General features: G+C 44.7%; 2 protein-coding genes across 4 annotated transcripts; both read left to right on the forward strand.

Annotated features, from left to right (window-relative positions):
- The first annotated feature begins 3028 nt into the window (after nucleotides 1-3028).
- On the forward strand, nucleotides 3029-9775 carry LOC110307146 (acyl-coenzyme A thioesterase 2, mitochondrial). Of its 2 annotated transcripts, none has more exons than XM_085830535.1 (3): nucleotides 3029-4010; nucleotides 6019-6221; nucleotides 8766-9775. In XM_085830535.1, exons 1-3 carry the CDS (start codon nucleotides 3431-3433, stop codon nucleotides 9123-9125), a joined length of 1143 nt encoding a protein of 380 aa, XP_085686661.1. In that variant the 5' UTR covers nucleotides 3029-3430; the 3' UTR covers nucleotides 9126-9775. The 2 variants fall into 2 exon arrangements, with proteins under 2 accessions (XP_085686661.1, XP_021035067.2); XM_021179408.3 differs by having other exon boundaries at nucleotides 3039-4010; nucleotides 8465-9775.
- A 14819-nt stretch (nucleotides 9776-24594) lies between these two features.
- Nucleotides 24595-49295, forward strand: LOC110307148 (acyl-coenzyme A thioesterase 1). 2 transcript variants are annotated; one of them, XM_029484325.2, is made up of 4 exons: nucleotides 24614-25070; nucleotides 29591-29793; nucleotides 32020-32579; nucleotides 48411-49295. In XM_029484325.2, exons 1-4 carry the CDS (start codon nucleotides 24614-24616, stop codon nucleotides 48517-48519), a joined length of 1329 nt encoding a protein of 442 aa, XP_029340185.1. In that variant the 3' UTR covers nucleotides 48520-49295. The 2 variants fall into 2 exon arrangements, with proteins under 2 accessions (XP_085686662.1, XP_029340185.1); XM_085830536.1 differs by lacking the exon at nucleotides 48411-49295 and having other exon boundaries at nucleotides 24595-25070; nucleotides 32020-32738.
- Nucleotides 49296-71271: the final 21976 nt, after the last annotated feature.

The following is a 71271-nucleotide window of genomic DNA, read 5'->3' on the forward strand; positions in this document are numbered from 1 at the left end:
TCACCAAGCAACCAAGTCTTCAGAATTCCAAGTCCATTCACAGAAGCTGTGGGTTCTGGTGGGGTACACCTTCAATTACTTGTCAAATCTCCTTCTTTGTAAACTGAACTTTGAGAAATTGTTTCATATTTGTTGATTGGCAGCTCACTGGATTTCCTGGCCATTTGTTACAACAAACCCCTCTAGGTCTATACAGGTTCACGGGCCCCACCCCCACCCCCCACTCCAGGAGCCCTTATATCCCGCCAAGAAGAACCAACCACAGAATACCTGGATACGCAACTCTGGCATTTTCCAGATTACCAGGCAGGTAGGATGAGTGATGAGATAAAGTTGTATCCCAGGTCTGGTCCATCCCCTTCTTACCGCCTCTGCTACCACCCCTCCCCCAGTCCTGGCTGGATGATGGGGTAATGACATTGTTTTGTGTGGTTTCTGTTTACAAGTGCTTTCTTCAAATCTTGTAAGTCAGATAGCTCAACTTCAAGCTTGTAGAAATGCTGGTCTTCAGGCATCTGCTTGGAAAATTACTTTGTCCCGACAACAGGAAGACTTCCAGGTCCAGCCCTGTCTAATAGACTCAGTGTGTGATATTCATGTGTCACCGTCCTTTTTCTTCTTCAGTTGTACTTAAGCTTTTAAAATTAGCAGGATCCATTTAGTACTTAGTGTTTTGTTAAATTATTTAATGAAGTGTGCTGTAAATATGACATTGCTGATGCTTAGATACACATTTTTTTTTAAAAAAACCAATCCTTTTGAGTTAATAAGCTTTCAGAACAAAATAAATTAAAATTCTTTTTCTCTTATTTCCTCCTCCTCCTCCTCCTCCTCCTCCTCCTCCTCCTCCTCCTCCTCCTCCTCCTCCTCCTCCTCCTCCTCCTCTTCTTCTTCTTCTTCTTCTTCTTCTTCTTCTTCTTCTTCTTCTTCTTCTTCTTCCAGTTTTTCAAGACAGGGTTTCTCTGTGTAGCCCTGGCTGTCCTAGAACTCACTCTGTAGACCAGGCTGAAATCTTCCTGCCTCTGCCTCCCGAGTGCTGGGATTAAAGGTATTATTATTTTTAAAAGACAAGGGCTGTCTAAGTTCTCCTGGCTGTCCTGGTGCTCGATGTGGAGCCCAGGATGACCTCGAACTTACAGTGATTCTCCTGCCTCTACTGGGACTACAGATATGGTGCGGTTGCACATGATTGGTTCATTCAAACATCAGCAACATGATTATGATTCAGCAGAGTAGTGCGTGCAGGCGGGTGTATAAGGATTCTAAAGCCGGGGGCTTATCTGAGTCGACAATGCACCTGGTTAATGTTTCAGCTTTTAACTATGCTCCCTATAGAAGGGGGTGGGGGGGGTGAGCAGGAGGCGCCGGGGTATTTGACATACATTACATGAATCACAGGTCTCAAGTTTTATTTCCTTTCACAATAACTCACTCCCGGGCACTGCCGTTGACAGGCATGCAGTCTTAGACCAGAATGATAGTCTGTTTTTCTTCTTTTCTTCTTTTCTTTTTTTTTCTTTTTTCTTTTCTTTTTTTTTTTTTTTTAAACAGATTGCTGGGTGTGGAGGGGAGGTATCTGAGTGCATTTTCTAAATTCTCTTCTCAATATAGGACATCATTGCATGAGAGGCACTTAAAGAATTTAAAGGCCTTATAGGCAGGGAATGGTGCCCTAAGGTGTGGAATCCAGCATTTCCATTTGTCTAGCTGTGTGTGCCTTAGCAAATCAGGCTCTCTGGTTCTTAATTGTTCCCCCAATAGGGTTCTTATTAGGATTAAGAATAAACTATTATTATTATTTACTTTTTTTTTGGTTCCTGGGACTGGATGCACAAAATAAGGTTGAAGAATCCATAGTAGCAATACAAAAACAGTTATTTCCGAGTTCCGTGACCAGTGCGGTGGGAGGTCATTTGAAACTCGGTAAAAAGCTTTGCCTGGGCAAGTTCTTCAAGGTAGTTACCGAGCCTGCTTTCTCTGTAAGTGTGATAAAACTCCGACCCAAAGCAGCTAGCTAGCGGAGGAAAAGGTGTATTTGGCATTCATTTCCTGAGGAAAGTCAAACAGGAACTCAACCAGGGGGCGTGAACCACAGGGGAGCACTGACTTGTTTCCCTACACACACACACACACACACACACACACACTCACACACACTCACACACACACTCACATACACACACTCACACACACACACACTCACACACACACACTCTCACACACACACTCACACACACACACACTCTCACACACACAGACACACACTCACACACACACTCACACACACACTCACACACACACACACACACACACACACACCTCATTTATGTGTCTCTGATCCCTAGAGTTGAACTTGAAGAATGCTGTGAGCTCCCTTATGGCTGAGGGAAATGAGTTCAAGTCCTTCGGTAGAACAGCCTGTACTTTTAACCTCTGAGCTAATTCTCCAGGCCCCACCCCCCACCCCCAGCTTTCTATTAAAACCTAGCTTACCTGCCCAGCATGGAACCTCCTGCAGTGGGCTAGGCCCTCCCACACAAACTATCAGTGACACATAGGCCAATATGATACAGGCATTGCCTCAAGTGAGGATCCCTGCCTGTTCCAAGGTGTTTCTAGTTTGGGTCAAGTAAACAAAAGCTAACACAGTTGTCTTCTTAGGAGCAGAGACAAATACAGCTTATATAGTCTCAGGTTTCTGTAATAATAAAGATGTGCAATAATCCTTGTAAAGGTTCAAGGCCTTGGAAGAAAAAAAAATCAATCACTGATTGGAAGCAATAGCTTATATAACACTTGGGAAATGTGTAAAGTCTCGGATGAGTAGGAAAAAAGTGTTTGCCTAGAGGACCAAAAGACGAGCCCAATGTAAACTATGACATCATTTGACTATTTTTGCACGTGTGTGGAATGTAGGTAAAGGGTCACACAGCCCATGAGACATTAAGGCCATAGGACAAGGGACTTAACGTGTAGACTAAGCACGCGCAGACAGCACACAAACAAAATATCATGATGCACGTTTTTGAAAGAACAGTCCTAAGATTAGTAACGAGTGTCTATTACTCCAGGACGTGATGAAACTCAATTGCAATCTCACATTCTTGACTCTGCAACCTTAGGAATTTGGCGACTGGAGGTTTCATTGGGTGAGAGGCTTTTAAGAGCGAGCTCTGGTCCAGCCCACTCTTCATGGGGTAAAGAGCACCTGAAAAACAGTACTAGGGTTCCGGATATAACGGAGTCTTAATGCACAGACGCCTTAGTCAAAGCATCACTACTACTTTTGCTTTTGTTGCTTGCTTTGCTCTCTGATCCTCCCAGCTCAGCTAGCATACAGCTCAGTCTAAGGACTGCAGGCAGGCAACTGGCCACTAGAGGATCTCTTAACTTTCTCTGCGGAACCGAGGGCTGAAGTCAACGACGCAAAATGGTGGCCTCGTCTTTCGCTGTCCTGAGAGCAAGCAGGTTGTGCCAACAGGGTTGGAAGAGCTGGGCGCGGCTGTTAGTACTTCCGCCGCTCAGCACTGGTGGCCGGACCACTTGGGCGCGGACAAATGCGACTCTGAGCGTAGAGCCTGAGGGCCGCAGCTGCTGGGATGAGCCGCTGAGCATCGCCGTGCGCGGCTTGGCCCCCGAGCAGCCCGTCACGCTGCGCTCTGCCTTGCGCGACGAGAAGGGCGCGCTCTTCCGAGCCCACGCGCGCTACCGCGCCGACGCTGGCGGCGAGCTGGACCTGGCGCGCACGCCCGCGCTGGGCGGCAGCTTCTCGGGGCTCGAGCCCATGGGGCTGCTCTGGGCCATGGAGCCCGAACGGCCTCTCTGGCGCCTGATCAAGCGCGACGTGCAGACGCCCTTCGTGGTGGAGCTGGAGGTGCTGGACGGACACGAGCCCGACGGCGGGCGGCGGCTGGCGCGGGCGGTGCACGAGCGTCACTTCATGGCTCCCGGGGTGCGGCGCGTGCCCGTGCGCGAGGGCCGGGTGCGCGCCACGCTCTTCCTGCCCCCAGGTGAGCAGCCCTCCACATTTCCCTTTGCTCAAAGTTCCCCTGTGGGTGTTTGTTTGTTTGTCTTGTTTTTCGTTTGTTTGTTTGTTTGTTTTTTGAGGCAGGGTTTCTTGTATAGCCCTGGCTGTCCTGGAACTCACTCTAGACTAGGCTGGCCTCGAACTCAGAAGTGAAGAAAAGGGTGGCTCCAAATGATCTAGGACTCGGTGGGAAGGAGACAGGACTGGACTGGACTGGACCGGAAGAAGCCTGTTATAGTGATGCTGTTTGCCTGAAGCTGGTCCTTCAATTCCGCTGCTAAATTAAAAGGGCATCATAAGAAAAGGGGAGAGGCTCCTAATAATAAAGTCCGCAGTGTTACACCCACATCCCCTAATGTTCTTTTAGAATGTCTTCTGTCTTTTCTTGTGGCAGTGTGGGAACTCAAACTTGGCAAGGACTCTACTACGAAGTTTCCAATATTTTTAAATTTTCTTGGTTTTTAGCTGCATATGGAGGTTCCAGCAAAGGAGGCAGGAGAATCAACAGAACTCTCAGGCAGTGATGGGGGAAAGAACTCTCAGGAGAAGCCGTTAGTATTCTGACATTGAGACAAGCTTCATACACTTGGGCTAGAGGGTGTGGCTCCGTTGGTAGAGTGCTTGCTTGGAGTAGTACTGGGTGCTATCCCCAGCACAGGGTAAACCTGGCAAGAAGGCACAGCACTGCAATCCCAGCACTCACAGGTCGAGGTGGGAGAACCAGAAGCTCTTGGTCATTGTTGGCTACAGAGCCTTACTGGATCATACCGGGATATTAGATGGTCTGCCTCAAAACAACAACAACAAAAATGGCAAAGTAGGCAAAATCAACAAAATATTTAAATGACAGTTATAAGTGGTTAAGAGAGGTACACACACACTCACAGGTGTGATGAAGAAGGAACTTTCAAGGGCCCCTTCTATCTTAGTATGCATCTGTACGTGAGCAGGTGCTGGCCCAGTGCTTGCTGTGTTCTTGTTTAAGTTGGTCATGTGGAAGACAAGCCTCTTTTTTCAAAGACTTACTTATTTTATTTATATAAGTCCACTGTAGCTGTCTTCAGATGCACCAGAAGAGGGCATCAGATCCCATCACATGGTTGTGAGCCACCATGTGGTTGCTGGGAACTGAACCCAGGACCTCTGGAGAAAGAACAGTCAGTGCTCTTAACCGCTGAGCCATCTCTCTAGCCCTGACAAGCCTCTTTATACGAATGGGAAAAAATGTTTAGGGCATGAATTCATGTGGAATGAACATGTAGCCTTTTCTAATCTATATGTACTTGCTTAGCAGAATGTATTTGCGATTCATGGGGTCTTCTAGGCATGGAGCCTGTGTTGAAGGTCTCTGGTTCCTTTACAGTCTGTGGAGATGGTGGGTGAAGTTGCTGCAAATGCTTACATAGAAGTTTGTGCAGGAACAAAAAATTTCCTTTCTTTTGGGTAAATAGGTGTGGGGTTTCTGGGTCATATGGTAAGCTCAGGTTTGATTTTTGTGAGCAAGGGTGCCCTGCATTTTTCCAGCCTCTGCATCCTACAGCCTGCATGGTTCAGCGTTACACCAGCATTGTGGGATGGATCTGGTTGCTGCCCAGCTTCCGTGGCAGTTGGCACGATCAGTTTCAGTTCAGAGAGGAGAGTGGTATATGTGTGTGTGCGTGTATACGTGTGTGTGTGTGTGTGTGTGTGTGTGTTTGCCTGTTTCTGGAATCAAATCTAGTATGCCATGCATGCTAGACAGCACTCTACCCCAGTCCTTAGTGTATTTTTAATGTTAAGAGTAACATATTCTCTCTGTAAAAGCCTATGGAATTTTGAGACTTAGATAGAGAGAGGACTGTGGGACGAGAGGAAACTGTGGACTCAGCCCAGGCTGCTCTGGGTGCGTGAAGACTGGAGGCTTTTAGTATCTTTATGATCAGTGTGAAATGTACTCATCCTGAATTAAGCATCCTGAATGCTTTGTTTGGTTTGGTTTGGTTTCTCCCCAGAACCTGGACCCTTTCCTGGGATCATAGACCTTTTAGGAGTTGGAGGTGGCCTTCTGGAGTATCGGGCGAGTCTGCTGGCTGGGAAGGGCTTTGCCGTCATGGCTCTGGCTTATTACAACTACGACGACCTCCCCAAGAGCATAGAAACCATGCGCATGGAGTACTTTGAAGAAGCTGTGAACTATCTGCGCAGCCACCCTGAGGTTAGATCCCCTCAAGTTTTATTGACCCCCTATCAGATCTCCTCATCAAGTGTCTAACTTCACAGAATGAGCCTGTTGTGGCAGCCCCTCCCTGTCTGGGAGACAGTCTATACGAACTGCCTTCTGTGCTTACTCGCTAGATGTTTCTCTGTGATGCTGTATTTCATGCTAGTTAGCGTTCAGGATTCTGAGTTCTGGTATGTTGTAGTGTTTCATAAAGAATACCAGCATGCTTGAGAACCAAGGTTTGACACAAGAAATAAAGGGAAAGAAAAAGGTCAGGCTATCGCCATATTATATCAAATGATATACTCATCAGCTCTCTGCTGCCCGTGTCCCTATGTCCCTGTGTCCACGTGCCCCTGTGGGAGCTGACATGAAAGCACAGGGTGAACTATGTAAGAGGGACTTGAGAATCAACAGCAGGAGACCAGGGTGCTCTGAGCTTTCTAGGTTCAGCATAGCACAGGCTGGGCTGGCAACCCTTGCTCATTTTATAATTTTATAACCAGACATTGACGTGGCTGGAAGCATTGATGCTCTTAGGGAAGTGGAGCCAGTGCAGGATGCATCTAGAGAGAAGTCTGAGGTCTGATTTCATCAATTTTCAAAATACTATTAATACTGTGCATTTGTGTACATGTACAAGAACGCCCGTTCTCATGAACGTGTGGGGGTGTGAAGGCAACTTTGTGGAGTCAGTTCACTGCCTCCACCGTTATGTTATTCCGAGAATCAAACTGAGGTCATCAGGCCTGGGCAGCAAATGCTTGACCCATTAAACCATCTCACCAACCTGCATTTCACCAACTTCCAGTTCTGTGACTTTGGGACCTCAGTTTCTTCCTATAAGAAACACTGTAACTACCACATCACTTAATTCCTGGCACTTCAGTGACGAGTAAAGTTTGAAACTTTCCAGGGTGTTGCTATAGAAGCCACAAGAGAAGAAAAAAGACTGTTGTGAAAAGTTAGCCAAAAGTCCTTTTGCTTATAGCCCAGAGGACACTGGGACTCAGGACAGGCACAGTTCTTGGGGACAGTGCCAGTCCAACCACCCCGAAGGCCATGAGCAGGGAATGGAGAAAGGAAAATACAAGTATCTTCCCACAGCTTTTGTAGGGAACCAGGGCAGGGAACAAAGTCTAGGCTACCACAGCTGGGGGCCCAGGGCTGTGAGAAAACAGAAGAGCCCAGAGCAGGGAGGACCCAAGGAGGACCAGCAGAGAGGTTTACAGGGGAGGAGGCTGGAAGTTAAGTGTGGGAGGCCAATTCTGGAGAAAGATAGTGAGTGGGCAGCATCCCAGACACAGCCAGAGGGTGGCCACTGAGATCATGTGGTCATCTGAGAGTCTGAGCCTCCATAGGAACAGAGGGGCTGGGGAGGGAGGGAGGCTTTCTTGCTAGAGCTTCTGTTTTCTCACTGCAGTATGGAGAGCTGAGGGGGCAGGAGCATGCATGGGGGAATCCAAGAGGCTGAGGAGGTAGGAGAGGATGTGGGGGGAGGGGGTCCTTTGGGGGAAGTGGAAAGCAAAACACCAGTGGTGTGTGGCAGGATCGAAGGGCCACATCGGTGCTCCTGTCCAATGAGAGATTGGGCACCAGGAATGTGTGTATTTCTCTCAGCTTTTGCTCCGGCCTGGAGAGGGTGAGCAGGTGGTTTCACTAGGACTAGCCCTTTTCTGGGCCCATGTGACCTAGGGAAGGGCGGTGATAAAGGAGTGGAGACTGCTTTCCTTTTGAGGGAGCTCCATGGTGCTGATGAAGCACAGACTCTGAGGTGGAGGGGCTGATAGGTGAGCATGGGCGATCTACAGTGAAGAGACTGCTAGGTTCAAAGGAGTGTTTCTATAAGAGCTAAGTAGGAGGGACTAAAGATGGCCGCCAGAGGGCACAATGCAGGAAAAGTGAGGTTTTGAGCCTAAAACAGTGCATGCTAGTGATGAGAGGTACGGGTTGTATAAGTGGGAATGGCTGGCTGCCGTGTGTTAGAATTAAACATCAGAGGAGTCTTAAAAGTCTGTGAGCTATACCATCATGTGGTTGTTGCAGTCACCAAGAATGATGACAGAGAAGTTGTGAAAAGAAAGATATGGCTTAGTTGTAAATAAATGTCCCAGGTTGTAATGTAGAGCCCAGGGGGAGCCCAGGGGGAGCCCAGGTCTCTGCCTCCTTCCTCCATGCTTTCTGGTTATCATACTGTTCCCAGACTAAACCTCCATTTTTTTTTTCATTTGTTTCAGGTAAAAGGACCAGGAATTGGGCTGCTTGGGATTTCCAAAGGGGGTGAACTTAGCCTTGCTATGGCCTCCTTCCTGAAGGGCATCACGGCCGCTGTGGTCATCAATGGCTCCGTGGCTGCTGTTGGAAACACCATCTACTACAAGGATGAGACTATACCCCCTGTGTCCCTTCTGAGAAACCGAGTCAAAATGACCAAAGATGGTCTCTTGGATGTCGTGGAAGCTCTGCAAAGCCCTCTGGTAGACAAGAAGAGCTTCATTCCCGTGGAAAGGTCTGACACGACCTTCCTGTTCCTTGTAGGTCAGGACGACCACAACTGGAAGAGCGAGTTCTATGCCGATGAGATCTCCAAACGCCTGCAGGCCCACGGGAAGGAGAAGCCCCAGATCATCTGCTACCCAGAAGCAGGGCATTATATCGAGCCCCCTTACTTCCCGCTGTGCAGTGCTGGCATGCACCTCCTGGTGGGTGCCAACATCACCTTTGGAGGGGAGCCCAAGCCTCATGCCATGGCCCAGGTGGATGCATGGCAGCAGCTCCAGACTTTCTTCCACAAACAGTTGGGTAGCAAGAGTTAGGGACTGTCCTCTAAAATATAACCTATTAGTTGATGGTTTGGGGGAACCTCATTTATATTATCAGAATGTCAGTTCAGGTTAGTTCATTTGAACATATTCTAATTTTTTAAAGTTTCTTTCATTTTTCTTTTTCTTTTTTTCTTTTCTTTTTTTTTTTTTTTTGAGTCAGGGTTTCTCTGTGTACCCTTGGCTGAGACCAGGCTGGGCCTGAATTCAGAGATCGGCCTGCCTCTGCCTCCCAGTGCTGGGAGTAAAGCCACACCCAGCTTAAGTTTTTCTCAATATAATAAGTGCCTATGAAGGACTGAGGATATATATAGCTTGGTGGTAATGCATTCGTCTTTCTTCCCTAGTGCCCAGAATTCATTCCCCAGTGCCGTAAGACGACAAAGAAATTAAAACTTTCTTATAAAAATGTGCCTATGGACCTGGTGAGATGGCTCTGTGGTAAAGGTGCTTTCTGCCAAGCCTGACAACTTAAGATTTCTTTCCCCGAGGGTCTACATGGTAGAAGGAGAGAACAAACTCTGACAAGTTGTCCTCTGACACACACAAGTGCTTGTGCGTGCACACACACACACACACACACACACACACACACGCACACACCACACGTGTAAATAAAATTATTTAAAAATAGTGCCTATCCAAAAAAGAGTTCTTTTATATTATGAATTAAGGGGGAACCTTAAGTGTAAACATTCTTATTAAAATAAAAACTAGCTCATTATAGACAAAACTATGTTGTCCTTCCTTCAATTCTTGGGCCAGTGTTCCCACTCTTGTCATCCTTCCAGAAGTGGCTTTCGGGTGACTGTTCAGATACTTAACACACGTCTAGGCAGCAGCAAAGAGAAGGGGTTTTGTTTGTTTGTTTGTTTGTTTGTTTTAATGCACATACCCAACAAGAACATCAACTTTACAAAGCAAACCAACGTTGGGGAGAGAACCTCTTGGTGTGATGAGCTCTGTCATGGCGACGCAAGGGGAGGAAGAACATTTAGTCCAGGAGGCAGCAGAGCAGCTGGGGAAGGAAACAGCTGTCAGGAATCCCATGTGTGCCAACCTTCAGACCTGTCTTCGAGGCAGGGAAGAGGATGTGTGTGAGCAAACGCTCTCATCCCCGCACGTTTAGGCCACAGCCAGATGGCCGGTCAGAGAGTGGTCAGCACAGGAGGAGGGATTTCTTTACCCATTGCTAGGCTCATGACTGAGCCTCCATAACACAAGACAGGCAGTAAAGAGAAGGCTATAGAGCCCTATTCAGGGTTACTATTTTTCATCACATAAGTGTCCGTGTGTGTCTGTGTAGGGGCCCACAGAGGCCATGATTGCAGTTCCCCTGGAGTTGGAGTTACAGGTGGCTATGAGCTCCCTAACATGGGTGCTAGGAACCAAACTCTGGTCCTCTGTGAGAGCTCGTAAGTGCTGAGCCTTCTCTGCAGCCTCTGAACCATGTTTAATTAAACCATGTTTAACAAAAGGGTTGCATGAGCTGATTCAGTGGGAAATGGGACTGGCCACCAAGCCTGACAACCTGAGTTCAATCCACCCCACCTGGTGGAAGGAGAGGACTGAGTCCTGCAACTCGTCCTCTGACCTTCACACGAGCACCATGGCACACGCCTGCCCCCCAGTATACAGATGAATCATTTTTAAAAATTCAAACTGTTGCCGGGCATGGTGGCGCATGCCTTTAATCCCAGCACTTGGGAGGCAGAGGCAGGTGGATTTCTGAGTTTGAGGCCAGCCTGGTCTACAAAGTGAGTTCCAGGACAGCCAGGGCTACACAGAGAAACCCTGTCTCGAAAAACCAAAACCAACAACAACAACAACAATCAAACTGTTGCATGGCATGAGAGCCTTCAGAAACTAAGACCCAGGTCTGGGGGGTGGGCAGAGGTGGCTCAGTTAAGAGCACAGTAAATATGAGCCAGAGACCAAGCCAGATTCCTCTAATAAGCCTGTAAGTCATCAGGCTTTCTGATTTGGGGTCCTGCCCTGAGTGCCTGCTCAGTGCTGGACTGTGGCCTGGAAGTGTTAGCCAAATAAATCCTTTCCTCCCTAAGTGCTTTTTGGTCATAACATTTGTCACAGTGACAAAACTCAAACATTAGGTGGCAGAAGCTGGGAAGGTTAGCAGGGGAGGACTGGCTGTTTATGGGTACAATGGAAGTATAGATTCTTGGGTTCTGTAGCACAGTATCTATCGCACAGATAGATTTTTGTTGTTGTTGCTGGAGATAATATTTTTGTTATTTTATGTGTTTTGTCTGTGCACCACCTGCATGTCTGGTACCTGTGAAGGGCTGAAAGGGCATTGGATTCCCCTGGAACTTGATTTACAGATGATTATAAACTGCAATGTGGTTGCTGGGAATTGAACTCTGATCCTCTGGGAGAGCAGCCACTGTATTTAACCACCGAGTCATCTCTATAGACCTGGTGCTGGAGATCAAACCCAGTACGAGCAAAGCATAGAATCTACCATTATACCCTTATGGTGGTTTGAATAAGAGTGGCCCCATAGGCTCATAGATGTGAAAGCTTAGTCATCAGAGTGGCACTACTTGAGAAGGATTAGGAGGTGTGGCCTTCTTGAAGTAGGTGGTCTTATTAAAGGAATAATGTCACTGGGGGGTGAGCTTTGAAGTTCCAAAAGCCCACCTAATAAGACCACCTCTCTTCTGCTGCTGCTTGCAGATCCAAGTGTAGAACTCTCAGCTATTTCTCCAGCACCCTGCCTGTGTGCGGCTGTGCCTCCTGCCATGATGTTAATGGACTAAGCCTCTGGAACTATAAGTATGCGCCAATTAAACGTGCTCTTTTATAAGAATTGCTGTGGTCATGCTGCCTTTTTACAATAACAGAACACTGACTAATACAATCTCCAAACCCCATGGTGTATTTCAAAACAGTTACAAGGAAGGATTTTGAATATTTTCTTTCCTTTTTGTGTGTGTGTGTGTGTGAAAGGTTCTACATTTTATTGCTGAACAAACCACACCCCCAATTTAAACATAACTAAGTCCCCGGGTTAAGAATGTTGAGCTCCATCTGGTAGGACGGATCGATCACTGTGGTTCAGTATAAACCCTCAGTCTTGCCATTGTGTGAATCCTTACAGACCCTGCTTAGTTCTCCTCTGGCATCTCCTCTTAGAGTTGTACCTGTTTGGTTACCAGTTTCCACCTGAGTCCTTTGAGTAATAGTGTGATTTTGCTTTTGATTCTTGGTCAGGAGTCTCTTGATTGGGAAAGTCTTGTGAGAAGACCTGAAGAGAAGCTGGGTTGAGGAGATGGTGCATGACAACAGAGGCTCCAGCTGGAAGAACACGCTGGAAGGATTTTGAATATTATCAGAGAAATGATAAATATTAGCAGTAACAAGTATAACAATTACACACTTGAACATTACACACATTACATATTCCTCATAAATATGCATAGTCATTATGTATCAAAAAGAATCTAAGTCCACTGGGCATGGTGGTGCAGGCCTTTAATCCCAACTCTCAAGGCAGAGGCAAGTGGGTCTCTGTCAGTTTGAGGCCAGCCTGCTCTACAAAGTGAGCTCCAGGACAGCTAGGGTTATGTAGAGAGAACCTGTCTCAAAAATTAAAAAAAAAAAATTTAAAAGAAAATAAAAAAAGAATGTAGATCTACATTAATTTCTGAGTTAGTCAATGAATGAATTAAAAATGATCAATGTAACTTCATAGATGTGGAGGGGCAGGAACAGAACGAGGAACTGAGAAAAGTTTGGTGGGTGGTAATGTCTCCTTGGCCCTGTGTATGCTTGATGCTTCCTGTCTGTTTTGTCCTGTTCGTACTTCATGCTTTGTGAGCTCTTGGCTGAGGGACATTAGAAATCTCCAGTGCAACACAGCAGAGGGGGACAGCTGAACTTGGATAGAACCCATATCAGACATAACTGGAGGGTGGCTCCTGCACACATGTGTGTGTTTGCACATGTGTGCCTGCACACACAGACACACAGATACATGAACACACACATGCATGCACACACAATAAAATATCTCATAAAAAAGAAACAGTCTGAGTTCTGAAAATCGGTGGGAGGTTTCCTCTACTTGTGAAGGCAGCACCTTCAAATGGATGCCCTGAGAGGAAGAGATTGCCTCCTCTAGAACAGCCTGTCTAGGGACGTGATATTTTAAAGATCATGATAACTTTCACCCTGATTTTGAAAAAAAGAAAAAAAAAAAGCTAGTAAGTTTTAAGGCCTGGGAGAAAATAAAGTATTTCTAAAACACTCAGGTAGGCACACCCAGCCATTCTGTGTGATGTCTAACCCAGGAAGCTCACCTGCCAGGACTGTGCTAAAGTCAGGAAACTTTGATTCTCTCCCTTTCCTTCCTTCGTTTGCATTTGGTGCTCATCAGGACATTTTGATGCAGCAATACTTTGACAAGATGATCTGAAAATCTGCTTTGTCTATTTGGTGGGAAAGAACAAGAGGCGTCGTCACCCAGTGGAACCTCTAGATTGACATTCTTTCTCTGCTAGTGCTCAACAGGGCATCAGACAGAGACTGACAAAACTGGAAAGATGTGTTTTCCTGGCAGCAGGTTCGAGCAGAATTTTGTACCGCGTGATTGCCAAAGGAGCCTCATCTAAATGTAAGGAGAGGAACGAGCTTTGGCAAGGCAAGCACAGATCGAAATCTTTCTTTGTCAGACTTGAAGGCCGATGGTTTGGGATGGTAAAAGCAAAAAACAAAAACAAAAACAAAACAAAAACAAAAAACAAAAAACAAAAAAAAACCCAACCCTGATATTGCAAGAGAATACTCGACCTGAGGAGAAAATTGGAGCTAGACCTGGCAGTGGGGAGATATGGGACGAGTGTGTTGTGTTTGCTGGCTGGTTTCTTTGCTTCACAGAAAGAAAACAGGACAGAGCATCCATGAGACTCCCCCACACCACATTCTTGAGCTCTCTACTCCCACAGGAAGCTGAAGGGCACATCACTGCGGGGCTGGGATTGAGAAGAGGCCTCGAGACTGTCTGGGACATCTAGTGCCACGCACAGCCTGACCCTGGGAAATCTAGACTGCATGAACCATTCACATGAAGGCAGAAGGACAGACAGATTAGACTGAGTTGGGACAGAGTCTCCTGGGGGGAGGGTCTCCTGGAAGGGGAGTTAGGAACTTGCTTTCTGTCTGATGACCATGGAGGTCAAAAGGACCCCGATTCTAGGGGATGTGAGAACAGCTGCAGTCAATGCGCCAGGAATGATCAAAGGAGGCCTTGACATCAGTTCGAGGTGGCTGTCCCATTACCCAGGTCACGCTTCACTCAGATGAAGAGAACGGGCACTCCATTTCCCCCACAGACTCACTGCCCCCTTCTGTTTGAAGCAGAATGGTTGCTGGGGGTGGGGAGTGGTGAGCACAGGCCCAGTGTAAGCTGTTCCATTCTGTCCATATAACCAGTGCTGACCCGGGAACCTGGTCAGGCATCCTGACTTTGTAACATTACTCTGTTGATAAAAGTCACAGGAGTGGCACCTGATAGCGTCACCCTCCCAACGTTCGGGCTGAGTTGGAACTGGGGCAAAGTTCATGGCAAGCTCTCAACTAGGTAACTTCTGTTCACAGCTCTGGGAAGTGAGCCAGGAACAGGTTAGCTGCATAAAGTCTGTGCACCCTGGCAGCTAGCGGCTGTGTGGACAACCATACTGTCCATTTAAGCTAACCTCTTAAAGACAAAGAGTGAGGCTTTATAAAGTGAGAGACACAGGACTTCAATGTCTACAATAGGAGAGTACTTACTTTCAGTGTTCCAAGTCTTAGCTGTCAACCCATTCCCAGTGAGGACAATGATGGGAAGTCAGGTCCCGGGCAGACATCCTTGCTTGTTATATCAGCAGGGAGGAAACCCATGGTTGCTAACAGCCCAGCTATGCAGGTCTTCTGTATAGGTTACATCACTACATTGGCAGGGGCTGTGGAAGAGGGATTATGCTAATAATACAAACTGGAGTAATTCTTTACTGGTCCTGTTTATTTTGGGTTCTTAGATGCCAGCTCTACCTGGGTACCTCTGTCTTTCCCAAGCTTTGAGCATTTTTCTTCTGTTCTTAAAATTACACACACACACACACACACACACACACACACACACACACAGTAGCTGTCTTCAGACAAATCCAAAAGAGGGCATTAGATCCCATTACAGAGAGTTGAGCCATCCCAGGGTTGCTGGAAATTACTCTCAGGACCTCTAGAAGAGCAGTCGATGCTCTTAACCCCTGAGCCATCTCTCCAGTGCTCCTCTGTGGTTTTTTTGCATCGATTTTCTATGACCTCAGCTTTTCATTATTCCTTGGATATGCCAAAGCAGTCAGGCTGGAGAGATGGCTTAATCTGATACCCTCTTCTAGCTTTGCACTCAAAAGCACAAATGTACACACAGCCACACAGATGCATATAAGAAAAAAAAAGGACACGGAATAGCTGCATGAATTACAACACAAGGCAGAAAAAGTGCTCCCTACTAAACTTATTTGTGAAGAAATACTGCAGTGGTTTGAAGAAGAAGAGTCCTAGAGAGGCTCATGTATTTAAATGCTTGGCTCCCAGTTGGTAGTACTGCCTGGAAAGGTTATCGAGCCTTTAGGGCCCTTGCTGGAAGAGCTACATCACAGAGGGAAAGTGACAGAGGGCAGGGCTTTGGAGGTTTATAGCAGGCCCCATTTCATGCTCACTCACTCTCTGATAAAGAAGCAATCACGAAGCTTCCTGCTCTTGCCTTTCCCACCATTAATGATATCTAGCCCCGTGGAACCAAGAGCCAAAATAAACATTTCTTTAAGTTGCTTTTTATCACTTGACTGTCTTGGACCAACCAACCACCTAATATAATGACACAGAGACAATTATTATTATTTATTATAGCTCATGCCTTAGCTTAGGCTATTTCCCAACTAGCTCCTGTAATTTAATTAACTCATTATTCTGATCTAAGTTCTGCTACACGGCTCATTAGATACCTCTCCTTCAGGCTCCACACCTATTTCTTCATCTGTGTCTGGCTAGGGAATATTCCACCTCTCTCTTTCCCAGAGTTCCTATCTCTGCCCAAAAGTTTCACCTATCCTTTCCTGACCTGCAATAGGTCATACATTCTTTATTAAACCAATCAGGTGATTGGATTAGTTATTTACAAAACACAGAGACAGATGATGCTTCATAAAAAATTTAAAAAAAAAGACAACTTTTACACAGTGCCCAGCACTCAACAGCTTTTGGTCATGATATTTTATCAGGTCACAAGAAGAGTGATTAATACAGATACCCTAGACAGAAAGCAAGAGGCTGTAGACTCAGAGTGAAAGATTGGGAAGTGCTGTTCCAGCTGAACCTGAAAGCAGGCAGGAATTGCCAGACTTAAAATACACTTCAAGATAAAAGCAGTAAAGACCAACAGCACAGATCATAAGCATCAAAGGAACCACTATATGAAGATATAACAATCTTAAAAACTGTTCTTTCACAATTTCTTACATATTTCTTATTATATTTCTTCTCACTAATCTCCTTTCTCCTTTTCCCTCACCCCAAGTCCCCCTTTTTTCTAAATAACTCGAACTCCTACTTCCATGTCTTTTTGCATGCATAGCCTGCTGCATTTACTTAGGGTTGCACCCATGAGCATGGGTTGGGGGTAATCTACTTGATCAAAGGAAACTTACCAGTGGCTATAGACTATGGAGAAACATGATTTTCTGTCATCCATCATCATGAACTGCTTATAATTTCTCATGGAGAAGTGGAGTATAATGGCTAGTCTTATGTCAACTTGACACAAGCTAAAGTCATCTGAGGGGAAGGAACCACTGAAGTGGAAATTTCTGGTTGCTTTATAGACTCAGTTGTGTCATGTGGTGTTTTTCTGGAAGCTGCCTAGAAGAAGGACATGCTATGTTTTGCTAGAGTGGACACTTCAGAGAACATATAACGCTCACAAGGGGTATAAGTGTAACCCAACAGACAGCGGACAACACTGTACGCATTGGTTCACCTTGCCTCTCTTTGCCCGTCTTTGTTGGGCATTGCTGATGCTGGTCTTCACTGACAACGCTGTGGCATTGGTTCACCTTGCTTTCTTCACTGATCATCATTTGTCGTGACTTGGTAGAGAGAAACACACCAAAGGACTTCTGGTGGTATTCTGGCAGCTTCTTGCCACTTCTGTGGACTCAGGCCTATTGGCAGAGCCTCACGATTTCTTCTGGATCAAACTGCCGTTGCTGATTCGTGAATGGTGTTTGTGAATGGATCAAGCGACTGCTGCTGATTCCTGTGAACTGAACTGCTGATAATCCCGACAATGAAGACTGGAATCACCCCAAAGAACCATTTCTAAACAGGTCCACATCCCCCTTTGCCCTATTAACCTTTCCTTTCCACTCCCTCTGGTGGGTGGTGGCCTAGAAGGGAAGTTAAAGCATTTAAGAACCCGTATTAAAGCGGTTTTGAAAAAATATAAGCCCACAAACCACACAATTTAAGAAAATGCCTCCATAAGATCTGGCTTTAGGCAAACCTATCGGGAGGTTTCTTAAGTACTGATGGATGTGGGAGGGTCCAGACCATTGTGAGTGGCTCTATGCATGGGTTGGTGGTCCTGAGTTCTAAAAGAAAGCAGACTGAGCATGCCACGAGGAACAAGCCAGTAAGCAGCACCCCTCCATGGCCTCTACATCAACTCCTGACACTAGGTCCTGCCCTGTTTGAGTTTCTGTACTGATTTCCATCAATGATGAACAATGTAAACCAAATAAACCCTCCCCCCCCCCCCCGCCTCCACAACTTGCTTTGGTCATGGTGTTTCATCACAGCAATGGTAACCCTGACTAAGTCACGAGCGTTTATGAGCCTCAGTACAGGGTGGAATATTGACAGGCCCAGTCTTCTGTAGACCTGTGTTACCGTGACTCTGAGTCTGAGTTCAAGAGCGCAGCATCCATGTCATACAGAAGACAGCATTTCACATGGCACCTTTCCACCTCTGGATCTTACTTTCATCTGCTCCCTCTTCCATGATGTTCCCTGAGCCTTAAAGAGGATTTATACAAATTCCTAGTTTAGGGCAGAGCCTTCAATGGCCATTTCTTCTGAGCACTTTGACCAGTTGTGAATCATTGAATTAACTGCCACCCACAACAAACTTCTCTGTACAAGACTGAGAGTGGCACTAATCTACAGATCTAAGCAAACAGATTCAGAAGGCAGACTGACATGTCCATATAGCAAAACATCAATGGCAGGCTCTCCCCCAGGGCTTACAACCTCCCCAGCCATGGATGTTTGCCTGAGTTAATAGTTCCAGGCCCGAATTTCCTCCTGCTGGGGCAAGCTTCTGATACACCCAGAAAGCAGATAGTTTTTCTCATAAAATCCTGGCACTCTTGCATCAGTGGTCCCGTCTTGTCTGACAGGTTAATGATATGGTGCAGGGTTCTCAATTGTGTAACATTGTTGATGATGTGTCTCCCCTTGTAGTCTGTATAGAACTTTACAACACTGTGATTGCTAGCCAGCATTGAAGGAAGTTCTAGCTCAGTTCCAGTATGATTTTTCTATGTCCTGCAAGCAGAACATGTGACATCTTCAGCAATAAGATCTATCTTCTAGTTCTGGCGGGGAACCAAGGGCAACAGTCTGTGTTGCTGTTTTTTTTTTTTTTTGGTGGGGGGGGGGCTTTGTGCCCTCTGTGGCTAACAAGTCATGTGAGAGAGGGAGGAACTGCAAACCAGGGCATTGAGTCTTTGACCTTTCTCTATCTATGACCCACTTCTTCCCTTAGAAGGGCTTCCCCACTCCCTGAGAAACTATTGTTGATAGTAGCACCAGGAGGAGGAGGGGGTGGAAGGAAGAGGAGAGGAAGGAAAACAGCAAGTCACAAACCAATATCCACGGTAAACACAAATACAAAAACCCTCAACAAAATACTTGCAAATAAAATTCAATAGCACATTTAAAAGATCATGCATCTGCTGAGCAGTGGTGGCAAATGCCTTTAGTCCTAGCATTCCGGAGACAGAGCCAAGCAGATCTCTGAGTTTGAGAGCAGCCTAGTCTACAGAACAAGTTCCAGGACAGCAAGGGCTACACAGAGAAACCCTGTCTTAAAAACAAAATTAAACAAACAAATAAAAAAAACCATGTATCGGCCGGGCAGTGGTGATGCAGGCCTTTGATCCCAGCACTTGGGAGGCAGAGGCAGAGGCAGGTAGATTTCTGAGTTTGAGGCCAGCCTGGTCTACAGAGTGCGTTCCAGGACAGCCAGGGATACACAGAGAAACCCTGTCTCAGAAAAAACAACAACAACAAAGCATGTATCATTATCAGGTGGATTTCATTTCCGGGATGGAAGAGTGGTCAAATGCATGCAAATTATTGGATATAAGGCTGCACAAAATAAGGTTACACAATCATTTTTCTAGATATAGAAAACAGTTGATGAAATTCAACATCTTTTCAGTATGGAAGTCCCAAGACGAGGTACAGAATTGTACTTGACATGACAAAGTCTATTCATGACAAATAGGCAAATTCCTCAGCGCATTGCATGAGGAATCGGAGAGAGAATTTCCTCTAAAATGAGGGAAAGAGAACGGTGTCCCCCTCTTCCTGTTCTTTTTTTTTTTTTTTTTTTTTTTTTGGTTTTTCGAGACAGGGTTTCTCTGTGTAGCCTTGGCTGTCCTGGAACTCACTTTGTAGACCAGGCTGGCCTCGAACTCAGAAATCCGCCTGCCTCTGCCTCCCGAGTGCTGGGATTAAAGGCGTGCGCCACCACGCCCGGCTCCGGCTTCCTGTTCTTATTCAATAGAAAACTTATAATTTTAACCGGAACAGTTGGTCAAAAGGAAGAATGAGATACAAACATGAAGGTGGGAGTCGCATCTTCCTTAGGTGTAGATCATGTGATTCTGTGCTTAGAACATCCTAAGGACTCAACTGCAAGACTTGCAGACCAAACACATTCAGCAGAACAGCAAAATATAAAAGCAAAGTGCAAAAACCAGTACCGGGTTTTTGTTTTGTTTTGTTTTTTGAGACAAGGTCTCAGACAGGTAGTCCAGGCTAGCCCCAAACCCTTAATCTTCTTGCTTCTCCTTTGTGTTGTGGTGACAGCTGTGCTCAGTCTTGCCTGACAGTCAGTAGGAGGTCAATAATGAGTCAACACTGAGCCTCCTGGGAGAAAAATTAGGAAACAATTCTATTCTTAAAGCTAAGCGAGAAGAGAAACGACTTCTACAACAGACATTTGAAAACACACTGAAGATAGAAGTTAATGACACAGCAAGATAGAAAAGCCTGTGCGTTCAGAGGTTGAGAGGATCAGTATTGTGACAGTGGTCTAGTCTAGAAAGTGATCTACTGATTCAATGCCATCTGCATCAGAATGACAGTGACACTATTCATACTGTCGGGTTCAGAGTGGAAGCCAAGAAAACTCATTTGAGAGACCGAAACTTTAAAACGAAAGCTTTGTTTTCTGAGCATTCAGGGAGGTAGCCAGTTTGGGAACTGACCTGTGTCCCTGTCTTAGTCAGGGTTTCTATTCCTGCACAAACATCATGACCAAGAAGCAAGTTGGGGAGGAAAGGGTTTATTCGGCTTACACTTCCATACTGCTGTTCATCACCAAAGGAAGTCAGGACTGGAACTCAAGCAGGTCAGAAAGCAGGAGCTGATGCAGAGGCCATGGAGGGATGTTCTTTACTGGCTTGCTTCCCCTGGCTTGCTCAGCCTACTCTCTTATAGAACCCAAGACTACCAGCCCAGGGATGGTCCCACCCACAAGGGGCCTTTCCCCCTTGATCACTAATTGAGAAAATGCCTTACAGTTGGATCTCATGGAGGCATTTCCTCAACTGAAGCTCCTTTCTCTGTGATAACTCCAGCTGTGTCAAGTTGACACACAAAACCAGCCAGTACAGTCCCCAAAGGGAGATTGCACATCATTTTTAAAGGATGGGAACACAGAGAGAAGGAGGAGAGGCGAAAGCTGCAGTGTTAGTTTTACAGTATAGGTTAGGCAAGGGAGTGCCCGCTTGAGACTGGGCCTTAACCAGGGCACCTGGCTTCAAGGTCCTTAATTCATTCTCCTAGACATTAGGTCCAGAGGTCAGGATGAAAGGAGACAAAGGTCAGCTGCATGTAGTTAATTAGGGCATAACAGGCAACTGGTTACATATTTTTATAACATATGCACCTTGGTTTAGATAACAGCAATTTCTTTTCTTTTCTTTTCTTTTCTTTTCTTTTCTTTTCTTTTCTTTTCTTTTCTTTTCTTTTCTTTCTTTCTTTCTTTCTTTTTTTTTTTTTTTTTTTTTTTTTTGGTTTTTCGAGACAGGGTTTCTCTGTGTAGCCCTGGCTGTCCTGGAACTCACTTTGTAGACCAGGCTGGCCTCGAACGCAGAAATCCACCTGCCTCTGCCTCCCAAGTGCTGGGATTAACAGCAATTTCTATAGTCTTTACCAGTTAACTGACAATTAAAAACAAACAAACAAACTTGGGGAAGTGGGATAAGTGTTCCTTCCTAAGCCTGGGAACATGAACTTGTTTGACTTCGCCAGCAAGATGTTGTCGCTGTGATGTCTGAACTCAGACAACTATTTACAACAAAAGCCCGTGAGGGATAGAAAAGTCTCCAGTTCCTCTGGGGCCTGAGACTTTGAATTTAGTTTCTCCCTTCGATTAAGTGGAGTCTGAAAAAAAATGTTAGTACTTAGAATAAGTTTCACTTGCTTGTTCCCAGCAATTAGACTAGGAAAAAAAAAATCCTTAAGAGCACAAAAGGTTCCAAATAACCGAAGCAATCGTAAACTAAGAGAAATCTTGGCAGCAACACAATGCAGTATATAAGACGTATCATGGAGGGACGGAAGAGATGGCTCAGGGGTGAAAAGTACCAGAGGCTCTTCCAGAGGATCTGGGTTCAATTGCCAGCACCCACAGGGCAGCTCGTAATCATCTGTAACTCTAGTTATGGATGCCCCGATACCTTCTTCTTCTGGCCTCCTTGGGCACCATGCATGCCTGTGGTGGCAAAACACCCACAAGCATGAAAAACCAGCCAGCCAGCCAGCCGGCCAGCCAGCCAAACAAACAAACCAAAGTCATTCAAACACACCAAATAAATTTACTTTAAATAGACCTATTATGGAGTCACGGTAACAAAATCGTATGGTACTGACATGTAAACAGACACACAGGCCGATGGAGCAGGGCCTAATGCAGACGCTTGTCCAAAGACAAGATTCCTAACCTGTGGTTAGGACCACAGGTTTCAACCTAACCTCTTCAGTTACCGCTGGAGCGCCCAGTCTGGTCTCCATATTTCTACAACAGCAGGTTTTCTCACTTGGCAGGCAGTGATTTACCCTAACATTTAGTCTCAAGAAATTTCAACCCTCTGCCAGCTATGGTGGTATAGCTCTATAATGCCAGCTATGGTGGTATAGCCCTATAATGCCAGCAATGGTGGTATAGCCCTATAATGCCAGTTATGGTGGTATAGCCCTATAATGCCAGCTATGGTGGTATAGCCCTGTAATCTCAGTATGTGGGGAGTGGGGGTTTGGAGAATCTAGAGTCTAAGGTTGGGTTTGCATGCTCAACTTGGCAGACCCAGTTAAATGAGAGAGATAAGAGAGATAGATATTAATTCCAATTGTCCTCACATTTATCATACCTGGCCAAGGGAGAGATAACCAAGTGTCTTAACCACAGTTCAGTGTGGAGATGAGGTGACCCAGATGTCACAAATTTTATACTTCAACATTTCCATACTGAACTCAGAACTGAAAGCCAGTGTCATTAATCTTGGATAAATTCAGGGGACTTCACGGGTAAAAAAAATCTGTAGGTAGTGAATGTCCTTAATTTGGGGTAGCCAGAAATTAAGTGCTAGATCAGGGAAAGGATTTTATCTTTCCATGACATCCTTACCCGAAAGGGGACAGAAAACAGTGCTTCAGTTTAATCCTGGAGACAGGTCATATATCTGGGTATTGGGCTCAGCCTACTTCTAGTCAGTGAACAACACTGGAATTTCTATAGTTTTACTGACCTCTCATGGGCATGGAGAATCTTCAGTGGCAACTGACTTCCTTATAGATACTGTATTCTTGACACGGGGCCTGAGAAGTAACTACATGTTCCAGCCTTTAGGATTAGAGCCTCGAAGTGTGAACTTGCGTTCAGTAGCCAATCCCAGGCCATCGCCTTGGGTCCTTTTCCCTCACACACTAGAGAGTCATCTGTATGTCTCCTCACACCATCTGGGGCATCATGGGAGGGGCAGAGAACTCGCTTTTCTGCATTCTGCCTGCACATTTCAATTTCTGTGTTGGGGGTTGGGGAGGCAGGAGCGTTGTTTTTTCAAGCTCAGTGGTCCCAGATTGAGAGGCTACTGTTTCTTAGAAACAGGTACTCCAAATACCCAGTAGCAGTTGCTTCATTCACAGGAATGGGGAGAAAGGTCACTAAAACCTGAACCTGCAGAGCTGGGCACTGACTGGCAAGACACCACTAAAAACAAACCAAACAAAGAGTGAAATTAAAGAGTGTAATTAATTAAGGGTATTCAGTCAACTTAACGCCTGCACTCTACACTTGTCTCTGGTTCACAAAGCTGCAGTTCCTGTCTGGAAGCCCTCTTCCCTTCAGGTCGAAGGACACAGTTCTGCAACAAATACTGTTGGTGTTTCTTTTTGTTCATAATCTTCCTGCACCTATGTAAAAGAAAAACCAAAACCAGAACAAACGAACAAACAAACAAACATGTAGTCCCTTTGTGAAGAGACTCCTGTCACCCAGTTTTCGTGGACCACTTACTTCAGGTTAGAACTCAGATCTGCAGACCCCCGGTGTTAGAAATCCAAACTGACTAGGACAGCAGTTAGATGTGTGAGCTAGGGGGTTAAGGGATGGGGGGTGGGGGGGCGGGCGGGACGGGAGAGGACCGAACACTCCTCCCTCAAGTGAAGACCAGATTACCAGCTGTACATCCTTTTCTTTTTTAATAGCCCCAGCAGGCCTTTCAGATAAGGGAAACACCAGAAAATTGTGTGCTTTTGTAAAAGTCCTCAATATCCCAGAAGCACAGTCAAACTGCACCCAGCTCTTTAGATTCCGTAAACACTAAGCCGTCCTGGAAAGAGAGATAGAGACCAAGAATTCGAGGGAAATTCTTGGTCAAAGACTGAGGGCTAAGAGGGAACCGGGCCAAGTGTGTCTCTTGGGAACCATCTGAATTGCACGAGGAACTGTAGCTTCTATTCTTTTCAGCTTTGGCTGTCATTGTGCTTTGATTTAGACACTTTGTGGATTCTCCAGCAGGGTCTTTGTTCTTAGCAAACATTCTTCCTTTCAATTGGGAAACCAGGATTTGCACAAAGAAGTCTCACAACTCTTAGGAGGTGTCTGTCTGAGGCCAACCAATGGGACTGCAGCGAGTGGTCCCGCCCGCGACTACTAACTACTCCAGGAGCCCAGGCCACCCTCCTCTACCAGTCCAGCTGGAGATGGAGGCGACGCTGAGCGTGGAGCCCGCGGGCCGCAGCTGCTGGGATGAGCCGCTGAGCATCGCCGTGCGCGGCCTGGCCCCGGAGCAGCCCGTCACACTGCGCTCTGCCTTGCGCGACGAGAAGGGCGCGCTCTTCCGAGCCCACGCGCGCTACCGCGCCGACGCTGGCGGCGAGCTGGACCTGGCGCGCGCGCCCGCGCTGGGCGGCAGCTTCTCGGGGCTCGAGCCCATGGGGCTGCTCTGGGCCATGGAGCCCGATCGGCCTTTTTGGCGATTGGTCAAGCGCGACGTGCAGACGCCCTTCGTGGTGGAGCTGGAGGTGCTGGACGGACACGAGCCCGACGGCGGGCAGCGGCTGGCGCGGGCGGTGCACGAGCGTCACTTCATGGCTCCCGGGGTGCGGCGCGTGCCCGTGCGCGAGGGCCGGGTGCGCGCCACGCTCTTCCTGCCCCCAGGTGAGCAGCCCTCCACATTTCCCTTTGCTCAAAGTTCCCCTGTGGTTTTAAGTGAAGAAAAGGGTAGCTCCAAATGATCTAGGACTCGGTGGGAAGGAGACAGGACTGGACCAGAAGAAACCTGTTATGGTGATGCTGTTTGCCTGAAGCTGGTCCTTCAATTCCGCTGCTAAGTTACAAGACTAATGCCACTAGTGAGTTTTAAGGAAAGTGACAAGACCCTTGTAACAATAAAATGAAAACTAGCAGTTATACATAACACCCGGTGTGGTTGGTGGACGGACACCTTTGAACCCAGCACTGGGGGAGGCAGAGTTACTGGGATCTCTGAGTTCCAGGCCAGCTACAGAGTGTGTTCTGGGACAAACAGGACTACACTAAAAACAAACAAACAAAACACCCTATCTCCAAATCAATAGCCATCTTTAAATATTCTTTTAAATGTTAATCCATTTTGAGCTGTACAGAAGGTTGGGACAGGCTGCCTTGACTTCGGAGCTCCAAGCCAGTCTGGTCAACACAGCAAAACCCCTTTTCAAAACAAGGGTCGTTTCTTCCTTCTGAAGTTTTTCTTTCCATTGCGCTCTGAGACTTACATAGACTAGGAGGGAGGCCTTTCCTGTAGACCAGCAATAGGAGATTGTTGTTTTGCCTCTTTAATAACCAAAGATAAGTGCAAAAGCAACATGCAAAACTAAACTACAGAGCTAGGCAGTGGTGGCGCACGCCTTTAATCCCAGCACTCGGGAGACAGGGGCAGGCAGATTTCTGAGTTCAAGGCCAGCCTGGTCTACAAAGTGAGTTCCAGGACAGCCAGGGCTACACAGAGAAACCCTGTCTCAAAAAAACAAAAACAAACAAAACAAAACAAAAACCCTAAACTATAGGATATATTGTGTAGCTTCAAGAGTGACAAACTTTCAAAGCCCGCCATTTCCAATTAATGTCAATTTTGCTTGGAGGAAATGTCACTCAATACACAGCTAGAGAGAGTGGAAGTGTTCTTTCAGTTACTCTGGGAAGCAATTAAGTTTTTAGCTAGGTAGATGAATATGTAATTCTGCCCTTTTGTGACATGTCTGCCCCAGAAAGTACATTGCTTAAAAATAGTCCAAATGCCCCCAGTATTGGAGCTATGAATAAATAGAGTCGAATCTCTAGAAGTCGGAGTAATTGACCCACAGCTGCCTGAATCTTTTGCTCAACCTAAGCTGAGATCACAGGGAAGCAAGCTCTGCAATGGCTGGTCATTCCTCTAGTGTTTACCAGCAGAGAGCCACAGCAGTGGGTAAATGCAGCAATTGGTGGCATCTTCTAGTGTCACTGTCTGGAAGGTCTTGGGCATCAGGTCCCTTCACTTCTGGCCAATGTTATATCCTTAAGTCTAAGACCCTCGATAGAACTGGCAGCTGTCTGGTGTCTTCTGGTGACCAGCACTCCAGAGCTTCCAGCTTTCAGTCTTCCTTAGCCTCGACTCACTACTCTCTCTTGCCATCTCCTTATTTCCACTATTCTTCTTTCCCTGGCTGTGCTTAAATCATTTGGTTGCTTCTTCATCCAGTTGCCTGAACCCTTTCACAACCAAGTGACTGTTGCCATGACAACCTGGGAAGCCTGCCCTTTGCCAGGGCTATGCTCAGAGGAGGAGTTGCAGGCTGACACTGTGCCAGCTGCTTGGAAGCTGAGATATCCATTCAGGAACTGGGTGCCAGGTGCTGGGCACACACCATGTCACAGGACTGCTGAGGGGCGAGAGCGGCAGCCTACCTTAGCGGCTTCAGGGCTTGGTCTGCTAAGTGCTCTGCTGTCAAAGCTGCGGCTCTGCCTTTTCTGCCTCTCTGCTCCCTGTTGTCTTTGTTACCAGCTTAGCCTACATAGAGAGCAGGCGAGAAAAGAACATTCAAGAGATGCCTTTGCCTAATGTTGCTGTGCTGGGGGTGGGGTGGGGGAGCATTAAAAAAAAAACTGTCTCCTGGAGGACTTGCTGAGTAACCTGTTTACATAGTTAAAGTTCATTTATCAGTTACAACCGAGCCTCTTAGCTCCAATCACAACCACTGAGATTTGTGTTTTAGACCAAACACAGATTGACCTCCAGGTACAACTACCAGACTAGCAGGGGAAGTGCTTCCCACTCTCCCCCACGCCCCCACCAAACACACACACACACACACACACACACACACACACACACACATACACACACACACACACACCAAGGTGGAAATGGTTATAAGAAAAGGTCTGGGGCTGGTGAGATGGCTCAGTGGGTAAAAGCACCCGACTGCTCTTCTGAAGGTCCGGAGTTCAAATCCCAGCAACCACATGGTGGCTCACAACCATCCGTAACGAGATCTGACTCCCTCTTCTGGAGTGTCTGAAGACAGCTACAGTGTACTTACATATAATCAATAAATAAATCTTTAAAAAAAAAAAAAAGAAAAAGAAAAGGTCTGGTGCAAGTTGTTTCAAAGGGCCCTGACCACAGCTACACCTTCAGGAGCAGTGACGCCCAGCCAGTCTTTGTGTAGCCATCATGGAATGTTCAAGACGGTGCTGGCACAGGGTAGGCTACCTGTTAGACCATTACTCCTTTTGTTCATGGTGGCCAAGACTGCAGAGAAGAGTTCAATAGCCGTTGACTAGGGAATCAGATTCCCCTAACCCTGATATCTTGGACACCAGGAGAAGAACACCAAGTTTATATCCCTCAGTATAAACTTGAGGAACTTCTTAATAGTAAGATCAGTTTTAACAAACAAACAGTGCTTATCACCTGCCCGTTCCCACAACACAGCTGAACCCCCCCCCCCATCTGTCTCTAGTCACTAAGATAAAATTCATGAAGTAGGGAGGCTAAAATATTTATTTTGTGTGTGTATATGTGGGGTACATGTGTGTGTATATGTGGGGTACATGTGTGTGTATATGTGGGGTACATGTGTGTGTATATGTGGGGTACATGTGTGGGTGCCCGAGTACAGTTCAAATGAGTTCTCGTCTCCCACCATGTGCATCCTGGGGATTGAACTCAGGGCATCGGGTTTGACAGCAAGTGCCTTGTTAGCTAAGCACAAACAATGTAAGGCACACCCTTAAGAGGCAATGATACAAAAGGACATCAGCACATAAACCCCACAGTGGTGTAGAAGAAGGGACTGGCCACAGTGGGGCTTTCTGGTGCCCATGGAGTGTCTGCTGAGAGCCTACATCAGGGCTCTCTAGAGGATTCGAATCGACAGAAGTTCTATTGTGCAAAGAGATTTATTAGATTAGCCATGGGCTGTGTACTCTGATAACGGCCGTTTGCACTTGAGAGGCTGAGAACATAGTTATTGCTCCCCACACCCACTGCATGCCTCCGCCCGCCATCCCAGTGTGACCATGGAGGCCTGTAGAATTCCTCGAGAGCTAGGTTGGAAGGCCAAAGAAGCTGGGTTTCCAGCGTCAGCCACGACGACAGCAACCAGGGTGGATTCGCTTACCCAGCAAACAAAGAACATGCAAAGCAGGCCTTTCCTCAGACTGCTTGGTGTCTGGACTGCCAGCAGAAGGCGCTGCCCACCCTGGGAGAAGGGGCTTTTCTCCTCATTTAATCCATTCTGGAAATGCCCATGGGTGTGTCTCATTGACTCTAGATCCAATCAATTTGAAATCATGATTAACTGTAGCATTGAGTTATAGTTTAATTTGGACATACAAAAGATCACCCCTCTTATACAAATCGTGGAAATATTTAAGACACACACACACAAATGCAGAATGAACATGCAGCCTTTTGAGTCTCTGTCCCTTCACTTGGCAGAATGCATTTGAGATTCATGGGGTCTTCTACCCATCAGGCCTTTCTGTTTCTTCATACTGCACCACCCTATGGAGGGAACACGGTTTGTAGCCATTCACCGGCGGAGGGACGTTGTGTTTGTTTGCAGTCTGGCGATTATGACTAACATGGCTACGAACACTTTGTGTTCATGTGTGAACACAGGTTTCATTTCATTTCTCATTCATACTTCAGAGAGAAAGGACTGCCTTATATAACCGTATATAAGGTTGTGTGTAGGTTGGACTTTGTGAGCAACAGTCGGCTGGTTTCTACACAGTACAGTGTTTTGTGTTACACCAGCGTCATGTGATGGTTCTGGTTGCTGCATATCCTCAGTGACAGCTGGCATTGTCTGGTTTGGGAGACAGAAAGGGACAGTGTTTTTATTGTTGTTATTATAAGGGTTGTTTGTTTGTCTGTGTATGTGTGTTTGGGTCACACATTTTTTCCCCTAACTTCTGAATGTCCCTTTAATGTCTTTGTAAACACTTATGGAGCTTTGAGGTTTTAGGTATGGAAGGGGGTGTAGATTTAGCCCAGGCTACCCTCCAGATGCTTGAAGGCAGGAACTCTTTCAGCATATTTCACGGTCTGTTCAAAACCTTGTCCTCCTCACAGAAGCAGGAAGCACCTTTGATGCCAGTGCAAACAGTTCTTAGTAATATTTAGTTTTGATTTTTTTTTTCTTCTGCAGAATCTGGACCCTTTCCTGGGATCATAGACCTTTTGGGAGTTGGAGGTGGCCTTCTGGAGTATCGGGCAAGTCTGCTGGCTGGGAAGGGCTTTGCCGTCATGGCTCTGGCTTATTACAACTACGACGACCTCCCTAAGAACATGGAAGCCATGCGCATGGAGTACTTTGAAGAAGCCATGAACTACCTGCGCAGCCACCCCGAGGTAAGGTTCCCTCAAGTTTTATTGGCCCCCTATCAGAGTCTCACATGTGTGCTTCATTTCACAGAATGAGCAAACTGATTACAGCCTCGATCTCTTTATTCCCCAAAGAGCCCAAGGAGATTTGAGATCCCTGGGTTTGATACAAATAAAGAGAAAGAAAAATGGTAGAGCCATTGCCAGCCAGTACTCTTTCATATGATATGCTCGGCAGCTCTCTGCTGCCTGTGTCACCTCATCCCCGTGTCCCTGTGTTCCCATGTCCCTGCATCCCTGTGGGAGGCACAGGGTGAACAATGTAAGAGTGACTTGAGAATCAACAGCAGGAGACCAGGGTGCTCTGAGTTTTCTAGGTTCAGCATAGCACAGGCTGGGCTGGCAACCCTTGCTCATTTTATAATTTTATAATCAGACATTGACGTGGCTGGAAGCACTGATGCTCTTAGAGAAGAGGAGCCAGTGCAGGATGCATCTAGAGAGAAGTCTGAGTTCAGAGGTCTGATTTTCCCATTTTCCCATTCCGTGACTTTGGCATTTCTGTTTTCTCCCTTGATAAGTAGATATTCTAGTTTCATTTTTGTTGCTGTGATTAAAGATGAAAATACCTGCCCCCCGCCCCAAGCAACCTATAGGGAAAGGGCTTGTTTTAACTCACAGTTCCAGCTTATCCTCCATCAAAGCCAGCAAGTCACAGAGGCAGAATGTGAATCATGTCACATTCATGGTCAGGATGGGAGAGCCCAGAATCTGAGCGTGCTAACACTCAGCTCTTCCAGTTTTATATAGCCTAGGGCTTGGACCAGGAAATAGTGCCACCTGCATTCATGGTGTATATCCCCACCTCAATCAGTGAAACTAAAAAATTCCCTCAAAGGCAAGTCTTTAGGCTGACCCAGCCAAGGTTCCTCACTGAAACTCCCTTCCCAGGTAAGTCTAATTGTGTTGAGAACTAAAACTTGATGATTGGTTGGTTTCTATGAGATGTCAGCCAAATGGCCTTTTGCTTATAGCCCAGAGGACACTGGGACTCAGGACAGGAGCAGTCCTTGTGGACAGTGCCACCTGAAGGCGCTGAGCAGGGAATGGAGAAAGGAAAGTACAACAAGCACGGTCTTAGTCAGGGTTTCTATTGCTGAGACGAAACACCACAACGAGAAAGCAAGTCGGGGAGGAAAGGGTTTATTCAGCTGTCACTCCCACATTGCTCTTCATCACTGAAAGAGGTCAGGACAGGAACTCAAATCCAATAGGTACCTGGGGACAGGACCTGATACAGAGGCCATGGAGGGGTGCTGCTTGCTGGCTTGCTCCTCATAGCTTGCTCAGCCTGCTTTCTTATAGAACCCAGGGCCACCAGCCACTGGTGGCACCACCCACGGTGGGTGGGGCCTTCCCCCATTGACCACTAATTAAGAAAAGGTCTTATAGCTGGATCTCATGGAGGGATTTTTCTCATTTGAAACTTCTTTCTTTCTGATGACTCTAACTTGTGTCAGTTTGACACACAACCAGCCAGGACAGCATCTTCCCACAGCTTTTGTAGGGAACCAGGGCAGGGAACAAAGTCTAGGCTACCACAGCTGGGGGCCCAGGGCTGTGAGAAAACAGAAGAGCCCAGAGCAGGGAGGACCCAAGGAGGACCAGCAGAGAGGTTTACAGGGGAGGAGGCTGGAAGTTAAGTGTGGGAGGCCAATCCTGGAGAAAGATAGTGAGTGGGCAGCATCCCAGACACAGCCAGAGGGTGGCCCGCTGAGATCATGTGGTCATCTGAGAGTCTGAGCCTCCATAGGAACAGAGGGGCTGGGGAGGGAGGAGGCTTTCCTGCCAGAGCTTCTGTTTTCTCACTGCAGTATGGAGAGCTGAGGGGGAGGGGCATGCATGGGGGTGGGGCGGGGACCCAAGAGGCTGAGGAGGTAGGAGAGGATGTGGGGGAGGGGGTCCTTTGGAGAAAGTGGAAAGCAAAATACCAGTGGTTGTGGCAGAATTGAAAGGCCACATCGGTGCTCCTGTCCAGTGAGAGATCAGGCAGCATGAATGTGTATTTTCCTTAGTTTCTTGGGTCCATTGTCTTAATAGTTTAGTGGCCAATGTAGCTTCATTCTGCCATGGTGGCTTTGAAAAGAAAATGCTGATGTTGGCCCAGGACTATTTGACTTTTTGGTTAGGTCTACTCACTGTTCAATACTGTTCCTGGACTAAATCTCCAATTTTCATTTGTTTCTTTCTCAGGTAAAAGGACCTGGAATTGGGCTGCTTGGGATTTCCAAAGGGGGTGAACTTGGCCTTGCTATGGCCTCCTTCCTGAAGGGCATCACGGCCGCTGTGGTCATCAATGGCTCCGTGGCTGCTGTTGGAAACACCATCTACTACAAGGATGAGACTATACCCCCTGTGACAATCCTGAGAAATCAGGTCAAAATGACCAAGGATGGCCTCAAGGATGTTGTAGATGCTTTGCAAAGCCCTCTGGTAGAACAGAAGAGCTTCATCCCCGTGGAAAGGTCTGACACGACCTTCCTGTTCCTTGTAGGTCAGGACGACCACAACTGGAAGAGCAAGTTCTATGCCGATGAGATCTCCAAACGCCTGCAGGCCCACGGGAAGGAGAAGCCCCAGATCATCTGCTACCCAGCAGCAGGGCATTATATTGAGCCCCCTTACTTCCCGCTGTGCAGTGCTGGCATGCACCTCCTGGTGGGTGCCAACATCACCTTTGGAGGGGAGCCCAAGCCTCACGCTATGGCCCAGTTGGATGCATGGCAGCAACTCCAGACTTTCTTCCACAAACAGTTGGGTAGTAAGTGTTTGCATGTGTCTCCTAAAATATAACCTATTATATGATGGTTTGGGGGTTGGGGAAAGGTACAAATACATTGTAAGAATATCATTTCAGATGACTTCACCTGAACATATAACTGCTTTAGGTTTACATTTTAAAAAATTAATATAAGTATCAAAATAGTGGTGATTCAAAGGCTGGGAATTGAATTTCGTTGTCGAGTCCTTGACTGGCGCATGCAGGATCCTGGGTTCAATCCAGCTGCGAGAAATAAAGCACGTTCTATAGAAACTGGAGCTATCCAAGAAAAAGTGCTGGGCACCCGCCAGCTACCCACGACCCCCGCCGCAGGATTTTGGGACTGCTGGTGAGTGGAACACAGCTTCTGCTCCAGTCCAATCACGCGGGACCTGAGACTGCTCTGGTTGGGGAGAGAGAAATCCGGCCTACATAGGGCCACAACCCTCTTCCGGTCAGAAAAGCACCGGGGGCAGCTGGGGCGCAGGGTCTGCTGACACTCGCCAGCTACCCACAACACCCGCCACAGGATCTTAAGACTTCTGGTGAGTGGAGCACAGCTTCTGCTCCAATCCAATTGCGCGGGACCTGAGACTGCATTAGTTAGGGAAGCAGAAACCGGCCTGAGTAGGACCACAGGCCTCATCCGGCTGGATCAGCGCCTGGGTAGCGGGAGCGCAGGGTTGCCTGACACCCGCCAGCTACCCATGACCCCCGCCGCAGGATTTTGGGACTGCTGGTGAGTGGAACACAGCTTCTGCTCCAATCCAATTGCGCGGGACCTGAGACTGCATTAGTTAGGGAAGCAGAAACCGGCCTGAGTAGGGCCACAGGCCTCATCCGGCCAGATCAGCACCGGGGTAGCGGGAGCGCAGGGTTGCCTGACACCCGCCAGCTACCCACGACCCCCGCCACAGGATTTTGGGACTGCTGGTGAGTGGAACACAGCTTCTGTTCCAGTCCAATCACGCAGGACCTGAGACTGCTCTGGTTGGGGAGAGAGAAATACGGCCTACATAGGGCCACAACCCTCTTCCGGTCAGAAAAGCACCGGGGCAGCTGGGGCGCAGGGTCGGCTGACACTCACCAGCTACCCACAACACCCACCACAGGATCTTAAGACTTCTGGAGAGTGGAACACAGCTTCTGCTCCAATCCAATTGCACGCGGGACCAGAGACTGCATTAGTTAGGGAAGCAGAAAAACGGCCTGTGTAGGACCACAGGCCTTTTCCGGCTGGACCAGCACCGGGGTACCGTCAGCTACCCACGACCCCCGCCGCAGGATTTAGAGACTGCTGGTTAGTGGAACACAGCTTCTGCTCCAATCTTTAAACAGTGACAACGATAACAACTAACCCCAGAGATTACCAGATGGCGAAAGGTAAACGTAATAATCTTACTAACAGAAACCAAGACCACTCACCATCATCAGAACCCAGCACCCCCACTTCGCCCAGTCCAGGGCACCCCAACACACCGGAAAAGCTAGACACGGATTTAAAAGCATATCTCCTGATGATGATAGAGAACTTCAAGAAGGACTTTAATAACACACTTAAAGAAATGCAGGAGAACACTGCTAAACAGGCAGAAGACAATAAAGAGAAAGCACAAAAATCCCTTAAAGAATTGCAGGAGAACACTGCTAAAGAGTTACAAATCCTTAAAGAAAAACACGATAACATAATCAAACAGGTAGAAGTCCTTACAGAAAAACAGGAAAACACATCCAAACAGATGATGGAAATGAACAAAACCATACTAGACCTAAAAAGGGAAGTAGACACAATAAAGAAAACCCAAAATGAGGCAACACTGGAGATAGAAACCCTAGGAAAGAAATCTGGAACCATAGATACGAGCATCAGCAACAGAATACAAGAGATGGAAGAGAGAATCTCAGGTGCAGAAGATTCCATAGAGAACATCGGCACAACAATCAAGGAAAATGTAAAATGCAAAAAGATCCTAACTCAAAACATCCAAGAAATACAGGACGCAATGAGAAGACCAAACCTACGGATAATAGGAGTGGATGAGAATGAAGATTTTCAACTCAAAGGACCAGCAAACATCTTCAACAAAATTATAGAAGAAAACTTCCCAAATCTAAAGAAAGAGATGCCCATGAACATACAAGAAGCCTACAGAACTCCAAATAGACTGGACCAGAAAAGAAATACCTCCCGACACATAATAATCAGAGCAACAAATGCTCTAAATAAAGATAGAATACTAAAAGCAGTAAGAGAAAAAGGCCAAGTAACATATAAAGGCAAGCCTATCAGAATTACACCAGATTTTTCACCAGAGACTATGAAAGCCAGAAGATCCTGGACGGATGTTATACAGACACTAAAAGAACACAAATTCCAGCCCAGGCTACTATACCCAGCCAAACTCTCAATTAACATAGATGGAGAAACCAAAGTATTCCACGACAAAACCAAATTCACACATTATCTCTCCACGAATCCAGCCCTTCAAAGGATAATAACAGAAAAAAACCAATACAAGGACAGGAACCACGCCCTAGAAACAACAAGAAGGTAATCCCTCAACAAACCTAAAAGAAGACAGCCACAAGAACAAAATGCCAACTTTAACAACAAAAATAACAGGAAACAACAATTACTTTTCCTTAATATCTCTTAATATCAATGGACTCAACTCCCCGATAAAAAGACATAGACTAACAAACTGGCTACACAAACAAGACCCAACATTTTGCTGCTTACAGGAAACTCATCTCAGAGAAAAGGATAGACACTACCTCAGAATGAAAGGCTGGAAAACAATTTTCCAAGCAAATGGCATGAAGAAACAAGCTGGAGTAGCCATTCTAATATCTGATAAGATTGACTTCCAACCCAAAGTCATTAAAAAAGACAGGGAGGGACACTTCATACTCATCAAAGGTAAAATCCTCCAAGAGGAACTATCAATCCTGAATATCTATGCTCCAAATACAAAGGCAGCCACATTCATTAAAGAAACTTTAGTAAATCTCAAAGCACACATTGCACCTCATACAATAATAGTGGGAGACTTCAACACACCACTTTCACCAATGGACAGATCATGGAAACAGAAACTAAACAGGGACACAGTGAAACTAAGAGAAATTATGAATCAAATGGATCTGGCAGATATCTACAGAACATTCTATCCTAAAACAAAAGGATATACCTTCTTCTCAGCACCTCATGGTACCTTCTCCAAAATTGACCACATAATTGGTCACAAAGCAGGCCTCAACAGATATAAAAATATTGAAATTGTCCCATGCATCCTATCAGATCACCATGGCCTAAGGCTGATCTTCAATAACAAAATAAATAATAGAAAGCCAACCTTCACGTGGAAACTGAACAACACTCTTCTCAATGATACCTTGGTCAAGGAAGGAATAAAGAAAGAAATTAAGGACTTTTTAGAGTTCAATGAAAATGAAGCCACAACATACCCAAACTTATGGGACGCAATGAAAGCATTTCTAAGAGGAAAACTCATAGCTCTGAGTGCCTCCAAAAGGAAACTAGAGAGAGCACACATTAGCAGCTTGACAACACACCTAAAAGCACTAGAACAAAAGGAAGCAAATTCACCCAAGAGGAGTAGACAGCAGGAAATAATCAAACTCAGGGGTGAAATCAACCAAGTGGAAACAAGAAAAACTATTCAAAGAATCAACCAATCAAGGAGCTGGTTCTTTGAGAAAATCAACAAGATAGATAAACCCTTAGCCAGACTCACTAGAGGGCATAGGGAAAGCATCCTAATTAACAAAATCAGAAATGAAAAAGGAGACATAACAACAGATCCTGAAGACATCCAAAACACCATCAGATCCTTCTACCAAAGGCTATACTCAACAAAACTGGAGAACCTGGATGAAATGGAGAAGTTCCTAGACAGATACCAGGTACCAAAGTTGAATCAAGATCAGGTTAATGATCTAAACAGCCCTATATCCCCCAAAGAAATAGAAGCAGTCATTAATAGTCTCCCAACTAAAAAAAGCCCAGGACCAGATGGGTTTAGTGCAGAGTTCTATCAGACCTTCAAAGAAGATCTAATCCCAGTTCTTCACAAACTATTCCACAAAATAGAAACAGAAGGTACTCTACCCAACTCATTCTATGAAGCCACAATTACTCTGATACCTAAACCACAAAAAGACCCAACAAAGATAGAAAACTTCAGACCAATATCCCTTATGAATATTGATGCAAAAATCCTCAATAAAGTTCTTGCTAACCGAATCCAAGAACACATCAAAACAATCATCCATCCTGACCAAGTAGGTTTCATCCCAGGGATGCAGGGATGGTTCAATATACGGAAATCCATCAACGTAATCCAGTATATAAACAAACTCAAAGACAAAAACCACATGGTCATCTCCTTAGATGCGGAAAAAGCATTTGACAAGATCCAACACCCATTCATGATAAAAGTCTTGGAAAGATCAGGAATTCAAGGCCCATACCTAAACATGATAAAAGCAATCTACAGCAAACCAGTAGCCAACATCAAAGTAAATGGTGAGAAGCTTGAAGCAATCCCTCTAAAATCAGGGACTAGACAAGGCTGTCCACTTTCTCCATACCTATTCAACATTGTACTTGAAGTCCTAGCCAGAGCAATTCGACAACAAAAGGAGATCAAAGGGATACAAATTGGAAAAGATGAAGTCAAAATATCACTTTTTGCAGATGATATGATAGTATATATAAGTGACCCTAAAAATTCCACCAGAGAACTCCTAAGCCTGATAAACAGCTTCAGTGAAGTAGCTGGATATAAAATTAACTCAAACAAATCAATGGCCTTTCTCTACACAAAGAATAAACAGGCTGAGAAAGAAATTAGGGAAACAACACCCTTCTCAATAGTCACAAATAATATAAAATATCTTGGCGTGACTCTAACTAAGGAAGTGAAAGATCTATATAATAAAAACTTCAAGTCTCTGAAGAAAGAAATTATAGAAGATCTCAGAAGATGGAAAGATCTCCCATGCTCATGGATTGGCAGGATCAACATTGTAAAAATGGCTATCTTGCCAAAAGCAATCTACAGATTCAATGCAATCCCCATCAAAATTCCAAATCAATTCTTCAACGAATTAGAAAGTGCAATCTGCAAATTCATCTGGAATAACAAAAAACCTAGGATAGCAAAAACTCTTCTCAAGGATAAAAGAACCTCTGGTGGAATCACCATGCCGGACCTAAAGCTCTACTACAGAGCAATTGTGATAAAAACTGCATGGTACTGGTATAGTGACAGACAAATAGACCAATGGAATAGAATTGAAGACCCAGAAATGAACCCACACACCTATGGTCACTTGATCTTCGACAAGGGAGCTAAAAACATCCAGTGGAAGAAAGACAGCATTTTCAACAAATGGTGCTGGCACAACTGGTTGTTAACATGTAGAAGAATGCGAATCGATCCATTCCTATCTCCTTGTACTAAGGTCAAGTCTAAGTGGATCAAGGAACTTCACATAAAACCAGAGACACTGAAACTTATAGAGGAGAAAGTGGGGAAAAGCCTTGAAGATATGGGCACAGGGGAAAAATTCCTGAATAGAACAGTAATGGCTTGTGCTGTAAGATCGAGAATTGACAAGTGGGACCTCATGAAACTACAAAGCTTCTGCAAGGCTAAAGACACCATCAATAAGACAAAAAAACCACCAACAGATTGGGAAAGGATCTTCACCTATCCTAAATCAGATAAGGGACTAATATCCAATATATATAAAGAACTCAAGAAGGTGGACTCCAGAAAGTCAAATAACCCCATTAAAAAATGGGGCTCAGAACTGAACAAAGAATTCTCACCTGCGGAATACCGAATGGCAGAGAAGCACCTGAAAAAATGTTCAACATCCTTAATCATCAGGGAAATGCAAATCAAAACAACCCTGAGATTCTACCTCACACCAGTCAGAATGGCTAAGATCAAAAATTCAGGTGACAGCAGATGCTGGCGAGGATGTGGAGAAAGAGGAACACTCCTCCATTGTTGGTGGGATTGCAAGCTTGTACAACCACTCTGGAAATCAGTCTGGCGGTTCCTCAGAAAATTGGACATAGTACTACCGGAGGATCCAGCAATACCTCTCCTGGGCATATATCCAGAAGATGTCCCAACTGGTAAAAAGGACACATGCTCCACTATGTTCATAGCAGCCCTATTTATAATAGCCAGAAGCTGGAAAGAACCCAGATGTCCCTCAACAGAGGAATGGATACAGAAATTATGGTACATTTACACAATGGAGTACTACTCAGCTATTAAAAAGAATGAATTTATGAAATTCCTAGCCAAATGGATGGACCTGGAGGGCATCATCTTGAGTGAAGTAACACAATCACAAAAGAACTCACACAATATGTATTCATTGATAAGTGGATATTAGCCCAAAACTTAGGATACCCAAGATATAAGATACAATTTGATAAACGCATGAAACTCAAGAAGAATGAAGACCAAAGTGTGGACACTGTGCACCTTCTTAGAATTGGGAACAAAACACCCAGGGAAGGAGTTACAGAGACAAAGTTCGTAGCTGTGATGAAAAGGATGGATCATTTAGAAACTGCTGTATCCAGGGATCCGTCCCATAATCAGCTTCTAAACGCTGACACCATTGCATACACTAGCAAGATTTTGCTGAAAGGACCCAAATATAGCTGTCTCTTGTGAGACGATGCCGGGGCCTAGCAAACACAGGAGTGGATGTTCACAGTCAGCTATTGGATGTATCACAGGGCTCCCAATGGAGAAGCTAGAGAAAGTACCCAAGGAGCTAAAGGGATCTGCAACCCTATTGTTGGAACAACATGATGTACTAACCAGAACCCTGGAGCTCTTGTCTCTAGCTGCATATGTATCGAAAGATGGCCTAGTCGGCCATCAATGGAAAGAGAGGCCCATTGGACTTGCAAACTTTATATGCCCCAATATAGGGGAATGCCAGGGCCAAAAGAATGGGAATGGGTGGGTAGGGAAGTGGGGGGCGCTATGGGGGACTTTTGGGATAGTATTGGAAATGTAATTGAGGAAAATATGTAATAAAAATATTAAAAAAAAAAAAAAAAAGAAAAAGTGCTGGGAATAAAAAGGAACCATGAGTAAACACACTTGTTTAGCCGAAAATTGTGTCCTTCAATCTTGGGCCAGTGTTCCTGCTCTCATCTTCCCTCCCGAAGTGGCTTTGGGGTGACTTGGGGGCCTCCTTTTCAGATGCCTAATACACATATAGGCTGCAGCAAAACTAAGATTCCTTCCTTCCTTCCTTCCTTCCTTCCTTCCTTCCTTCCTTCCTTCCTTCCTTCCTTCCTTCCTTCCTTCCTCCCTCCCTCCCTCCCTTCCTTCCTTTCTTCCTTTCTTTTTTCCTTCCTTCTTTCCTCTCTCTCTTCCTTTTTTCTTTCTTTTTCCCTCCCCTTTTCTCTTTCTTTCCTTCCTTTCTGTCTGTCTTTATTTCTTTTTTTCTTTCTTTCCTTCTTTCTGTGTGCACATCAACTTTACAAAGCAAACCAACGTTGGGGAGAGAACCTCTTGGTGTGATGAGCTCTGTCATGGCGACGCAAGGGGAGGAAGAACATTTAGTCCAGGAGGCAGCAGAGCAGCTGGGGAAGGAAACAGCTGTCAGGAATCCCATGTGTGCCAACCTTCAGACCTGTCTTCGAGGCAGGGAAGAGGATGTGTGTGAGCAAACGCTCTCATCCCTGCACATTTAGGCCACAGCCAGATGGCCAGTCAGAGAGTGGTCAGCACAGGAGGAGGGATTTCTTTACCCATTGCTAGGCTCATGTTTGATCCCCTATAACACAAGACAGGCAGCTAAGAGGAAACATAAACTCGTTTAATAAAAGTGATACGAGAACCTTCAGAAATGAAGTCTCAAAGTCGTATGGAAACATGTGTGTTTTAATGCTCAGTTTGATGGAGAGTGCATAGTTGAGACACATTTGCAGAAAAGGAGTATGACCTGGTGGTAATCAAGTGGGAGGTGGGGGATTTAGGAAGGAGTCTTAGTTAGGTTTCTATTGCTGTGTTCAAACATCATGACCAGAAGCAGCTCAGGGAGGGAAGTTTGTTTACTTGGCTTACACTTCCATACCCCTCAGTCCAGCATGAAAGAAGTCAGAGCAGAAACTCAAAGGCAGGAACCTGGAGGCAGGAGCTGAAGCAGAAGCTATGGAGGGACGCTGCTTCCTGGCTTTCTCTTTATGGCTTATTCAGCCTACTTTCTTAAAATACCTGGGAACACCTGACCAGTAGAGGCATCACCTAAAGTGAAGGAGGAGGAAGAAGAAGAGGAGGAGGAGGAGGAGGAAAAGGAGGAGTAACCCCCAGATAATCTGATGGAGACATTTTCTCAGCTGAGGTTCCCCTTTCCCAGATAACCTTGGCTTGTGTCGAGGCAACAAACAAAGCAAAATCCACAACCAGCACAGAACACATGCTCAGATTCTTTTCTGGTTCTGTGTCCAGGTAAGGAGGATTCCTTTGCCCTCTCTCTTCCCACCAGCCTCCCCATCTTCCTATGTAGGGTTTTTCTCTGTTATAGTCCAGGTTGGACTGGAACCTGACACCCTCATGCCTCAGTTTCCCAAGCCTCGAGATGACACGGATGTATTACCAATGCCGACAAGAGGTTCCTTTCCTTGGGTTGTTTTTCCTTAATGAGGTCCCTTTGGTATAGGGAAGGAACTTGGAAACAAGGTCTTGTGACATGCATAGAGAGAAGTATGGGGGAAGGTCACAGTAGAATAGCCTACACCCCATCCACCATCTGCCAGGAAAAATTCTACCCACAGCTGCATGCAGGACGCAGTCATTGGGACTTCTACCCACTGGGTTCTAAGGAGCTTCTGATAGAGCGAGGCAGCAACATCTGAGGGTGTTCTCAAGGCTGGCAGTTGGCTCCGCTGCAGTTTCTCTGTAGCCCATGTAATGGGTACAAGCATTTTCTAAACCGTGATTACTCTAAAGTCTCCTTGAGGCTTTTCAGGTTCAGGCTGTAGAAGTTTGGGGCAGGGAAAGGCAGTTTTAGTTTTTAGTATTTTTATGACAGAAGAGTGTGAGGGGGGGAAACTGGGTGTATTAGAACAATAGCCTGGTTTGGGGGGGATACTAGAGATTAAGTGCCATGCAGATAGTAGGTAACCTAGTATTTGATGCCCACGGGGGCATCTGCTATATAGTCTTTGTCCCTCCCTCTCTCCCTTCTTCCTTCTTGCAATCCTCCTGCCTCAGCCTCCTGAGTACCGGGGAAACATAACATAATACAAAACATAATACAGTTTTATTAATGATGAGAGGTTCTTTAGTAAGTTACTGTCCCCTCTATCTTATTTAATTCTTACTCAGCAATTAAAATTCAATTACTCATGAGTTTTTCATGAGACACTAAAGAAAGCTAGAGTTTGTTTGTTGAAATAGCTGGAAAAGTATCAAACTCATCAAAGCAGTTAAAAACAAACAAACAAACAAACAAACAAACAAACAAACAAACGGATATCAGAGAGACATCCGAATACAGATGGTCTGTGGAACCTCTGAGGACACATTGAACCTCTCAACAGCCTGCATGGTGACAGACGGGAGGACTAGGGAGTCGTTTTGCCTCACTTTATGTTAATGTATGGCAAAATTTGGGCTAGAAAAAAATTAATTCAAATCCATTAAATACCATATCCATTAAATGCAAGCATATAAAAATGTACAGGTTTCCTTTTCTGGGTTGGGTATCTTGATTGATACCATTCTCACAAAGACAGAAGGACAGACAGATTAGACTGAGTTGGGACAGAGTCTTGGGGATGGGGAGAAGATCTCCTGGAAGGGGAGTTAGGAACTTGCTTTCTGTCTGATGACCATGGAGGTCACAAGGACTCCGATTCTAGGGGATGTGAGAACAGCTGCAGTCAAGGCACCAGGAATGATTAAAGGAGGCCTTGACATCAGTTTGAGGTGGCTGTCCCACTACCCAGGTCACACTTCACTCAGATGAAGAGAACGGGCACTCCAGTTCTCCTCACAGACTCACTGCCCCCTAGTTTCTGAATGTTTCCAGCAGAATGGTTGCTGGGGGTGGGGAGTGGTGAGCACAGGCCCAGTGTAAGCTGTTCCATTCTGTCCATATAACCAGTGCTGACCCGGGAGCCTGGCCAGGCATCCTGACTTTGTAACATTACTCTGTTGATAAAAGTCACAGGAGTGGCACCTGATAGCGTCGCCCTCCCAACATTCGGGCTGAGTTGGAACTGGGGCAAAGTTCATGGCAAGCTCTCAACTAGGTAACTTCTGTTCACAGCTTTGGGAAGTGAGCCAGGAACAGATTAGCTGCATAAAGTCTGTGCACCCCGGCAGCCAGCAGCTGTGCAAAAACCATGCTGTCCATTTAAGCTAACCTCTCTCAAGGGAGATACATAAGATCTCAATTTCTGATTTCAAATTAGATTCCTCAGAAGACACTGAACATCCAAGTCCAGCGGCTTGGGACAAATACATAGTTGTGAATTTCAGGGTAATTTAGACAAACTTTCCTGACAAGAGAAACTCTTAAACCCTTAGAAGCCTCCGTCCATTGGGCAGTTTGAGTGTTGAGGGTGTGGAGAGGGGAGAATCTGAGGGGGACAGACCCTATCAACCATGCTATGTGGACAGAATGTTAAAAAAAAAAAATCGCCACTTACCACAGTTACCATGTTTCTAAACTTTTCACTTTGAAGTGTTGCTGTATAGACTTTCTCTGCCCTGCCCCAGCTCTGAATAAAGACACAGACTTACATTTATTATAAATAAGCCTTGGTACTGTAGCTGGGCAGATTCTCAGCTGTTCTAACCCAACAATACTGGCCTGGCCTATGTCCTGCCAGGTGGCCCGTTGCCTCTCTGTTTCTAGTCCCTGAACCTGCTTTTTCCTCAGAGTTCTAATTCTCTGGGAAGTCCAACCTATTCTCCCTTCCTTTCCTATAGGCCACTAGCTTTTTATTAAACCAATCCTGTGAGCGCTCTACTTGCCAGCAAGAAAGACGCCACAACAGGATCCTTCTGCACACGTTTATTGGGAGAGCTTGATTGCAGAGGCAAAAAGACCCTGAGCACAGAACTGGCGCTGCTTATATAGGCCTAGGAGAGGCGTGTCCACACCATATTAGTTATGATTTCAGTACCTCATTTACATGTCTACACCTGATTGTTTATGCTTTCAGTACCTCATTTACATACCACATTTACATATCTACACCCAATTGGTTATGCATTCAGTACCTCATTTACATGCCCCGGGCCAGGCAGTGACTCGGCAAAAAACTCTACTGCACATGTGCACATTGGTTGTTTACCCAAACTTATGGGTGGTGGCCAGAAGTAGCCAGTGCCACCTTGTAATGGCATATGTGGCTTCCCACACAATCTGAAAGTGACAGAGGGAGTGTTTACAAAATATGATGGGACCATATGAATGCCAAAGTCCAGTCTGCACTCAACTCCCTGCTGGGCACAGGAATCAGCATTTGGACAATACAGAGTCAATCTTTATACAGTGCACAAAAAGATCACCCAACACTGAAATCGTTCTATACGTACACAAATCTTGAAAAAAGTCTTAGGGGTTCTGAAATCCCTCCACGTAACAGTGCCAGCCAGATGGATCAGCTGATAAAGACAGCTGCCGTCAAAGCCGAGGGTCTGATCCCTGAGACCCACCAACCTCCATGAGGTGTTGTGGTGCCAGCATACTCACAGACAAAGTAAAACACCACTACATTTCTCATCTTGCACCTTTTATCCCCTTCTTCCAGAATGCTTAGGCTTATACAGATGAGCAGTTACAGCGAGAGAGACTCTTCCCACCAGGAAAGCATATGAAATTATTGGATATTTTTATATGAAGCGCTAAGAGCCAATGAGGTGGTGGGGGCGCTTATTTAGCCTACATAGTGATCAAAGAATTATGAAATAAAACTGTAAAGTTCACCACTTCATCAAGAGTGATAAAAAGTCAGATGTCTAACCTTACCACTTGTTGTTGGAAAAAAAAAATACTGTTAGAGACCATCCAATGTGTCAGCTGCACTGGAAAACAACCAGCTTTTACTTAGATGGATACGGGATTCTTTTTGTTTGCAGTATAGGAGAGTCCTATTGTTTAGAAGCAGCCCAAATGTCCACCAGCAATTGAGTGGAAGTGCGAGGGAGGTGCACTTCCAGTGGTCAAAGAGTTGAACCATAGCGTAAGAGTCAACGCAAGGACTCTCCAAAGCTGTGTTAGAGGAAACAATCAAAGCCCATGACAGCCATCAGTATCATCCCTTGAGATAAAATGTTATGGATTTGGTTAATGTTTGCATTATGGGTTCCCAAATTGCACGAGAATCCTGAATGTTAGACGCTGAGGGTAACAGAACTGATGGAGAACAGGAGTGAGCCTGTAGAGAGAGTGTGGCTGTTTGTATGTGACAAACCTCTCTCCCTTTGTGGAAGCCCAGGTTAACTTTAAAGGAGACCAGTTCCTATGTTTGAGAAATGTTTTAAGATTTCTGGAGAACCAGGACAGTACATAGCATGGCTCTGGAGCTGTGAAGCCAGGACTTAACAAACAAATGAAAGGGCTAAAACGTAAAAGGCACAGAGAGTACAAGAATACTTTTTACTTATTTTTATGTTAGAAACCAAGGTGACACGTAAGAAATTTTGGTCTCCACAATCCCAGTGAGCTACAGAATGTGATGATGGGCAGACAGTTGTGTCAGTTATTCATTCTCATCGTTGCTGTGACCAAGTGCCCAATAGAAGCAATTTTAAATGGGATTTATTTGGGGCCACAGTGTGGGAGGTTTCAGTCTACCAAAGTATAGAAAACACAACAGTGGAAGTTGCAGTACAGAAGCTCACATCTCAGACATCAGGATACATACAGCTCAGGCCGGAAGATGCTGGGCCACCCACCCCACCTGGGTGATCTACTGCTTTTGGGCAGGTCCCTCATCCCAAAGATTCTACGGCCTCCTAAAACAGCAGCACCATCTGGGAACCACTTTTACAAACACAGGAGCCCATGGGGGACGATTCACTTTAAGCCGTAATGTTCTTTTGCACACTCGTGGCTGCCTCATGATGCAAGACTAGTCACTCCAACTTCAAAAGTGCTCACAGCTTTAACAGAATTATCATTGTTAAAATGTCCAAACCCTCTTCTGATATCCAAAGCAACTCATAACTGTGAACTCCTATAATTGAAAAAGCAAGTTATTTACAATATATAAAACAGCACAGAGGAATCCGTCCCATTCTAAAGGAACTCAAACGACAAAGAAAGATTGGACCAAAAGGCTTAAAGCGAGCAGGGTGAACACAAACCTTGTGGCTCCATACCCAGAACCCAGGCATTGTGTGGCATCATCTGGGTCCCATTGGGCTTAGGTGACTCCATTCCTGTAGCCCTGCTATCTGGCAAACAGCTTCTCTATTAGACTGGTTCCATTCAGTGATCAACCACAGTACATGTACTTATTGGCTCTCCGTTCATTGTTTTGGAGCTTTTTAAACTGTCTACCTATAGACTAGAGTAGGTCTTAAATTCTTACAGATTCTTCCAATTCTGTTTTCTGCAATGAAATCTAGGAACAGAAGCTGTACTTTCCTAAGGCCCTGTAAGCCAAAGGTGGACAGTTGGAAGGAAATTGCAAGGGGCTGACTTCATTCCTGCTACGAGAACACATTGAAAGTTCATCAGATTATCCAACATCACAAACAGACATGTAAGCTGTAAACACAGATGATCGATCAATGTAAGAACAAGACTACATCACAATGAGGCAGACTCTTTAACTTGTTTTCTCATTTGTCTTAACTTGGAAGGACAATGTTATAATTAAACATCTTACAATCAGGGGCTCGGCAGTTAAGAGCACTGGCTGCTCTCTCTGGGGAATCCTGGTTCGATTCCCAGTGCTCACAATTGTCTGTAACCCCAGTTCCAGGGGATCTGACACATGCTCTGACCTCCATGGGTACCAGACACAAATGCAGGGCAACATGCCAGAACACAAACAATAATTTAAAAACAATAATAAAGGGCTGGAGAAATGGCTCAGTGGTTAAGAGCACTGACTGCTCTTCCAAAAGTCCTGAGTTCAATTCCCAGCAACCACATGGTGACTCACAATCATCTGTAATGGGATCTGATGCTCTCTTCTGGTGTCTGAAGACAGCAACAATGTACTCACAAACATAAATAAATAAATCTTTAAAAAACAATAAGAAAAAGTAAAAGAGGTAGATTTGAAAGTTCTTAGAATCAAATTGAAACTGCATGTGTCAGTTCTAAGTAATTAAATGAAGCCAGGGGGTTATAAAAGAAGGGTTCTCTCACACACACAACTTCCTGATACTATCTAACAAGACTTTAAAAAAAAAAAAGAATAGAATAGAGTTTATTCAGGGCATGGGGAGGGAAGTTAAGAGAGTAGTAGAGACAGAGAAAGGCAGAAAGAGAGAGAGAGTAGAGGTGTAGAGGTCAGCCATGAGCAGGTAGGGAGGAGAGGAAGGGGATGGGGAGAGAGGAAAAGCAGGAGGAGAGGACAGAAGGAGAGCAAGAAGCCTAACAAGACTCTTAACAGGTCCTCACAATCCTGTGCAAAGGCAAAGCCATCATTACAACAACAACAACAACAACAACAACAACAATAATAATAATAATAATTTGTTTTTTGAGACAGGGTTTTACTCTGTATTCCCAGCTGGACTGGAACTCATTATGCAGACCAGGCTGGCCTTGAACTCACAAGAATCCACCTGCCTCAGTCTCTGGCATTATAGGTGTGGGAATACCACACTCAGAATAATGATTCCTTAGTAATTTCTCCCCAGCTGTGTTGCTCAGAATCAAAGTCCGGCTGCACATTTCTGTTCATGGTTCTGTGTTCAAGTGTTGTTACTTTTTGTAACACTAAGTTTTTTCTTGATAATCTTTCCCTTGCTTCAGTATCCTTGAATAGAATCAGCTTCTTGTGGCAGCAGTGTTCCCATTGCCCTGTTGTTCTATTCCAAATAGAGATCAGTACTCTCTGGAGACCCTGTGATCCTTATTTAGGTTGATACTTGCAATGTGGTGGTTCCCCTGTAAAATAATGGAAATCCCTTTCCCTGCTACAAATGAAAGGGGACAGGATGTTGTTGGATACTATCTCCATGAAGAAGTGGACCATGGGAGGGAGAAATGCATCGATCAGGGAAGTGAGCAGCAGACCAAGCTCTGCTCAGTTGGTTCTCTTGACCATGGAGACGGGAGTGACCTTAAATCTCTCCTTGGGGTGCTTTGAAACATTTTAACTGTCAGTGATAAAAGGCTGGCTACTGATAAGCCAGTGGACATATTTGATATTTTATTTTAGGCTAAGAGAACAAAGGAGAGAAGCAGGCCATATCAATGATGCTGAACCTCAGAAGAGAGTCTTACTTACGTTAAACATCCACCTTCAATGTGACTGTAAGAATTTGATGCTGTGTGTCTTTTGCTAAGCTCAGCTGTTTCCATGACTTAAATTATGCAAGGAGGAACAACTATCAAAATGACTTAACTTTTCATTATAATATAGAAATATTGATATCACCATCTCCCCAACGATTTACAGCTAAATCCTCCCTCTTCCAAATGGTTAGAGGCAGAATTATCTTGGAGAACTAGACAGTGTTGCAATGCATAGTCAGTGTTGTATAAATTTATAAAGAACTGTATACATTACCTGGTTGAATGCTTGTCCTGACTTTTACCCCATTTACAGCCGACTTTCACGTCTCCAACCGCTCTTCATGGTCTATTTAAGGACCGGGTTTCCTGTGCTCTGGGTCTCCTCCTCAGAAGCTGATCATCTGTCTCTCGAGATGCATTAAAGCTTTACTGCAGAAGGATCCGAGTGTCCTGTGTGTGTTTTCGCTGGCGAGACTATAACACAGACTATAACACATCTGATGCCGAAACCCGGGAACTGCCACAACATTGCCGGCATTGAGGAGACCCCTTGGAGACAGGGCGGATTCAGAACTGCAGGGGAAGGTAAGTTCGGAGAGGTATGTCTGACCGTGAGCCTGTTGTTCCTTTTGACTTTGGTCTCAATCTAGAATCACCGTGGGACGGGTCGGTAGAAGCTTTGGTTTTTGTAACCCTGGTGCTTTTCTTCTTTCTCCTAGTGTCTTATTGTGTTCATTGTGGTTGGTGTTAATTTTGAGGTGCGGTCAGTCCGACATAGATAAGCGGCAGCACCGTCAAGCTCTGTCAGTCTCTTGTACATAAGGGAGCGGAGCATGGCATTTTACTTTCACTTCTGCTTCAGGAGCGGAGCGTGGTTTTCTGTTGCGGCCTACCCGCAGTCCACAACACGAACGGTTCAACTGAGAATGGCAGTTCGAGCTGAAAAGAGAGGAATCTAGCCGGGGCGGAAGAAAGAATGGGGCCAAGACGATTCCATGTTCAAGGCCCACCTTTACTAATTTCAACATTCAGTTATAAAGGAAGGGGGAGGGATCCCAATTTCCCGCCAAGTAACTCGGGATCCAGTAGCAGGACGAACCCGTGTGTGCCTCCAAGCAGCAAAGCCGACAGGGTCCAGCAGTGGGCACGGCAGAACGAATGAACAGGAAACTCCACCCTTGAGCAAGCAGGTTCAAGCAGGTGGGGGAAGGGAGACCACAGTTTTCTACTTCCACTTCTGCTTCAGCGTGCCTTAAGTCAGATGTAGATAAGCTGCAGGCATAGTGGGGTCATCACAGTCAGTTGTAAAGGCACTGCAAGTTGTCCTTAAGCAGTGAGACCTCAAGATTGCCACACGCACTCTACAAAATTTTGTCAAAGAGATTGATCGTGTTGCCCCATGGTATGCTTGTTCGGGTTCCCTGACCATAGCCTTGTGGAATAAACTGGGAAGAGACCTAGATAAAAAATTGCACTAAGGCAATTTGGAAGTTAATAAAGAATTGCTTAGAAGATGAGACCTGCCGACCTGCAGTGGTTGAGGGACAAGAGACGTTAGAAGAGGTTCAGGACAGCATGTCAGAAACCGAACGGAGCAAGAGATTAGGAGCTCGTAAAAAGAAAGACATGTCTAAGAAAAAAGGCCCTCCCCGGAAGTTAGAAAAGGGGGGAGTTAAAAAAGGGGAAGGTGAAAACGCGCCCCCTACAGGTAAACTTAGTAACATTTATCCCATTCAAGATTTAGAAGCCCTAGAGCTTAATAGTTCAGATCCTGATGATTTAGACCCTAGTGAAGAGGCAGAATTAGAAGAAGAAGCAGCAAAATATGAGGAAAGGTATGGCCCTGATCAAGGAGTACAGCAAAAAAATAATAAAAGGGGTGGCATACAGCTGTCACCCAAGCCCTCGGTGCCTCCACCATATGAATCAAGATATGGTGCTAGTTCCTTTTTGCCTCAGGAGGAATTAAAAAAGATTCAGATGGCTTTTCCAGTCTTCGATGCTGGAGATGCGGGACGCATGCGTGCCCCTGTAGAATACCAACAAATTAAGGAACTAGCTGAATCTGTCCATAATTATGGAGTCAATGCCAACTTCACCTTAGTACAGGTTGAGAGATTTGCCAATACAGCAATGACTCCAGCAGACTGGCAAATGACAGTTAAGGCCACACTACCTAATATGGGACAATACATGGAGTGGAAAGCCTTGTGGTATGATGCTGCCCAGAATCAGGCAAGAATTAATGCTGTGGCAGAAGATGATAATCAGAGGCAATGGACTTTTGAATTGCTAACAGGTCAGGGACAGTTTGCTGCCAATCAGACTAACTATCATTGGGGAGCATATGCTCAGATATTGGCGGCTGCCATCAAGGCATGTAAAGCTCTTACGAGAAAGGGAGAAGCTGGAGGCCACCTTACAAAGATTATCCAGGGCCCCCAGGAGCCATTCTCAGACTATGTAGCGAGAATGACTGAGGCCGCAGGGAGGGTTTTCAGAGACCCTGAACAGGCCATGCCACTAATTGAACAGCTTGTTTATGAGCAGGCCACACAGGAATGCAGGAATGCAATCACGCCAAGAAAAAAACAAGGGATTGCAAGATTGGCTTAGGGTATGTAGAGAACTAGGAGGCCCACTTACCAATGCGGGGCTGGCTGCAGCCATATTACAATCACAAAAGTGCCCCTCTACCAGCAAACAAAGAGCTTGTTTTAACCGTGGAAAAATAGGCCACCTAAAGAAAGACTGCCCCCTCCCAGAGCGGGCCCGAGTGGCTACTCTTTGCTCTCGTTGTGGAAAGGGTTATCACAAAGCTAGTGAGTGCCGCTCAGTTTGCGATATAAAGGGGAGGCTTTTGCCCCCAATCAATGAATCTGACAACCGCCTACCAAAAAACGGGGTTGTGGGCCCCCGATCCCAGGGCCCTCACAAATATGGGAATCGATTTGTCAAAAGCCAGAGCAACTTAGTGGAAATGAACCCAGAGGAGTCACAGGAGTGGACCTGCGTGCCACCACTGACTTCCTACTCATGCCCCAAATGAATGTCCAGCTTATCCCAGTTGAGGCCCTGGAACACTTACCTTCAGGAACAGTAGGTCTGATAATAGGGCGGGGATCGCTGACTATGCAAGAACTTATAGTTTATCCGGGAATAGTAGATCATCACCATTTACAAGAAATCCAGGTCCTTTGCTCCTGCCCTCAAGGAATTTTCTCCATTACATCGGGAGATAGAATTGCACAAATGATCCTGTTGCCCACAGGGAGAGAGGAAAGCACACAAACGCATGGACGCAATCGTATGGGCTCTTCTGGCCAAGATGCAGCATACCTAATTATGCCACTAAACAATAGACCCACGCTGCATTTAACAATCAATGGTAAGGGTTTTCAGGGAATTATGGATACAGGAGCCGATAAGAGTATCATCTCCTCACATTGGTGGCCTCAGGTCTGGCCTGTAGATAAATCTTCCCACTCACTACAGGGCCTAGGGTATCAATCATGTCCTACAATCAGTTCTACACAATTGGAGTGGCAGACTCCGGAGGGGCAGAGAGGCCTATTTACCCCTTATGTCCTTCCATTACCAGTCAATCTTTGGGGGAGAGATGTTCTTTCAGAAATGGGCCTGACCTTAACAAATGAGTATTCTACACAAGCTGTTAAAATCATGAATAAAATGGGTTACAAAAAAGGGAACAGTCTGGGAAAAAAGGAGCAGGGTAGACTTGAACCTATCCCTCAAGAAGGTAATAATGGGAGACAAGGTTTGGGTTTTTTCTAGGGACCGTTGGGGGCTCTATGCCCATACCATGGCTTACAGAGGAAGTTGTATGGGTTCCTCAATGGCCTCTCTCCTCTGAAAAATTAGAAGCAGCCACAAAACTGGTCTCTGAACAGCTATGCTTGGGTCATTTAGAGCCCTCTATCTCACCCTGAAATACACCTATTTTCGTAATTAAGAAAAAATCTGGCAAATGGCGCTTATTACACGATCTTAGAGCAATTAATGTACAAATGCGCCTGTTTGGGTCAGTTCAACGAGGGCTTCCATTGCTTTCCGCCCTACCCCAAAATTGGGAAATTATAATTATAGATATTAAAGATTGTTTTTTCTCTATACCTTTATGCCCTCAAGATCGGCAAAGATTTGCATTTACCATCCCAGCCATTAATCATTTAGAGCCTGATCAAAGATACCAATGGAGGGTCCTACCTCAGGGGATGGCAAATAGCCCCACCATGTGTCAACTGTATGTGCAATTGGCACTTAAGTCAGTTAGAAATCATTTTCCATCATTACTTGTGATACTTTACATGGATGACATTTTGATTTGCCATAAAAATTTACAGTTATTGCAAGATGCATACCCTATATTAATAAAAACGTTAGGACAATGGGGATTGCAGGTGGCTACCGAGAAGGTGCAAGTTGCTCGAATAGGAACATTCTTAGGGTCACTCATTTATCCTGAAAAAATTGTTCCTCAAAAATTAGAGATTTTCAGAGATCATTTGCACACCTTAAATGATTTCCAAAAATTATTGGGAGATATAAATTGCTGAGACCATTTTTAAAGATTTCCTAGGCTGAGTTAAAACCTTTATTTGATATTCTGGAAAGGGATTCTCATATCTCCTCCCGTAGGACTCTTACTTTTGCCGCTAATCAGGCCTTGCAAAAGGTAGAGAATGCCTTGCAAAAAGCTCAATTACAGCGCATTGATGAATCACAGCCTTTTGATTTGTGCGTCTTTAAGACAGCCCAGTTGCCAACCGCAGTCTTGTGGCAAAATGGACCTTTATTATGGGTTCATCCAAATGCATCTCCTGCAAAAATAATATATTGGTATCCTAATGCAGTTGCACAGCTTGCGCTCTGAGGAATAAAAGCAGCCATTACTCATTTTGGACAAGATCCTAATTTCTTTTTTTTTTTTTTTTTTTTTGTTTTTTTGAGACAGGGTTTCTCTGTGTAGCTCTGGCTGTCCTAGCACTCACTTTGTAGACCAGGCTGGCCTCGAACTCAGAAATCCGCCTGCCTCTGCCTCCCGAGTGCTGGGATTAAAGGCGTGCGCCACCACGCCCGGCCCTAATTTCTTAATTGTGCCTTATACTGCTGCACAAGTTCAAACCTTGGCAGCTACATCTAATGATTGGGCAGTATTAGTCACCTCTTTTTCAGGACAGATTGATAACCATTATCCAAAGCATCCAATCTTACAGATTGCCCTAAATCAGGCTATTGTGTTTCCACAAGTAACAGCTAAGGACCCACTTAAAGATGGGATTATAGTATATACTGATGGATCAAAAACTGGTATAGGTGCTTATATGGTTGATAACAAGGTAGTATCAAAGCAATACAATGAAACCTCACCTCAAATTGTAGAATGTCTAGTGGTACTGGAGGTTCTTAAAACCTTTCCAGGTCCGCTTAACATTGTATCAGATTCTTCTTATGTAGTTAATGTAGTTAACCTTCTTGAGACAGCTGGAGTAATAAAACCTTCCAGCAGGGTTGTCACTATTTTCCAACAAATACAATCTATATTATTAAATAGAAGATCTCCTGTTTATATTACTCATGTCAGAGCACATTCGGGCCTTCCTGGTTCTATGTCTTTGGGAAATGATTTGGTGGATAAAGCCACTAAGGTTGTGGCTGTTGCTCTGTCTTCCCAGACAGAAGCTGCAAAAGAATTTCATAAGCGCTTTCATGTGACAGCTGAGACTTTACATCGCCGCTTCTCATTAACTAGAAAAGAAGCTAGAGAAATTGTTACTCAATGCCAAAATTGCTGTGAATTCTTACCTGTCCCTCATGTGGGAATAAACCCAAGTGGCATAAGGTCATTACAGGTCTGGCAAATGGATGTTACTCATATCTCTTCCTTTGGAAGACTTCAGTATTTACATGTTTCTATTGATAACTGCTCTGGTATCATATTTGCTACACCTCTAATGGGAGAGAAGGCCTCACATGTAATTCAACATTGCCTCGAGGCATGGAGTGCTTGGGGACAACCTAAAATTCTTAAGACAGACAATGGACCAGCCTATACTTCTCAAAAATTTCAACAGTTCTGCCATCAGATAAATGTGACTCATCTGACTGGTCTTCTATACAACCCTCAAGGACAGGGCATTGTAGAACGTGCCCATCACACTCTCAAGTCCTATATAATTAAACAAAAAGGGGGAGTTGAGGAGCCTCTACCCTCAGTACCAAGAGTAGCTGTTTCCATAGCACTCTTCACTCTCAATTTTTAAAATCTTGATGCCCAAGGCCATACTGCGGCTGAACGTCACTGTTCAGAACCTGATAGGCCCAAGGAAATGGCAAAGTGGAAAGATGTCTTGACAGGAAAATGGAGAGGCCCGGATCCTATTTTAATAAGATCCAGGGGAGCTATATGTGTTTTTCCACAGGAGGAAGATAATCCCTTTTGGATTCCGGAGCGTCTCACTCGAAGGATCCAGCTCTCGGACAATGAGTCTCAAGAACAAGATCCCAAGACATCGATGGATCATACTCCTCATGTTGGAGATTCTGGTTCCTAGTATATCTGGAGAGTTAAGATGGGGAATTATGTCAACTTTCCCCCTTCCTACGCCAGTTATGCATAATGCACAAATATTTCCACGCTTTTTTACTAGAGATAAAGAACTGGGACTTGCCTATTTACCCTTAGATGAACGGATTCAGGCTTTACAAGAAAATAGAACCTTCTTCCTACAGGGAAGCCTGTGCTTTGTGCTAATTTCTTCATTACAAGGTAAGAGTTAATGCATATCCTTGTATAATCAATCAGCAGCCTGGTTAAAGAAAGCCTCTTGGGACAAAATGACTGAGATAAAGGCTGATACCATAGTTATAAGAGGATGGTGGCCCAGCTGAAAATCTGGAAATAAGCCGCCTCCACAACCAAGAATGGCACCCTTTTGCAAGGGAGGGTCCATGGAAGATTTAATGCTGCCTTGGACAGGCTGCCAAGCTAAAAAATATACCTGGGCAGTAGAGAAATATTTTTCCTTTTACCCATATATTAGTAGAGAGTTTAATGATACTTTTGCTGGATATGATTTTACTTCTATGGACCCCTTCCGAGCTGATACTAACCCTTTTGATCAGTGGTTGCTTTGTGGGGTTAATGGAAGCTGTACTGATCTCGCCCCCATGGCAATGATTGGAGGAGGTTCTAGTGAGAAAGGAGAAATGACCTTTGAATGGAAAGGTACCTTATGGACCGGCCAGTATGATAAACAGAGTTCAAATAATTTTAAATTTACTACCTCCAATGTTAAATATAAAAAACATAAAGAGGTAAATTACACCACTACCCCGGTGTGTGTATGGCCCCCGTTTTTGTGGGTGGTAAGTAACAAAAGCTTAAATCAGAATCAGTTAGAGATAGATTGCTCACAAGAAAAATGTTTTTATGCCCTATGCTGGGATGCTAATAAATATCCTTTTGCTTTGGTTACCCGCATGCCTAGATTTGTCCCTGTTCCTGTAGATGCCCCCAATAGCTTGAGTTTGTTTCGAGAGAAAAGAGATTTTGGTATTTCTGCTATCATAGTTGGACTGGTGGCCACAGCGGCGGTTGCAGCCTCTGTCATGGCTTCAGCACTCGCTCTATCTACTACTGTTCAAACAACACAAACTATTAACGAGCTTTCTATGACGGTCACAACGGCCTTAGATAAACAAGCCACAGCCAACTCGCAAATACAGGGAGGATTGATGCTGATAAATCAGCGCATCGACCTAGTCCAAGAGCAGGTGGATATTCTTTGGCAGTTGGCTCAATTGGGTTGTGAATACAAGATGCCTGGTCTTTGTGTTACTTCTGTTCAGTTTGAAAATTTTACAAGAGCAGCAAATTTGTCAAAAACTTTGTCCCGTTATATGTTACAGAATTGGACCATGGAATTTGAACAAATGCTTCGAGAATTGAGAGTTGCTATTCTACAAGTGAATTCTACCCGTCTTGACCTTTCGCTGACGAAGGGCTTCTCCACCTGGATTTCCTCTGCATTTTCCTACTTTAAGGAGTGGGTGGGGTAGGCTTATTTGCCGTGATCCTATGCAGTGGAGCGTTGCTTTTGCTCTGGATGGTCTGTAAACTTAAAGCCCAAACAAAAAGGGACAAGATGGTGATAACCCAAGCACTTACAGCATTAGAACATGGTGCCTCCCCTGATATATGGCTATCTATGCTTAAGCAATAGGTCGCTGGCCGCTCAGCTCTTGCACCCCACGAGGCTAGTCTCATTGCACGGGATAGAGTGAGTGTGCTTCAGCAGCCCGGGAGAGTTGCACGGCTAAGCACTGCAGTAGAAAGGCTCTGTGGCATAAAATGAGTCTATTCTAGGGAGACATGTCATCTTGTATGAAGGTTGAGTGTCCAAGTGTCCTTCCCCCAGGAAAAACGACACGGGATCAGACCAAGACCCCTCCGGGTGACGAGCCTGGGAGGAGGTTTTGTGTAAGGCCCCTATTTTTGCACACTGGGGATTTGACCTCTATCTCCACTCTCCAGAATTCTTGGTGCCTGGAGCCAGCCTGCAGGATAGGATGTGCCTTCGGAATATCTCAGGGGCCTCTCAACAGGTAGCAGTGTCTTGGAGGAGAGCAGCAGCAGGTGACAGAACAATAGAGCCATCTAGGTCGAGAGGTCTAGGTCGGAAGGCTCCACCCCAGGTGGTCTCATTCTCAGTGGCAGCAAGGCTTGCATCAGCGCACTTCAGGCTGGGGAAGGCTACAGGATTATCTACATTAGGTTACTGAGGCTGGAAGACCCACCACGTGTGTGCTACCATTCCTTGAGACCCTGGACTGTATAAAAAGGAGAGTGTGAGCTGAGCCCCCATTCATCTCTCTGCCCTTCCTGATCACAGATATTATGTGACCAGCTGCTGCAAGCTCCTGCTGCCTCTGCATTCCTGTTATGGTGGGCTGTACCCTTCAACTGTGAGATAGAATAAACTCTCTGTTCCTTTTTTATTCTATTTTATCAGGGGAAGGGAGGGGAGGGTATCATGCTATGGTGTATGCCTACGGAGGTCAGGGGACAACTTGTGAGAGTCGGGTCTCTACTACCACATGGGTGTCAGGAATGAAACCCGAGGTCAGCAGGTTAGGCCAAGGTTACTCTAAGCCAAACATTTATACTGATCCAAATGCTGGTTCTAGTCACACTTTCTGAGGGTTTTAATTATCCACCTGCAGACTAATCTGTGCTAAATTATCCACCTGTAGACCAACCCATGCTAAAACTGTCCACCTGTAGACTAATCCGTCCTAAATTGTTCTGGGCTCCTCTAGTCCTCTTTCTCTGACAGATTACTAATAGTAGAAACTGTTCCCCTGTAAACCCTATACACAGAGTTAGAACCAGGAAGCAGATGTTAAAGTCAGGTCTCACATCTCAAGTTAAGAAGCTCTCTGATGCCATAGAGACAATTAAATCCCCAGCAGAACAAGAAGCTGATGTCACAAGACCCATTGTAATGCCCAAGTCACAAGGACCCCAAAGACCACCTAGGAGCCAGTTCCGATGCAAACACTAGGGGCCTTTATTACAAGCTTGAGAGCAAGTTCTTTCACCAATCCCCGTCACAGCAAACCAGAGGGAGAGCCCTGAGTCGTTGGGTGCAGGGTATTTATTGTAGTTACAGCAAGCTTGAGGAATTTCTATACCGGCCAGCAAGTTATTATTTTAAAAACTGCATTTCTGTCGTAATCTGTAGGAAGGAACCAAAGACAGGGGCAGAAGCACCTGACAAACAGGATGGCCAGGTTATCTATTCTCTGCAGGATGTCTTAGGTTGTCTCCTTGTTCCTTGGTCCTGCTGTTGCTAAAGGGGGGGGGGGGGAGAGGGTTGTCATAGGGTGTTTCCTCAGACGGACTTTGTGACTTTCTTCCTGGATTTGAAGTTTAGCCCCTGGTCTTGCACCAAAATGGAGTTTCTTCAAAACGGAGTCGGTTGGGCTTTACCCCATTGATGGAGAATCTCTCTCTTCTTACTTTTCCCTCTGTACTTTGTTATCTTTTAATCACATGGATAATGACACATTTAAAACTTGAGTCTCCAGCCAGCTACAGCACATGACTGCCCACACCTAAGGAATCTTCTCTGCTGCCATCTAGTGGGGGACACTGACAACATCCCAGTGCACTTGGGTTCAAACCATACTATCGCTGCCTCTCCACAGCACATTCATAGGTGTCCAAAGATGGGACGGCAGATGCCAGGGCCTCCATATTAGCTCTTGGTTAACGAGGAGGTGTCTGTACTGTAGATGACACCCCATTCTGAATCGGGAAATCGAGAAGTAAGTACAGAGAATAAAAGCAAACCCGTGCGTGTTCACACCCGAACTCGCCCCGCTCCTGGGTAATTTTAGCTTGTTAACCTTAACACTAAGTTTGCAAGTAAAATGCATGCTGCAGGGTGACTTTGGTCACATCTATAAGAAGTCTGTGGACGTACAACTCCTAAGGGAACAACACTGGTCCTGTGCCTGGAGAGTGTATTAGTTACTTTCCTGTGGCTGTGACAACACAGGAAGCAGATTTTAAAGCCAGGTCTCACATCTGAAGTTAAGCAGCTCTCTGATGCCATTAATAGAGACAATTACATCACCAACTGGAGGGAACACACTGAATATCAATCAAGATGCAGATCCTGGCAAGGGACAGGGCAGCTGTCAGGGACTCACCTGCAGACAAGCCTCTCACATTCACCCTGCCTAGAACTGTGGGAGGGAGGGCATGCTCCTTGGCTTTTACCTTGGGATGTTTCGCACTTCAACCTTCAAGGAAAATGTTAAATACTCCAAAACCACAGGAAATATTCAATTATCCTCTTGCGCGCGTCCGACTCGACCAGCAAGAACGACGCTGCAACAGGATCCTTCTGCACACATTTATTGGGAGAGCTTGATTGTAGAGGCGAATAGACCCCGAGCCCAGAACTGGTGCTGCTTATATAGGCCTAGGAGAGGCGTGTCTCACACCCGGATTGGTTATGCACTATACCTCATTTGCATGTTCCTCATCTGATTGGCTACTTTCTCTCAGTATCTCACAGAACCTCATTAACATACCTCATTTGCATGTCTCACATCTGATTGGTTATTCTCTTAGTACTTTGCAGAACCTCATTATCATGCCCGGGCAAGGCAGTGTTTTGGTGAAAAACTTTACTGCATAAGTAAGCATTGGTCGTTTGCTCAAACTTATGCGTGGTGGCCAGCAGAAGCCTGCGCCACTCTGCAACGGCACATGTGGCTTCCCACATTATCCCATTTAATAAAGTGTTTCAGGAGAAAGGCAGGACACAGTGGTCAGTCTGAACTTGGGAGCAGCGCCTCTTACAGGACCTTGGAGGTGGTATAGCTTTAAAAGACTCTTATATTCATTACTAATTTGTGGTGCTGGGTCTAGAACTTAGCCCTGTGATTGCTGGCTAGGGCTCTACTGTTGATTCCTACCCAGCCCTTGAATGTGATGTTTCAGGGTAGATGCTCTGTTCCTGTATTTGATGAATAAGGATATTTTCATGACCCTCAATTATAGGATTTTGTATAAAAACCTCCCAAATGATATCATTCTAGACGTGCATGTGTGTAAAGAGTGCATATGTGTGCACTATTTTTGAAATATTTAACTCTTCCTCTTTCACGTAATTAGAGGCAGTGCTGTTGAAGGGGAAGGATGATGTTGGTAGTGAACAGATACATTGTAAAACAAACAAACAAACAAACAAACAAATTTGTTTTTCCCTTTGTAGCTCCTGCTCCTGGAATAATGACTCTGAGACTGATTATTTATGAATAAATGCCTAGGCTTGACCCGTTCAGCAGGTCCAGTTATTCGAGGGTCTCGAGGGGACCTTCTCCTAAGAACCAAATGGGGGGATAGAGAGAGAGGAGAACCTTGTGTAATGAACGACACACGGAAGCAGTCTGAGTAACATCAAGGTCCCACTGTATTAGCCAGGCCCAAGGTTTAAATGCACAAGCAAAAGAGGAAGTACTTCTCAGCAGGAGGAATGAGGCAGTGGAAATGCACCTCAGCAGGAGGGATGGGGCAGCGGAAAATGTTCTTTTCTTTTGGCGACTACGTGGGGAAGCAGAAACTTGGCGGTATCAGGGTACATCTTGAGGTCAGGACATCCGGCGCTGACTTAGGGCTGGAACAATCTGTATTTGTTCTTGGAGTGGTGCGGTGCGTCGGTGGCCCGCTTTTGACCCCCTTTTCTTCTTGGGGCAGGGGGTGGTGGAGAGGCCCAATTCAGAGATCAGGACAATTGTGTTGTCTTAATAGCTCCCAACATAGACTCATTCCCCAACTAGCTGACAATTAATTTAACCCATGTAAACTATCCTATCTCTTCCGCATGGTTAGTCATCTCTCCTCAGCTTTATGTGTCCAAGTCTGGGATGAATCCTCTGTATTCTATACTGAGTTCTGTATTCTATATTCTATGCTGGCTTACACCTGTCTTCCCAGTTCCCAAGCAAGTCTCTCACACCTCTCACTATTTCCCAGAATCCTCTCTCTCCCTGTCATTGTCCCACTTCCAATTTCCTGCCTCAGCTCATAGTTTGTTTTTTTGTTTTGTTTTTGGTTTGTGTTTTTTTTTTTTTTTTGGATAGGTGCAGTGTATAAGAGATTCCCTCTCCAATAGATAGATTAGATAGTCTGCAGATAATGCAATCTTACGTCAGTGTCTTGTTCTGTTTATATAACAGGTCTGCAGTGCAGCACTATAGCAATGTTTGTTGGCTAGCCAATAAAATTACATAAGTAATCAATGGTCCATGGAACATTTACTCTCTTAACCTCTGTATCAGCTGCATCAGAGGCAAAGGTCTTGGCAAGGACCCAATTAGGTGACTTAAAGATCAGGGAAAGAGTCAACAGGGATCTGTTCCATCACAATAATGATGAGACTTTTATACCCAGACTGGCAGTGGTTGTCTTGAAGACGGTGCCTTCCATTTTGTTTATGTATTTTATTTTGTGACTGTTCTGCCTATGTGTATGTATGGGCACCACATGCAAGCATGGTGTTTTGGAAGGTCAGAAGGAAGGTCAGATCCCCTGGAACTGGAGTTACAATGATTATGAGCCACCACATGTGGATGCCTGGAACCCCATCCCGGGTCTTCTGCAAGAACCACCAATGCTCTCAACCACTGAGCTGTGTCTCCAGCCCTGTACTATTGTTTGACTCTCAAAAGTCCTCCAAAGGCTACATGCTAAACACTTGGTTTCCAGTCTGTGGCACTACTGGGAGGTCATATGACCTTAGGAAGTAGGGCCTGATGGAAGAGGTTCAGACCACAGGGAGCATGCCCTTGAAGGAGATTTCACCCCTCCTCCTCTGCTTCCAGCTGCCAGGAAGGAGGCCGCTCTGCTCTGTCACAGGTGTCCTGCAATGGTGTTCTGTCTGAGCACAAATCCAGGGTAATAAAGCCGAGCTGCTGTAGATTGGGATCTCTGAAGCCAGGAGCTAAGAGAAGCCTTTCTTTCTTGTAGTAATAAGCTGGGTAGCTCAGGTGGTTTGTCACAGACAGCCAAAGCTGATTCTTACATCTCCCTTAAAACCTAAGTGTGGGGTCTGGGGTAGCTCAGTGGTAGAGCCTTGACTAACATGGTTGTGGCTCAGGAAATAGAAACTCCTACTTTGGCCTTCTCCCTTACATTTTTCCTACTTTGTGTTGAATAATACAGTTAATGCCATATTGTCAATATTTTACATTAGCATCATATAGTGTTTTTACCATTCCAGATTTCTGGAAAAAATGACTTGACCAAAATGGCTATTTCAATTTCTTCTGTCCACCATTCTGCTAAAAATTCCAACACCTGAATATACTCCTGCCTCTAAGGAAAGCAAGCCTGTTCAAATGATATCTCCTGTGCTTGTCTTCAAGTGTCTGAGACAGAGGGAGTTCTATATCATAACCTTATCTCACCATCAAATATTACCAGAGTTCTTTGACATAGTAAGAGATGGATTTCTCTTTCTTTTTCTTGACTTTCATTTTTTTTTAAGTTTAAGGATGTAAGAACCCTAATAATTTCCAGTCTCTGAAGGCAAAGTCCCTCAGTGCTCAGCTGTGGTTTTGAAACTCTAGATTAATGATCTGTGGGGTAAGAGAGATAAACATCTGGATTTCTAGATTACATAAGCCATCCGCTCTTCTCCCCAGTGCACTGCAAATAACCTGGGAAGCACAAGTCATCAATGTGCCTTTTCAGATCAAGACCCAGTCGCCAAGTGTGATAAAGAGAAAGAAATATGTTCCAGGACAGCCAAGGCTGTACAGAGAAACCCTGTCTCAAAAAAACAAAACAAAACAAACAAAGAGAAAGAGAAAGAGAGAGAGAGAGAGAGAGAGAGAGAGAGAAATACAAAAGAAGGTGACTCACTCCTAGCTAGAGACATTAAGGTGGGAGCTTTGACTCATTCTTCATTTTCAGTTATTGGGTTGCTTCCTTAAGATAATAAGGATCAAGGAAGAGTGATAAAGTAGAAATAAAAGTCATTTGTTGCGTATCCTTTATGCTAGCATCGGTCATGAAGTGGAAACACCACCCCAGGCACATTAGATCAAACCTATGGCATGGGCTGCAGGAAACTGCAGATCTCCTTCAACAGAAGCTAGACAAATCAGCTAGACAAAAATTATACTTTTCCATCTAGGGACTGCCATATTCAGGGATCCATCCCACAGTCAGCCTCCAAACGCTGACACCATTGCATACACTAGCAAGATTTGCTGAAAGGACCCAGATATAGCTGTCTCTTGTGAGACTACGCTGGGGCCTAGCAAACACATAAGTAGATGCTCACAGTCAACTATTGGATGGATCACAGGGCCCCCAATGAGAAAGGAGGAGCTAGAGAAAGTACCCAAGGAGCTAAAGGGATCTGCAACCCTATAGGTGGAACAACAATATGAACTAACCAGTACCCCGGAGCTCTTGACTCTAGCTGCATATGTATCAAAAGATGGCCTAGTTGGCCATCACTGGAAAGAGAGGCTCATTGGACATGCAAACTTTATATGCCCCAGTACAGGGGAACACCAGGGCCAAAAAGTGGGAGTAGGTGGGTAGGGGAGTTGGGGGGAGGGTATGGGGGACTTTTGGGTTAGCATTGTAAATGAGGAAAATACCTAATAAAAAAATAATTTTCCCAGTTTTGAAAGGATATATGGTAAATATATATATATATATATATATATATATATATATATACTTTTTTGTTAAAGGAAGGTGGCTGATGATGGCAGGTCTTCTGTTTGTTAATTAAGTAGATGTGGTTCCAAACAGGATGGTGCACCCCAGTGTAGAATTAGGGTTCAAATAAACAAAAAGATGTGGTGCCCAAGCCTCCCAAAAGACTATCATGTTGGAAACCTTAAACAACAAAGTGCATATAATCAAATCATGTGGAAAAATAAAGCCACAAATGAATACTATGACAGCACAAATAAATCAGGTCCTCGTGGGAAAAACCAACAACAACAGGAAAATAGAAACGAAATGAAATGTCTTTGCTTTGAGTATACATACCGTTCAGTTTTTTTTTTTTTTTTGAGCCACTTTTTTAAAATTTTTAATATTTTTATTACATATTTTCCTCAGTTACATTTCCAATGCTATCCCAAAAGTCCCCCATAGCGCCCCCCACTTCCCTACCCACCCATTCCCATTCTTTTGGCCCTGGCATTCCCCTATATTGGGGCATATAAAGTTTGCAAGTCCAATGGGCCTCTCTTTCCAATGATGGCCGACTAGGCCATCTTTCGATACATATGCAGCTAGAGACAAGAGCTCCGGGGTTCTGGTTAGTACATCATGTTCCGACAATAGGGTTGCAGATCCCTTTAGCTCCTTGGGTACTTTCTCTAGCTTCTCCATTGGGAGCCCTGTGATACATCCAATAGCTGACTGTGAACATCCACTCCTGTGTTTGCTAGGCCCTGGCATTGTCTCACAAGAGACAGCTATATTTGGGTCCTTTCAGCAAAATCTTGCTAGTGTATGCAATGGTGTCAGCGTTTAGAAGCTGCTTATGGGAAGGATCCCTGGATACGGCAGTCTCTAAATGGTCCATCCTTTCATCACAGCTATGAACTTTGTCTCTGTAACTCCTTCCCTGGGTGTTTTGTTCCCAATTCTAAGAAGGGGCACAGTGTCCACACTTTGGTCTTCATTCTTCTTGAGTTTCATGCATTTAGTAAATTGTATCTTATATCTTGGGTATCCTAAGTTTTGGGCTAATATCCACTTATCAGTGAATACATATTGTGTGAGTTCTTTTGTGATTGTGTTACTTCACTCAAGATGATGCCCTCCAGGTCCATCCATTTGGCTAGGAATTTCATAAATTCATTCTTTTTAATAGCTGAGTAGTACTCCATTGTGTAAATGTACCATAATTTCTGTATCCATTCCTCTGTTGAGGGACATCTGGGTTCTTTCCAGCTTCTGGCTATTATAAATAGGGCTGCTATGAACATAGTGGAGCATGTGTCCTTTTTACCGGTTGGGACATCTTCTGGATATATGCCCAGGAGAGGTATTGCTGGATCCTCCGGTAGTACTATGTCCAATTTTCTGAGGAACTGCCAGACTGATTTCCAGAGTGGTTGTACAAGCTTGCAATCCCACCAACAATGGAGGAGTGTTCCTCTTTCTCCACATCCTCGCCAGCATCTGCTGTCACCTGAATTTTTGATCTTAGCCATTCTGACTGGTGTGAGGTGGAATCTCAGGGTTGTTTTGATTTGCATTTCCCTGATGATTAAGGATGTTGAACATTTTTTCAGGTGCTTCTCTGCCATTCGGTATTCCTCAGGTGAGAATTCTTTGTTCAGTTCTGAGCCCCATTTTTTAATGGGGTTATTTGACTTTCTGGAGTCCACCTTCTTGAGTTCTTTATATATATTGGATATTAGTCCCTTATCTGATTTAGGATAGGTGAAGATCCTTTCCCAATCTGTTGGTGGTTTTTTTGTCTTATTGATGGTGTCTTTAGCCTTGCAGAAGCTTTGCAGTTTCATGAGGTCCCACTTGTCAATTCTCGATCTTACAGCACAAGCCATTACTGTTCTATTCAAGAATTTTTCCCCTGTGCCCATATCTTCAAGGCTTTTCCCCACTTTCTCTTCTATAAGTTTCAGTGTCTCTGGTTTTATGTGAAGTTCCTTGATCCACTTAGACTTGACCTTAGTACAAGGAGATAGGAATGGATCGATTCGCATTCTTCTACATGTTAACAACCAGTTGTGCCAGCACCATTTGTTGAAAATGCTGTCTTTCTTCCACTGGATGTTTTTAGCTCTCTTGTCGAAGATCAAGTGACCGTAGGTGTGTGGGTTCATTTCTGGGTCTTCAATTCTATTCCATTGGTCTATTTGTCTGTCACTATACCAGTACCATGCAGTTTTTATTACAATTGCTCTGTAGTAAAGCTTTAGGTCCGGCATGGTGATTCCACCAGAGGTTCTTTTATCCTTGAGAAGAGTTTTTGCTATCCTAGGTTTTTTGTTATTCCAGATGAATTTGCAGATTGCACTTTCTAATTCGTTGAAGAATTGATTTGGAATTTTGATGGGGATTGCATTGAATCTATAGATTGCTTTTGGCAAGATAGCCATTTTTACAATGTTGATCCTGCCAATCCATGAGCATGGGAGATCTTTCCATCTTCTGAGATCTTCTATAATTTCTTTCTTCAGAGACTTGAAGTTTTTATTATACAGATCTTTCACTTCCTTAGTTAGAGTCACGCCAAGATATTTTATATTATTTGTGACTATTGAGAAGGGTGTTGTTTCCCTAATTTCTTTCTCAGCCTGTTTATTCTTTGTGTAGAGAAAGGCCATTGATTTGTTTGAGTTAATTTTATATCCAGCTACTTCAATGAAGCTGTTTATCAGGCTTAGGAGTTCTCTGGTGGAATTTTTAGGGTCACTTATATATACTATCATATCATCTGCAAAAAGTGATATTTTGACTTCATCTTTTCCAATTTGTATCCCTTTGATCTCCCTTTGTTGTCGAATTGCTCTGGCTAGGACTTCAAGTACAATGTTGAATAGGTATGGAGAAAGTGGACAGCCTTGTCTAGTCCCTGATTTTAGAGGGATTGCTTCAAGCTTCTCACCATTTACTTTGATGTTGGCTACTGGTTTGCTGTAGATTGCTTTTATCATGTTTAGGTATGGGCCTTGAATTCCTGATCTTTCCAAGACTTTTATCATGAATGGGTGTTGGATCTTGTCAAATGCTTTTTCCGCATCTAACGAGATGACCATGTGGTTTTTGTCTTTGAGTTTGTTTATATACTGGATTACGTTGATGGATTTCCGTAGATTGAACCATCCCTGCATCCCTGGGATGAAACCTACTTGGTCAGGATGGATGATTGTTTTGATGTGTTCTTGGATTCGGTTAGCAAGAACTTTATTGAGGATTTTTGCATCAATATTCATAAGGGATATTGGTCTGAAGTTTTCTATCTTTGTTGGGTCTTTTTGTGGTTTAGGTATCAGAGTAATTGTGGCTTCATAGAATGAGTTGGGTAGAGTACCTTCTGTTTCTATTTTGTGGAATAGTTTGTGAAGAACTGGGATTAGATCTTCTTTGAAGGTCTGATAGAACTCTGCACTAAACCCATCTGGTCCTGGCCTTTTTTTAGTTGGGAGACTATTAATGACTGCTTCTATTTCTTTGGGGGATATAGGGCTGTTTAGATCATTAACCTGATCTTGATTCAACTTTGGTACCTGGTATCTGTCTAGGAACTTCTCCATTTCATCCAGGTTCTCCAGTTTTGTTGAGTATAGCCTTTGATAGAAGGATCTGATGGTGTTTTGGATGTCTTCAGGATCTGTTGTTATGTCTCCTTTTTCATTTCTGATTTTGTTAATTAGGATGCTTTCCCTGTGCCCTCTAGTGAGTCTGGCTAAGGGTTTATCTATCTTGTTGATTTTCTCAAAGAACCAGCTCCTTGATTGGTTGATTCTTTGAATAGTTCTTCTTGTTTCCACTTGGTTGATTTCGCCCCTGAGTTTGATTATTTCCTGCCGTCTACTCCTCTTGGGTGAATTTGCTTCCTTTTGTTCTAGTGCTTTTAGGTATGTTGTCAAGCTGCTAATGTGTGCTCTCTCTAGTTTCCTTTTGGAGGCACTCAGAGCTATGAGTTTTCCTCTTAGAAATGCTTTCATTGCGTCCCATAAGTTTGGGTATGTTGTGGCTTCATTTTCATTGAACTCTAAAAAGTCCTTAATTTCTTTCTTTATTCCTTCCTTGACCAAGGTATCATTGAGAAGAGTGTTGTTCAGTTTCCACGTGAAGGTTGGCTTTCTATTATTTATTTTGTTATTGAAGATCAGCCTTAGTCCATGGTGATCTGATAGGATGCATGGGACAATTTCAATATTTTGTATCTGTTGAGGCCTGTTTTGTGACCAATTATGTGGTCAATTTTGGAGAAGGTACCATGAGGTGCTGAAAAGAAGGTATATCCTTTTGTTTTAGGATAGAATGTTCTGTAGATATCTGCCAGATCCATTTGATTCATAATTTCTCTTAGTTTCTCTGTGTCCCTGTTTAGTTTCTGTTTCCATGATCTGTCCATTGGTGAAAGTGGTGTGTTGAAGTCTCCCACTATTATTGTATGAGGTGCAATGTGTGCTTTGAGATTTACTAAAGTTTCTTTAATGAATGTGGCTGCCTTTGTATTTGGAGCATAGATATTCAGGATTGATAGTTCCTCTTGGAGGATTTTACCTTTGATGAGTATGAAGTGTCCCTCCCTGTCTTTTTTAATGACTTTGGGTTGGAAGTCAATCTTATCAGATATTAGAATGGCTACTCCAGCTTGTTTCTTCATACCATTTGCTTGGAAAATTGTTTTCCAGCCTTTCATTCTGAGGTAGTGTCTATCTTTTTCTCTGAGATGAGTTTCCTGTAAGCAGCAAAATGTTGGGTCTTGTTTGTGTCGCCAGTTTGTTAGTCTATGTCTTTTTATCGGGGAGTTGAGTCCATTGATATTAAGAGATATTAAGGAAAAGTAATTGTTGTTTCCTGTTATTTTTGTTGTTAAAGTTGGCATTCTGTTCTTGTGGCTGTCTTCTTTTAGGTTTGTTGAGGGATTACCTTCTTGTTGTTTCTAGGGTGTGGTTCCTGTCCTTGTATTGGTTTTTTTCTGTTATTATCCTTTGAAGGGCTGGATTCGTGGAGAGATAATGTGTGAATTTGGTTTTGTCGTGGAATACTTTGGTTTCTCCATCTATGTTAATTGAGAGTTTGGCTGGGTATAGTAGCCTGGGCTGGAGTTTGTGTTCTTTTAGTGTCTGTATAACATCTGTCCAGGATCTTCTGGCTTTCATAGTCTCTGGTGAGAAACCTGGTGTAATTCTGATAGGCTTGCCTTTATATGTTACTTGGCCTTTTTCTCTTACTGCTTTTAGTATTCTGTCTTTATTTAGAGCATTTGTTGTTCTGATTATTATGTGTCGGGAGGTATTTCTTTTCTGGTCCAGTCTATTTGGAGTTCTGTAGGCTTCTTGTATGTTCATGGGCATCTCTTTCTTTAGATTTGGGGAGTTTTCTTCTATAATTTTGTTGAAGATGTTTGCTGGTCCTTTGAGTTGAAAATCTTCATTCTCATCCACCCCTATTATCAGTAGGTTTGGTCTTCTCATTGTGTCCTGTATTTCTTGGATGTTTTGAGTTAGGATCTTTTTGCATTTTACATTTTCCTTGATTGTTGTGCCGATGTTCTCTATGGAATCTTCTGCACCTGAGATTCTCTCATCCATCTCTTGTATTCTGTTGCTGATGCTCGTATCTATGGTTCCAGATTTCTTTCCTAGGGTTTCTATCTCCAGTGTTGCCTCATTTGGGTTTTCTTTATTGTGTCTACTTCCCTTTTTAGGTCTAGTATGGTTTTGTTCCATTCCATCATCTGTTTGGATGTGTTTTCCTGTTTTTCTGTAAGGACTTCTACCCGTTTGATTATGTTATCCTGTTTTTCTTTAAGGATTTGTAACTCTTTAGCAGTGTTCTCCTGCAATTCTTTAAGGGATTTTTGTGCTTCCTCTTTACTGTCTTCTACCTGTTTACCAGTGTTCCTTTGTATTTCTTTAAGTGTGTTATTAAAGTCCTTCTTGAAGTCCTCTACCATCATCAGGAGATATGCTTTTAGATCCGTGTCTAGCTTTTCCGGTGTGTTGGGGTGCCCTGGACTGGGCGAAGTGGGAGTGCTGGGTTCTGATGATGGTGAGTGATCTTGGTTTCTGTTAGTAAGATTATTACGTTTACCTTTCGCCATCTGGTAATCTCTGGGGTTAGTTGTTGTCATTGTCACTGTTTAAAGATTGGAGCAGAAGCTGTGTTCCACTCACCAGCAGTCTCAAAATCCTGTGGCGGGGGTCGTGGGTAGCTGGCGGGTGTCAGCCGACGCTGCGCTCTAGCTACCCCGGTGCTGGTCCGGCCAGAAGAGCCGTTCAGTTTTTTTAATTAACATCTTTCTTCCCTGCATGCTTGATTGATGCAACAGAATAAACTTTCCCATTTCCCTGATGCTCTGTCCTTTCTCTACCATCCCACACCACTGTCATTCTCCTTTTTTTGGGGGGGGGAGTTGAGTCAGGGTTTCTCTGTATAGCCCTGGCTGTCCTGGACCTCACTTTGTAGACCAGGCTGGCCTCGAACTCAGAAATCCACCTGCCTCTGTCATTCTCCTTTTTAACGTCACCCCTTTTCCTTATATTAGTTCATGCAAACATACAAGAAGTTTAGAGCTTTCTTGAATATCATGTTGGACAGACCAGGGGGAGGATAACTCCTGCAATGTAAAACAAGAGACATCACTTTCTAGAACTTTGGGAAAGAAGCTATCAAAACTCCTATTTATTTATTTGCTTTGCAATATATATGATTTACATTTATAAGAGGGAGAATTCATTCTCATAAGAATGATTAAATAAGCATAAATCCACCATTATGTAAACATTTAAGGTACTGGCTGTGGTGCCTGTGAAGGAAGTAAGGGACAACATATTGATAACTCTTTCCCAGCTTAGAAATCAAAGTAAGGCACCTACCCTCTCTCATTTGCTTTGTATCAAATCTGTTCTTACCTTTTGGTCACTATGACAAAAATTCAGGTTGATGAAGAGATAGCTGAAAAGGGCGCACATAGGCACAGTTAAGGAAGTTCAAGGCCACACTGCTTGCCTTCCTGCACACACTCATGGGTGGCTGGGTTTTTATAAGAATGATATATGCTCATTAGATCTAATGATGAGGATTTAATGATGATGACAATGGTAAATCACTTAGATTGGAACCCCAGAATGACTGCTTATTAGCTGCCAACATATCCAAGCCACTAATTCTTTATAACAGCTAGTTATTCTGCCTGAGAAATAATTGCAAATACGTGCATTAAAATAGCTAAGATATTAGATTATGAAGTTTTATGAAAATTATAGCTACCATTTATGTGATATTTACTCTATTCCTGGTACATCTAGTTCTCAAAACACTATGAGGTAACTACTGTTATATCTAATATGCAAGGAAGCTGTAGGGAAGAAAACCTGACTTGAAAGCATGTAACTGCTCCACAGAAAAAATTTTCTTGTCCCGATTCTGGGCTGTGGAAATATAACAATAAAGTAAAATCATCACCTCTCCTTTTGAGAAAATTGTCATTTAAAATGTCATCATGTTAAAATTGCTGATAACAACCTTCTGAGCAATATAATTCACAAGTCCCTGCTTACATTTTACTTTACATTGACCACGGGACAGAACATCGACTCAGTTGGCAGCCAGGGCCTTCCTTACCTTTGCTCTCTTCCTTCTGGAAGGTTCAGTTTGAACGCCTGCCTTATGTGTATCTAGTGGCATGCCAACAGCATCCTAAAACCCAGCCAGATGGCTCCACAAGCACTCATATATCTATATCTTAGGCTGCACCATTTCTAAAAAAGATTTATCTTATGTATGTGAGTACACTGTAGCTGTACAGATGGTTGTGAGCCTTCATGTGTTGTTGGGAATTGAATTTAAAGACCTCTGCTCGCTCTGGACAACTATGCTCACGCAGTCC

This window comes from Mus caroli, unplaced genomic scaffold (assembly GCF_978045245.1).
Source record: "Mus caroli unplaced genomic scaffold, Mus_caroli_1 scaffold_14, whole genome shotgun sequence".
Classification (NCBI taxonomy): domain Eukaryota; kingdom Metazoa; phylum Chordata; class Mammalia; order Rodentia; family Muridae; genus Mus; species Mus caroli.

What these genes read in the sequence shown, in the direction of transcription:
- LOC110307146 (XM_021179408.3), top strand. Translation starts at nt 3,431, where the DNA reads ATGGTGGCCTCGTCTTTCGCTGTCCTGAGAGCAAGCAGGTTGTGCCAA. An exon ending in CACGCTCTTCCTGCCCCCAG is followed by an intron (nt 4,011 to 6,018) that starts GTGAGCAGCCCT and finishes GTTTCTCCCCAG; the next exon opens with AACCTGGACCCTTTCCTGGG. An exon ending in ATCTGCGCAGCCACCCTGAG is followed by an intron (nt 6,222 to 8,464) that starts GTTAGATCCCCT and finishes CATTTGTTTCAG; the next exon opens with GTAAAAGGACCAGGAATTGG.
- LOC110307148 (XM_029484325.2), top strand. Translation starts at nt 24,614, where the DNA reads ATGGAGGCGACGCTGAGCGTGGAGCCCGCGGGCCGCAGCTGCTGGGAT. An exon ending in CACGCTCTTCCTGCCCCCAG is followed by an intron (nt 25,071 to 29,590) that starts GTGAGCAGCCCT and finishes TTTCTTCTGCAG; the next exon opens with AATCTGGACCCTTTCCTGGG. An exon ending in ACCTGCGCAGCCACCCCGAG is followed by an intron (nt 29,794 to 32,019) that starts GTAAGGTTCCCT and finishes TTTCTTTCTCAG; the next exon opens with GTAAAAGGACCTGGAATTGG.